The following is a 60663-nucleotide window of genomic DNA, read 5'->3' on the forward strand; positions in this document are numbered from 1 at the left end:
TGCAAAGCGAAAGCCATTTATCAACAACACCCAGAAACGCAGTCGGCTTCGCTGGGCCTAAGCTCATCTAAGATAGACTGATGCAAAGTGGAAAAGTATTCTGTGGTCTGACGAGTCCACATTTCAATTTTTTGGGGTAAACTGTAGACGTTGTGTTCTCCAGATCAAAAAGGTAAATAACCATCCGATTAAAAGCCAGCATGTGTGATGGTATAGGGGTGTATTAGTGGTCAAGGCATGGGTAACTTACACATCTGTGAAGGCACCATTAATGCTGAAAGGTACATACAGATTTTGGAACAACATACTGTATGTTGCCGTCCAAACAACGTTATCATGGACGCCCCTGCTTATTTCAGCAAGAAAATCCCAAGGTACGTGTTACAACAGTGTGGCTTCGTAGTAAAAGAGTGCGGGTACTAGACTGGCCTGCCTGCAGTCCAGACCTGTCTCCTATCAAAAATGTGTGGCGCATTATGAAGCGTAAAATACGACAGTGGAGACCCCGGACTGTTGAACAACTGAAGCTCTACATAAGACAAGAATGGGAACGAATATCACTTTCAGAGTTTCAACAATTAGTTCCCTTTGTTCCCAAACGTTTATTGAGTGTTGTTAAAAGAAAAGGTGATGTAACACAGTGGTGAACATGCCCTTTCCCAACTACTTTGGCACGTGTTGCAGCCATGAAATTCTAAGTTAATTATTATTTGCACAAAAAAAAAAGTTTATTAGTTTGAACATCAAATATATTGTCTTTGTAGTGCAATCAATTGAATATGGGTTGAGAAGGATTTGCAAATCATTGTATTCCGTTTATATTTAAATCCAACACAATTTCCCAACTCATATGGAAACATGATTTATAGTAGATTGCACAGTACAGTACATATTCCGTACAATTGACCACTAAATGGTAACACCCGAATAAGTTTTTCAACTTGTTTCAGTCGGGGTCCACGTAAATCAATTCATGGTACAAATATATACTATCATCATAATACAGTCATCACACAAGTTAATCATCAGAGTATATACATTGAATTATTTACATTTATTTGCACACCAGGGGGTGAGATGAGGATGTTTTGGTTGATGTCAGCACTTCAGTCATCAACAATTGCATCATCAGAGAAATGGACATTGAAACAGTGTAGGTCTGACTTAGTAGGATATGTACAGCGAGCAGAGAACATAGTGAGTTCAGATAGCATAGGAACAAGTATGTACATTACAAATACATTTGATTATTAACATTAGGTTATTTACAATCCGGGGAAATGGGATGTGAATGAAGGAGGGTGTTAGTAAAGGGCTGAAGTTGCTTGGAGGTGTTGTTTTAGTGCGCTTTTGAAGGAGGATAGAGATGCACTTACTTTTACACCTGTTGGGAGTGCATTCCATATTGATGTGGCATAGAAGGAGAATGAGTTAAGTAAGACCTTTGTTAGATCGGAATCCGGGTTTAATGTGGTTTGTCGAGCTCCCCCTGGTGTTGTGGTTATGGGGGTCATTTACGTTAAGGAAGTAGTTTGACATGTACATCGGTATCAGGGAGGTGTAGCGGATTTTATAGACTAGGCTCAGTGCAAGTTGTTTTACTCTGTCCTCCACCCTGACCCAGCCCACTTTTGAGAAGTGGGTTGGAGTTAGGTGTGATCTGGGGTGGAGGTCTAAAAGTAACCTGACTAGCTTGTTCTGTGATGTTTGGAGTCTGGATTTGAGGGTTTTGGAGGTGCTGGGGTACCAGGAGTTGCAAGTGTAATCGAAAAAGGGTTGAACGAGAGTTGCCGCTAGAATCTTGAAGGTGCTTTTGTTGACCAGTTTACAGAAGCCTATGGTGTGCTGTTAACCAGTTCTGTAATGTTCCTGCCTTTAAGTTGATAGGTCAATCTGTGACGTCATTTCCCCTTCAAAGCACATCTTTGTCAGAATAGCCAGTTTCGATCAATGGTTGCAGCCAGCCTTGTGTGAGTTGACGACTAAAAACCGCACACACACACATTCGCATCTACCTTTCAGCAATAAAGATGATTAAAGGATTCTCTGGCCGGAATATGTCCATCGTGTCCCAACTCTAAAAGAACTACTATCCCTTCCTAACAACCAGAGAGGAGATTCTGTAGAGAAATTTCATTCTTTGGATGACCTTTTTGATCACCTTGGTTGCCATTTTATCACAGGAAAGATTAGCCTCTAGAATAGAACCTAGGTATGTGACCTAATCTTTCCTGGTGATAACAATGTCAGCCACTTTTAAAGTGAAGTCACTGACTTTCTTGAGATTGATTTGGGACCCAAACAGGATGGATTCCGTTATACCTAAGTGTATGGATAGGTGTATGGATAGCTTGTTGTCAGCGAGCCAGGTGCAAATACTAAGGAGTTCAGCACTGATGATTTTTTCCACCTGTGACTTGTCCTTGCCGGATACCAGCAGGGCCGAGTCATCCGCAAACAGGAACAATTCACAGTCGCATGCTAATGACATGTCTATCCATCCATCCATTTTCTACCGCTTATTCCCTTTGGGGTCGCAAGGGGTGCTGGTGCCTATCTCAGCTACAATTTGGCGGAAAGCGGAGTACACCCTGGACAAGTCGCCACCTCATCGCAGGCCCAAGACAGATAGACAGACATCATTCACCCACTAGGGCCAATTTACTGTTGCCAATCAACCTATTCCCAAGTGCATGTCTTTGGAAGTGGGAAGAAGCTGGAGTACCCGGAGGGAAGCCTCGCAGTCACGGGGACGACATGCAAACTCCACACAGAAAGATCCCGAGCCCGGGATTGAACCCAGGACTTCTAAGGACCTTCGTATTGTGAGGCAGACGCACTAACCCCTCTCCTACCGTGCTGCCCTGATGACATGTCATTTACGTATATTAGGAACAGTAAAGGTCCTAGTATACTGCCTTGGGGGACTCCACAGCTTACTGAGTGGGGGAGGGGACACGGTGTCGTTCACCCCTACCACTTGTTTCCTGCCCTCCAAGTAAGATTGCATCCAGCTCGATGAGGTTTTATCAAATCCGATTGCTCTGAGCTTATCCAACAGTATGGCGTGGTTAACTAATCACGTATAATTTAGACAAAAAGTCTCCATGACGTAGTTACTGCTAATGATATACAGTATTATAAATAACAAAAATAATCAAAACTATCGACATTTTGTTTTTATTAAAGCATATATATATGCTGATTTATGCTATTATACCTATATGCTACCCTTAATTGATTAACATACGTGGACCCCGACTTAAACAAGTTGAAAAACGTATTCTGGTGTTACCATTTTGTGATCAATTGTGCGGAATATGTACTGTACTGTGCAATCTACTAGTACATGTTTCAATCAATCAATCAATTAATCAAAACATCCAGTATCGACATTCGGATTCACGGTGGCAGAGGAGTTAGCGCGTCTGCCTCACAATACGAAGGTCCTGCAGTCCTAGGTTCAATCCCAGACATGGGATCTTTCTGTGTGGAGTTTGCATGTTCTCCCCGTGAATGCGTGGGTTCCCTCCGGGTACTCCGGCTTCCTCCCACTTCCAAAGACATGCACCTGGGGATAGGTTGATTGGCAACACTAAATTGGCTCTAGTGCAGTGGTTCTTAACCTTGTTGGAGGTACCGAACCCCACCAGTTTCATATGTGCATTCACTGAACCCTTCTTTAGTGAAAAATAAAATGTTTTTTTTTTTTTTCAAATTCAAGACAAAGTTCTATGTTTTTGGTAAACTTTAGTATGGGGAACATATTCTAAGTCAGTGGTTCTCAAACTTTTTTCAGTGAAAAAAGTGAATATTTTTTTTATTCAAGTACTCCCTAATCAGAGCAAAGCATTTTTGGTTGGAAAAAAAAAACAGATAAATAAGTCAAATCCAGCACTATGTCATCAGTTTCTGATTCATTAATTTGTATAACAGTGCAAAATATTGCTCATTTGTAGTGGTCTTTCTTGAACTATTTGGAAAAAAAGATATAAAAATAACTAAAAAAATGTTTAAAAATAAACAAGTGATTCAATTATAAATAAAGATTTTTACACATATAAGTAATCATCTACTTAAAGTGCCCTCTTTGGAGATTGCAACAGAGATCCATCTGGATTCATGAACATAATTCTAAACATTTCTTCACAAAAAAGAAATATTTAACATCAATATTTATGGAACATGTCCAAAAAAAATTTAGCTGTCAACACTGAATATTGCATTGTTGCATTTATTTTCAGTTTATGAACTTACATTCATATTTTGTTGAAGTATTATTCAATAAATACATTTATATGGGATTTTTTAACTGTTTTTATTTTTAGAATATTATTTTTAAAATCTTACGTACCCCTTGGCATACCTTCAAATACCCCCAGGGGTACGCGTACCCCCATTTGAGAACCACTGTTCTAAGTAACAAAAACTTAATTTAGAGTTATTTGGAAACTAGGGGAACATATTCTAAGAGATAAAGACTTAATTTAAAGTTATTTGTTTATAATTAGGGTCAGGGTTAGAGGGTTAGGTTTATAACAATACGAAGGTCCTGAGCCAATATGTTACTGATTTGCATGTTAATAAGCACCTATATTAATGGTGAATATGTTCCCCATACTTAAGTGTTACCATGGTTTTTTTTACTGGTGCACAAAATGAACCGTGCATGAACATCACCTTGTTCAAACAACAAAACCAACACAATGCATAAACTCACAACAAATTACACACCTGCAAAACAGTCAGCTGTTGCCGTATCCGTAATACGCCGATAGGGAGAAGTTTGAGTCGGGTGTGTTTTGACCTCCGCCGAACCCCTGAGGCCGACTCACAGAACCCTTAGGGTTTGATCGAACCCTGGTTAAGAACCACTGCTCAAGTGTGTGAATGTGAGTGTGAATGTTGTCTGTCTATCTGTGTTGGCCCTGCGATGAGGTGGCATCTGGTCCAGAGTGTACACCGCCTTCCGCCCGATTGTAGCGACCCCAAAAGGAAATAAGCGGTAGGAAATGGATGGATGGTATCGACATTCCAGTATCGATCCGCACATTACGACTTGAAACGTCACGCCATGCGTTTAAGTCACAAACCCATTCCAAGATATTTTCTTAAAGAAAACGGCTTGTGTGTAAATATACGGAGAATAAGACAAGACACGAATAAACAGCTTTCACATTTCATTTTGACATTGGCTGCACGCGAAAGGTTCAGAATTTATTTTTCTCTGCGTTTTTTTGCAAGAACTCGTGTATATGCGGCATTATTTTCAATGTTTTTACCTAACTTATCTTACCGCTACGTCGCAGCTACGAATAAATTGCAGCTACGAATACGCATTATTATTTTTGTATTCTTTTAGTTCAATGGCGGGTTGCACGGACGACTTTAAAACGTTTGTTTGCGCGAGTCACAGGCGACAGAACCCGGACGTGACGTCACATACAACCCGAGCAATAGCAGTCTTTCTTTCTCGTAGGATATATCTGACCAATAGGGTTGCGTCTTCTTGGGAGGCGGAATATGGCGGCGCTAATGTTATGGGGTTTCCGCTACTCGTTCGCTCGCATGCAATCAGGCCATGGGGCTAGCGAGGGAGCTAAGCTAGCATCAGGCTAGGCCTCCAGCAGAGCAGCCGCGGAGGGAGCAACAACGAAAGCAGTCACATCGCTGTCAGGAAGAAGACGAACAGCCCAGCGCAAGTCTGCATGAGAGCACTTCAAAGCACACAAATATGGTGGTTCTCAAAATTCGAGACCAGGTAAGGACGCTGTGTTATAAGCCGGATCCAAAGATAGCATAGGGACTCCAATTAGCATCCATTTCAGTTTTTCTTAGCGAATCTAATTCCAATATGTGACTATTCTTTTTATCGCCAGCGATGTATGCAGCACTCGAAACTGGAATTAAAAAAGATAAATGTATGTGTTTCCCTAGCTACTTTACAGCTGGTCAACGCAAGCTTGATCCCAGCTTTTGTTGTGATCGTGATAACCTATCACTTATGCATGGGGACTTACATGAAACAGGACTGCTTATCTCCAGCAATTAGCCAGCCCCCCTATGTACGGATAAAGAGCTAATAGATGCGGATTTTGCTCACAAAACAACAATAAAAATATCGTTTTTTGTCGTTTTGCCTCACGAAGGTTCTGGAGACTACACAATGACAACCACACCAATGTGCTTGTTTTAACTAAGGAGTGCTTGTGACATGCATCATTTGCTGTTTACCTTTTGTAACAAATACAAGTGCTGCATTAGCAGACAAATATATTGCAACATTTTAAAATCATCATCCCAATGTTGTAAGCACAATACCAATGGCGCGCAATTTGCAAAATGCGCAACCGCATTTTGCAAATCACATCAAATCAAATGTTTATTGGATTCATCACTATACAGTTTACATCCACGACTTAACTACTACCAAGTGTGGATTCAGGCCGGGTGGCCTATTTCAAGTTCCAGGTAACCCTACATTTAGTCGTGGATGTACAGTATAGCGATGAATCCAATAAACATTTGATTTTATTTGATTTGACCGGGCTTCACGGTGGAAGAGGGGTTAGTGCGTCTGCCTCACAATACGAAGGTCCTGCAGTCCTGGGTTCAATCCCAGGCTCGGGATCTTTCTGTGTGGAGTATGCAAGGCCTCCCCATGAGTGCGTGGGTTCCCTCCGGGTACTCCGGCTTCCTCCCACTTCCAAAAACATGCACCTGGGGATAGGTTGATTGGCAACACTACATTGGCTAGTGTGTGAGTGTTGTCTGTCTATCTGTGTTGGACCTGCGATGAGGTGGCAACTTGTCCAGGGTGTACCCGCCTTCCGCCCGATTGTAGCTGAGATAGGCGCCAGCGACCCCAAAAGGGAATAAGCGGTAGAAAATGGATGGTTGGATGGATTGATTTGACACTAAATTTGCAAAATGCGGTTGCGCATTTTGCAAATTGCGCGCCATTGGTATTGTGCTTACAACACCAATAACCTGACATTATTGTAATGAACGCGTTTACTGTGCACATTATTTTCCTCGCGTATGTTTATGTCTATGTAAGTCATCTGGCATGTCAATATTAGACTTGGATTTAGACTTCCTTTTATTGTCATTCAAAGTTGAACTTTACAGTACAGATAAGAACGAAATTTTGTTGCATTAGCTTGTGGTAGTGCAGGATAAAAGAGGAATAAGGTCTGGATATAATTTAATAGTTACTGCACAGATAAATATATTGCATTTTTTTATATGCATCCACGTTTATGGATGTATGTTATATTTTCTTTATATTCCAGAGAGTTAATCCGTTTTTGAGGGGTAATTGAGGGAATTATTTTGATGCGTTCAAGATTCTTTTGGCAAATTATTTTCCTCAAGTATATTTATGTCTATGTAAGTCATCTGGCATGTCAATATTAGGCTTAGATTTCGACTTCCTTTTATTTTCATTCAAAGTTGAACTTTACAGTACAGATAGGAATGAAATTTTGTTGCATTAGCTTGTGGTAGTGCAGGATAAAAGAGGAATAAGGTCCGGATATAATTTAATAGTTACCGCACAGATAAATATATTGCGGCGGCGGCGATGACCAAGAAGAACGCGGAGTTGGAATATAATTACAACACTTTATGTACATATTTATATACATTTTTATATGATATTTACATATTTATATAATATGTAACAACAAGCTCCATTCACAGACAATGTCCCGTTGCTTTTATGAGCTGTCGAGTGACTCAAAAGCGGAAAAATAAATAAATATATATATATATCTTTTTTTATATTTTTTTATATTTATGGCGACCGTAATTCTTTCGTGGCGGGCCGCCACAAATAAATGAATGTGTGGGAAACCCTGCTTTATATTCCAGCGAGTTAATCCGTTTTTGAGGGTGAATTGAGGGAATTATTTTGATGCGTTCAAGAGTCTTTTGGCCGGAGGGAAGAAGCTGTTACAAAACCTGGAGGTTCTGCTACGGAGGCTGCTGAACCTCTTTCTAGAGTCCAGCTGTGAAAACAGTCCTTGGTGGGGGTTATGAGGAGTCTTCACAGATTTTCGGAGCCCTGGTCAGGCGGCGGCTTTTTGCGTTTTCCCACATAGGTGGAAGAGGAGTCTTGATGATCTTTTCTGCCGTCCTCACCACTTTTTGCAGAGACTTCCAGTCTGAGGCACTGCAGACTCCAATCTAGACAGAGATGCAGTTGGTCAGTAGGTTCTCTATAGTGCCTCTGTAGAATGTTGTGAGAATGGGGGGAGGGAGCTGTGCCCTTTTAATCCGACGCAAAAAGTCATATTGTTAAGATATGAAACGCTTATAAATGCAGACACAAACATAGCTATAGTATAGTAGTCCGCTGAAGTGCTTTTGCATACCAATGTTATTTCCCGCAACATACATCAGATGATCTTGTTCTTGGTCTTGTGCAAGCCAGGTGTATGTTGCTTGAAGAGCCGTCTCCATGGTGACAGTGTTCAAGGCTTTGCATGAGACAAGGAGCATAGCTAATCTAGTGCAGCATTTGAGCTGTGCAAAATGAGACGCAGTGGTTAGAAGCACAGCCGCTGACTTGTTGGTGTGAATTGATTCTTTTAGCTGCAGAAATTCATGGACATCACTGACAGAGATAATTATTGTGCTATTAACAGTGACTGTAAGAGATGAGCCACTGGTGTTGTGGTGTTGCCTTGCCTACATGCTTTGCATCAATTGAGCCATTCAAAATGTTACAGTATTTAGTTTGATTAGAATGGTACTTGTTGTGGTATTTCCACACAAGATATAAAGTACAAAACCCAAAACCAGTAAAGTTGTCACGTTGTGTACATCGTAAATAAAAACAGAATACAATAATTTGCCAATCCTTTTCAACCTATAATCAATTGAACACACTGCAAAGACAAGATACTTAACGTTCGAACTGGTAAACTTTGTTTAGCAAATATTAGCTCATTTGGAATTTGATGTCTGCAACAAGTTTGAAAAAAGTTGGCACAAGTGGCAAAAAAGACTGAGAACGTTGAAGAATGCTCATCAAACACTTTTTTGGAACATTCCACAGGTGAACAAGCTAATTGGGAACAGGTGGGTGCCATGATTGGGTATAAAAGCAGCTTCCTTGAAATGCTCAGTCATTCACAAGCAAGGATGGGGCAAGGGTCACCACTTTGTGAACAATTGCGTGAGCAAATTGTCAAACAGTTTAAGAACCACATTTGTCATTGAGGTATTGCAAGGAATTTAGGGATTTCACCATCTATGGTCTGTAATATCATCTAAAGCAGTGGTCCCCAACCTTTTTTTTTTTTATCCGCGGACCGGTCAACGCTTAATAATTTATAATAAAAAAAAAAAATGTATTTTTTTTTTCTTCTTCTTTGTCATGAAAAAGGGACGTTTTTGTCATGAAAAAAGGCATTTTTTGTGGTTGGTGCACTAATTGTAAGTGTATATTGTGGTTTTTATGTTGATTTAATAAAAAAAAAATATATTTTTTTTTATTTTTTATCTTATTTAATTTTTTATAAAAAATTATTCTGCGGCCCGGTACCAATCGGGCCGCGGCCCGGTGGTTGGGGACCACTGATATAAAGGTTAAGAGAATCTGGACAAATTACTGCACGTAAGCAGCGTAGCTGAAAACCAACATTGAATGCCCTTGACCTTCGATTCCCTAGGTGGTACTGCATCAAAAAACGACATCAGTGTGTAAAGGATATCACCACATGGGTTCAGGAACACTTCAGAAATACCACTGTCAGTAACAACAGTGTGTCGCTACATCTGTAAGTGCAAGTTAATACTCTACTATGAAAAGCGAACACCATTTATCAACAACACCCAAAAATGGTGCCGGCTTCGTTCGCTGGGCCCGAGCTCATCTAAGATGGACTGATGCAAAGTGAGAGTGTTCTGTGGTCTGACAAGTCCACATTTTAAATGTTTTTTTTGAAACTGTGGACGTTTTGTCCTCCGGACCAAAGAGTAAAAGAAAAATCCAGACTGTTGTAGGCGCAAAGTTCAAAAGCCAACATCTGTGATGGTATGGAGGTGTATTATTGCCCAAGGCTTGGGTAACTTACACATCTGTGAAGGCACCATTAATGCTGACCGGTACATGCAGGTTTTGGAGCAACATATGTTGCCATCCAAGCAACGTCTTTTTCATGGACGCTCCTGCTTGTATCGGCAAGAAAATTCCATGTCACATTCTGCACGTTACAACAGGGTGGCTTGGTTGTAAAAGACTGCGGGTACTAGACCGTCCTGCCTGTAGTCCAGTACTGTCTCCCATTGAAAATGTGTGGCGCTAAAATCAGGATGATTTGAAATCAGGACATTTCAGCTTTTTAGTGGGTGGAAAAAGGTTCTTAAGTTTGTGTAAATTACAGTGCAGAAAACTGAATCCTGATGGAAATAACATTTTTTTTTTTTTTTTTTAAACATTTTTAAGTCTAATTTCCTATCTGCGGCTTCATCATAACAATAATAGCGGATATCTACCGTTGTCAAGGAAGGTCATAACAAACGCAACAAGACAAAAGTATAACCTCTGTGATATGTGTGTCTATGTGCCCTTTAAGAGATGTTGCTGTTGTGTGTGTGTGTGATGTGCGAGAGTGGCAGACAAGTGAGCAGAGTCCCACGAGAGTTTAGATGTCTGTCTGTGTGTCTTAACATGAGTTGTGGCGAACAGCATCTCTTGTTGTATAAGTGTGTTTTGACACCCTGAGTTTGTTACCACTTGTAAATAACGTGTCTGAGAGTGTATCTTCGCCTGTCTCTCCTTCTACACTGCAAGTCACTGCAATATTGTAGCTTTCTCAGGGTATCCGCGGCGTCCTAAAAAATCCCAAAAAGTCTTAAATCCAAAAATTAGAATTTATGGTGTTTAAATGTTTAATTTTCCTAAAATCTAATAAAAGGTCATAAATAAGATTTTAAAAGGTCTTAACAATCTATTATTGTTACTTTTATTTAAAACATGCATAAACGTCAGTCTTGGTTTTAAATGTTTAGATTTATGAGGACACTATAACGGAACTAAAGTAGGCTACCTGTGCTGCCCTGTGCAAATTTATCGAGCACCACCAGTTAGTGTGCTGTGCACTCGCAGTGGTGTGTTGTGACAGCTTAGCATAGCAGCGGAGAAAACTTAACAAAAGCCCACAGCAAAGCCGAATTACTTGCATAAGATGGGTAATTGCAAGCTCAAGGATTTGTGGCTCCAGAAAAAACAATTTAATGCATGGTTGAAGCTGGTGGATGGAACTGTATAAAGCAGGTGTCTCAAACTCAATGTACCTGGGGGCTACTGGATGCAGAGGCTGAGTGAGGCTGGGCCGCAAGAAAATATTTCTTCAAAAATATGTTGCATACTCCTCAGCATGTCTAGTTGTGTAATGACGTTTCAAATTGTATTCCTTGTGAACCGCAACTTTCTCTGTGCAAATAAGAACGTCGGCGTGCCCCTGTGCTCAACAAAGAAATATTGCATCTCCCACTTTTCCTGGAATTGTCTTTGCACATCACTAACTCTTCTCTTCACTGCAGGCTTTGAAAAATACATATTTGGGGTTGTGGAATACGGTATATTTATATTTAACCGACGCATGGAGAATAATGTTATTTCCGCAATGTGTGTCGTTCCGCTTTTCCTCCCTACAGCAACATGGCGGTCGGATAATAGCCGGCCGGGAAAGTACCGAGATAGCGAGTACAAAAAAGTGACAGCTCACTGAGTGTTATCCGGCGTCATATAAAAAAAACATGTTGTGTTCATCGTGTGAGGCAATGCAAATCAAACAATAAAAAAAACACCGGTTTGAATTGGTCCAGGTTATCGGGGACTGTTATTACTGACGGACAAGTGTCGCAGTGTGGCTGCAGCCCGGAACATAAGAAAACCCTCGTCTCCATGGCAACGTCTCTGTTGCTTTCCCTCATTTGCCGCTTTTCCACTAACGCAGGGGTAGCCAACCCAGAACGTTGAAAGAGCCATTGTGAACCAATATAGCGCAACGCTGTCAAATGCCATCCATATAAAACTTGCGGGCCGCACTAACATTAAACTCTCATCTTAAGGTGGGGGCCGCAAAATAACGTCTCGCAGGGCACGTGTCTGAGACCCCTGGTATAAAGTGTTTGTGGAGCCATGGAGGAGGGAAGCGTTTGTAAATATTGTAGTGAAAGTGAATGGAAGAATAAAGTTAAAGTCAAAAATCCAGGATATGTCTGTATAAAAAGATGCTGAAACGCCACAAACACTTGTACAACTTTACAAGGATCAACTTTACTTCAGGAGTGTTATGTGGGTAAAGTGGCACCAATTGCCAAAGGAGACCAATATGAAATGTTGACGAGTGAAATCATACTATTAAATACAGTAAGTATACTATTTTCTCTGTAGTACTCCAGTAGTGTACTCACAGCAGTAAAACAAAAAAAACATAATTCTCTTATATTATTTGTAATCATTATTCCAATAATTATAGGTCAGCTTCTTATGCCTGACCTTTTCTCCAATTTTATACAGAAACTGACATTAAGTGCTGTTAAGGTTGCCTGTTTAGTGTTTACACTCAGTTTATGGTTGGTTGAGGAAAGCAAGGAGGACTTATTTTGTCATGCTTAAATAAAAAAATAGTCCTTGTTTATTAGCTATGATTTAAAAAAAAAAAAAAAGTCACAAAAACAGGTAAAATGTTTTCATACACACCGGATACAAAGTGATCTTGAATGGTATCCACATTATTCACATTCAAATTATGTTTCAGGCTTGTAAGCCATGATAGCCTTCTTTCTTTTTAGACATTTGCTCTGTCTGGACTCTGTTTTTCACAAGTTTGTGAAGAAATAATATTAGTACTGAATATGTGTTTATCTGTTTGCTCAATTCTGACAGGTGCAAATGCACTGCAACAGTCCCTTTCACAGACAATATATTGTTGTACTTTACCATTGCTGACGTGTTGTCGTCACATGAAAACACTTCATATGAAGCACACTCACACTGCACCTTTTGCAAGAAAACCGTTTTATGGCAAATTTATTTATTTTTTTTGGTCTGGCCGGGTCTCATCCCCCGCTGGACTGTGGAGAAGACTGCGACTTATCGTCTGAAAAATACGGTAGTTGTTTTTTCTAATGTGAAAGAGTAGTGAATTAATTTGCGTACCCTATTTTCCGGATTATAAATCGCTCTGGAGTATTATGTCGCACTGGCCGAAAATGCATAATAAAGAAGGAAAAAAACATATACATGTCGCACTGGAGTATAAGTCACATTTTTGGGGGAAATGTATTTGATAAAATCCTACACCAAGAATAAACATGTGAAAGGCAATTTAAAATAAAAAAAAAATAGTGAACAACGGGCTGAATAAGTGTACGTTATATGACTCATAAATAACCAACGGAGAATGTGCCTGGTATGTTAACGTAACATATTATGGTGAGTCATTCGAATAACTATAACATATAGAACATGCTATACGTTTACCAAACAATCTGTCACTTCTAATCGATAAATCCGATGAAATGTTCTTCCTCGATGTCGCTTCTAAACAACTCTGCCAAATCCAAAGGTATGCACCGCTTCCTTTTTTCGTTTTCTGCTGCATATTTCACTACGTCCAGCTTGTAATCTGCAGTACATGATTTCCCTTTCGGTACCATTTTTGTTCAGCCTCAGTTTTTATAAGTTACCGCCAATGATGAAATGATCTATTTTAATAGTTACGGCAATAGCATATCGCATATAACAGTTAGCATTCCATAACCCACAATGCACTTCTGCCATTTCCCTCCCCCGCCAAATTTTTATTGGCTGACGTGTGTGTGTGACGATTGCTGACGTGTGTGTGACGATTGCTGACTTTTTCTTTGTCTCTTCCGCGAATGAGAAATAATATTATTTGATATTGTGTAATCTTCAGTACATGATTTCCATTTTGGTGCCATTTTTGTTCAGCCCCTCTCAGTTTTTATAAGTTACCGCCAACGATGAAATGATCCATTTTAATAGTTACGACAGTAGCATATAGCATATAGTAGTTAGCATTCCATTACTCACAATGCACTTCTGCTATGACACTCCCCTGCCGAATTCTTATTGGCTGACATTTGTGTGACGATTGCTGACATTTTCTTCATCTCTTCCGCAAATGTGATAAATAATATTATTTTGGTATTTTACGCTAATGTGTTAATAATTTCACACATAAGTCGCTCCGGAGTATATGTCGCACCCCCGGCCAAACTATGAAAAAAAACTGCGACTTATAGTCCGAAAAATACGGTACTTACAATTCCTCCTGGTCTCTGATTTTATTTTATGTCATTGTACTTTTTTGTCCATATAGATGTAAATGGTCTTAAATAAATAAATAAATGGGTTGTACTTGTATAGCGCTTTTCTACCTTCAAGGTACTCAAAGCGCTTTGACACTACTTCCACATTTACCCATTCACACACACATTCACACACTGATGGAGGGAGCTGCCATGCAAGGCGCCAACCAGCACCCATCAGGAGCAAGGGTGAAGTGTCTTGCTCAGGACACAACGGACGTGACGAGGTTGGTACTAGGTGGGATTTGAACCAGGGACCCTCGGGTTACGCACGGCCACTCTCCCACTGCGCCACGCCGTCCCTAAATTATATTAAATTATATTCATTGTGGTCTTAAAAAAGTCTTAAAGTTGATCTGTTGAAACCTGCAGAGACTCTGTTTTCTGCAACAGTGCGATTGCAAAAGCCACGACAAATAAAAACGACACAACACAATGACAAAGCCGCAACACAACTTTAAACTACAAAAGTTGTAGTTTCTAGAACACAAGGAGAAATCATTTGATGAGAAAGAAGGTTGATTGGCAACACTAAATTGGCCCAAGTGTGTGAATGTGAGCGTGAATGTTGTCTGTCTATCTGTGTTGGCCCTGCGATGAGGTGGCGATTGTAACTGAGATAGGCTCCAGCGCCCCCAACGTCCCCGAAGGGAATAAGGGGTAGAAAATGGATGGAAAAACAAAATACAAGAGATGGATGAGGTAGGCAATGGAATTTAGGAAGTGAGGGACCAACACCATCAACAAGGATTAGGGGGCATACATGATTCCGCACACCTGGGACGCTGTCCTTCATTGGCAACGCCAAGGCGGGGAACTTTATTTGGCAGGTAATTCAACTGTTAAAATTTTGGTTACTGTACTTTTATTGAAAATTACTTGAATATTTTAAATGTGAGAAGAAAATGTTTCTTCTTGTTAAATCAACCTAAAGTGTTGGTAGCTCTTGAGTCAAATAAGATGTGAATGCAAAAACATGCACCTGGGGATAGGTTGATTGGCAACACTAAATTGGCCCTAGTGTTTGAATGGGAGTGTGAATGTTGTCTGTCTAGCTGTGTTGGCCCTGTGATGAGGTGGCAACTTGTCCAGGGTGTACCCCGATTGTAGCTGAGATAGGCGCCAGCACCACCCGTGACCCCAAAAGGGAATAAGCGGTAGGAAATGGATGGGATTGATGCATTGGTCATTAATTGTTGTTTACTTGCTTGTTTGTATCCATAATTATTTTCAACACAATTCCCTTACAATAAATAACAGGAATTTAGGAAACTTCACCCGCAGTGTGCATTATCCGTTATTTTATTATTCTACAGTAGCAACGGTAGATTTTTATTTTATTGTTAAAATGACTGAATCGATTTCAAATCACTGAATCGTTTCGGATCGTGTCGTTCTAAAACAATGAGATTGTTCCTGAGTCGTATCGGCAACCTCAAGTATCGAATTGTTATTAAGACCTTACTTTCTAGTAATGTATTTGAATTGTACTTGAGTTTGTACAGTTTGACCCACATTTTGGTGGAAAGTATGCCTCTAAAGTCACACACACATTGAAGAAGTTGTGACCTGGAGTATGTCACAGGACAACAAGAATAACAAAAAGTATTGTCAAGAGTAGAAGTGGCAGCAGTAGTAGTAACATTTGATTGGTTTCATGTTTTAATGGTGGTTAACTTATTACACTTGCATCAGAGTTCTTAATGTTAAAAAAACTTGTAAAAAGTATTAAGTGTAGACATTCGTGTGGTAGAAAATTGCGGTCTTCATATCGACACAGATGTTTAGGGATGTGTACATTTTACATTTGAACTAATAATGTTCCAACTCCTGCCAATATTTGGTACTTGTTTGTGTTTATGTGGTTACAAATGTTAATTATCCATCCATCCATCCATTTTCTACCGCTTATTCCCTTTCGGGGTCGCAGGGGGCGCTGGCGCCTACCGCCCGATTGTAGCTGAGATAGGCGCCAGCGCCCCCTGCAAATGTTAATTAGTTTATTTAAAAAAACTAAAAATAATTTAACACAGAGCTGATAATAATTATCAGTTGATATGTCTTGTGTTCTTAGTCTCTCATTTGCAAGTACCGGATATTCATTCAGTTTGTCCCAGGTTTGTTGCTATAGCCCAGGAAGTAAGTAGTCTGTTATCATTCGGTTGAATATGCCAGTCGTGTCTGTTGCTGAGTCTTACAAAGTGTTTGCCTGTAAGTTTTATACATTTTACACACCAGCTGTTTGATTGCAATGTACATCTTTAGTTGTAGTTTTAGTAACCACAGGTATTGAAATTGCCAATGCCAATCAGCATGTACATGGTATGTCCAATGTCACTTAGTATATGCCTTTTCTATAGAAACAGTTCTTTAAATTACTCCTGTTGTGACTTGGCGTTGTATAGTAAATGACAAGAAATTACCTTGACCTTCTAATGGGTTGGAGCACACCCTAATATACTGCAATGGTAGGGTAACACATGGTACCACCATGACCCCGCACTCCCTTCCCTCTGTTGCTAGATATCACAAGATGTATGTTGTAATATGTATATGTGCTTTGCTATGGATTGTTTTTTCCAACTCCAGACTGGGCCCCTTAGGAGCCCAGTTTAAATTGTATTTTTTTACTCATCCTTCTCCAGCATTTTACATTTTCCCCATCTTTTACGAGGCGTCTTGTGGCGACCCATCAGTGTTCCTGTTCTGTAACCATGTACACTGTTTGTTTGTCTAATCTTGAACGGGTTTGTGCTGAAAACAAAGTTTCGTTGTACTTGTGCAATGACAATAAAGACCTATCCTATCCTATCCTATGCACTCAGGAGTTGCAGTAATTTTCGGTTTACAGCTTTGACTTGAAAGAAATATGCTTCTCTAAGAACAAGTCAGTTGTACATATACCTGTACCGGTAAGTTGATGGCCAACATATTGTGCAGTTACAACTTAGGTTCATTATGTGTTGAACAACGGTTGTAATTAAATATTCACAAAGATAAAGACAGTTATAGGACAACTGTGCTTCACTATTAAAGGGTAGAAAGTCCCAGCACACTATCTACAAACATGAAGTGTTTACATTAAGTAAACATTGCCAATATATTTTGTGTTATTATTCTCGTGATAACATGCAAACAGTATTCATTGGTACTTTCTGTTGTTTGTGTATATACCTGAAAGAGGTGGAGTCATAATCCTGGCTTTTTTTGAATAAGCCCAGAAGTGTGTTTTGTCAATATTAGTCTTCACTAAGTTTGGGTATTGTTTACATTTTAACCAATACTAATACCAAAAAAGCACTTTTGAAAAGCTTTCATTGCCTAAACAAAGCCTAAACTGGTACATAAAAAATGGAAAACATACACATTTTTCTAAAATATATATATTTTTTTTAATTATTTTTATTTGTGACATTAATATTGAACATACTGGTCCTTTCAATAGTTAATGTAAATAAAACGATTAGTAATTCATTAAAAATTAAATTCCCAAATAATTGTAATATATATTGCAACAAAACAAGCAAAGATGCACAACCTAGACAACTCGCAAAAAACGACTTGCTTTTGTTGTAATGTTGATGCTAACAGTTCTGGGGTTTGTGAATGCACCTCGCTTGCTGTGACTGTCATTGGTGCATACACACTGCATAATAAGGACGTGCTGTGTTGTTGTGGCTAGCGGTGCTAAAGGTGTTTTGCAGCAGTTTGCATGTTAATGTTAGTAATAATGTTTAAAAAGGGGGTCAGACTCTGTGTGCCTACTTGCACAATATCGCTGTTAAGCACTTGCTGCAGGTGGCTCGCTGCATTTATTTAGCGCCAAAATGATACTTTTTCTGTGCTGGGTGGGGTGCTCAATGCTTTTCAGTCCAGACACTTTATTAAAAGCAAATCTTGTGATTTTGTGAAATAATGTACATCTAAAAATGGAAACCAGCCTATTTGAGTAGTTCAGCTTCATCCCCAGCCAAATATTTATTTTCTTGTTGGGTCTTCTGCAGATGAGTCGGGCATCAATAGTAATTTCTGAGGATGAGGAAGGATCCTGTAAATCATTCATCTTTCACTGAGGCCCATATGTTCTACTTAAATGTCTGGACATGTCAACCCTAAAATCCGTTGATCTTAACTTGATTATATTTCCTTTTTTAGCCTGCTTTGCTGAAAGCCATTTTCAATGTGGATCCCGATGAAGTGCGGTCACTCATATTCAAAAAGGAGGATGTGAATGCACAGGTAATCCCTGCAGCTTTTATTCACTTAGTTTTGTAAATTTCCCATTTTTATTGTACTTGAATTGCTTCAGTGTTGCAATACATTTTTTTTTTTTTTTTTGCATGTATGTGCTTCTGACTTGTGTTCTGAGTAACAAACTGTATTTATTGCACTTTAGTTGGTAACTAAAAATATCACCATAACCAGCATATTGTTTTTCTTGTCACAACATAGTAGCTCCATAACAATGTATTGATTTGGTTTGGATCACTACAGTTTTCTCTTCTTTTCTCTCATGACAGGACAATGAGAAGCGAACGCCACTGCATGCTGCTGCCTACCTTGGAGATGCAGAAATTATAGAACTTCTGATTCTTTCAGGTGTGTTTTGTGTTACAAGGCAACAGCCATCGTACGGGTAATGTTGCATAAAACACATTTGAAGTCGTGTTATGAGATATACAGTGCATGACTTGTGATCACACCCTTTATTCAAATACAGTGGAGCCTTCAAAGTCACATTTACTGTCTAATTCTAAGTGGAATAAATGTTAAGTAAATTATTTAAACTTGAGTATTAACTAAACATTTTATTACCTTTGCAAACAATGTTTGAAGTAACATTTTGAATCAGAGGTGCAGCTATTTATTATTTTAGTATTTAGTCTATTGGTTTGCTAAATTAATTGGATGTTCCATGCGTTGTTTAAAGAAAATGCTTTCCATAACTTTCTTTTTTGTTGTTTTTATAAATGCACATCAACATTAAAATTGCACTGTAAATGTGTGCATTAATTTAAAAAATGAATGCAAAAGTTTAATGCATTATATTTATAAATAAAAAATATATCAGTGTGTATTTTTATATACACTCTTGTGTGCTCAATTGCAGCGGCTGTAGGTAAACTATTTAAACGTACTTTAAGTTCCCAGCACTTCATGCAGTTTGGATTTTATCAGGTTTTTTTACATTTCATTAAATTATTATTCGAAGCAACAAAATCGAAATCAAAACTTTCTTTTAGTAAAATTAATCATTGCAGTTGTATTTTAAATTAAAATATAAAATAAAGTAAAACTACTCATTCTTTAAAGAGGCCTGGTTGACTTGTAATGGAGAGGCTCCAGGATGTGGCCATTCTGTTACAGTGTTATTAGATCTAATAATTAATTTTGTTAACATCTCCTGACATTCTCAACACACTCAACATTTTTTCTGTTTCTGTGGATATCATCACATCACACGTTGGTACCCTTTTATGGTGGCATCAAAAGAAATGTATACAAAAGAGGGAAAAAAAGCTAAAGACTTGTGGATGGAGATAATATGCTGAGTGAACATGAATATTTACACAAACATGTAGTTTGTAACCACAGTTGTACCTCATCTTATAAGCTTAAATTGGTTCTGTGGTGACATCTTGACTCAAAAGGCTTGTATCTCAAACCAATGTCTCCCATTGAAATTAATTGAAATCAATTTAATTGGTGCTTGGCCTTTGCAAAACAACACACTTTTAACATGAAACAAGTCTTTTAAAAAGAAAAACACACTTTTGAATAATAAATGTTGTATCAAAACATTAGAATACAATATAGTAATCAAAACTACAGTATGTTTTAAAGTACATTTATTATAATGTATAGCATTTACACCTTGGAGATTGGAGTTCTACGGCATCTCCTTCCAGCTGCTTTTCCGTCAAACACGCTAGTAGGAGCTTTTTCATATTTTCATGGAAAAATGTCTGCCATTTAGATATTATTGTAACATTCTTGGCTGGCTTTAGACTCACTCTGCCTCAGTATGGTGCAGACGAGCAGTGTTATCCTCGCCTCGAATCGCTCTGGAAAGTTGGCGACACGTTCTGTCATATTTTTGATGATGTCTTTCTTTCTTGTTTCTTTTTCTCAGCACTGTCATTCACATAAACTTACACAAATTTGCATCAATCTCTAGCCGTAAGCTAAAAGCTAAGACTGGATGTTTTGAGTGGATGTAATCTGTAATCAAAAAGGTCAACCAACGAACAAGATTTCTCTACAGAATCTCCTCTCTGGTCAACAAAAGCACCTTGAAAATTCTAGCAGGAATTTTAGTTCAACCCTTTTTCAATTACACTTGCACATCCTGGTACCCTAGCACCTCCAAAACCTCCCAAACCCTCAAATCTAGACTCCAAACATCCCAGAACAAGCTAGTCAGGTTACTTCTAGACCTCCACCCCAGATCCCATCTCACTCCTACCCACTTCTCCAAAGTGGGCTGGACCACAGTGGAGGACACCGTAAAACAACTTGCACTGAGCCTAGTTTATAAAATCCGCTACACCTCCCTGATACCGAAGTACATGTCAAACTACTTCCATAATGTAAATGACTGCCATAACCACAACACCAGGGGGAGCTCCACAAACTACATTGAACCCAGATTCCGATCTAACAAAGGTCTTAACTCATTCTCTTTCTATGCCACATCAATATGGAATTCACTTCCAACGGGTGTAAAAGAAAGTGCATCTCTATCCTCCTTCAAAAGCACACTAAAAGAACACCTCCAGGCAACTTCAACCCTGAACTCACACACTCCCTTCTCCACATCCCACCTCCCCCGATTGTAAATAATCAAATGTAAATAATCAAATGTACATACTTGTTCTTTTGCTTTCTGAACTCACTGTGTTCACTGCTCGCTGTAAATATCCTACCACGTCAGACCTGCACGGTTTCGATGTCCATTTGTCTGACGATGCAATTGTTGATGACTGAAGTACTGATTTCAACCAAACCTAACCTCCCGAATTGTAAATAATGTAAATAATTCAATGTATATACTCTGATGATTAACTTGTATGATGACTGTATTATGCTGATAGTATATATTTGTACCATGAATTGATTAACGCGGACCCCGACTTAAGAAAGTTGAAAAACTTATTCGGGTGTTACCATTTAGTGGTCAATTGTGCGGAATATGCACTGAACTGTGCAGTCTACTATTAAAAGTTTCAATCAGTCAAACAATCAATATTAAGTTTCCTGTTAGGTTTGCTACACCAACTAATAGCGGAGATGCTTGCAACTTGAAGCATAACAATTAGCAGAAAGAAGCTCATACAGTGGGGCAAAAAAGTATTTAGTCAGCCACCGATTGTGCAAGTTCTCCCACTTAAAATGATGACAGAGGTCTGTAATTTTTATCATAGGTACACTTCGACTGTGAGAGACAGAATGTGAAAAAAAATCCAGGAATTCACATTGTAGGAATTTTAAATAATTTATTTGTAAATTATGATGGAAAATAAGTATTTGGTCAACCATTCAAAGCTCTCACTGATGGAAGGAGGTTTAGGCGCGAAATCTCACGATACATGGCCCCATTCATTCTTTCCTTAACACGGATCAATCGTCCTGTCCCTTTGGCAGAAAAACAGCCCCAAAGCATGATGTTTCCACCCCTATGCTTCACACTAGGTATGGTGTTCTTGGGATGCAACTCAGTATTCTTCTTCCTCCAAAAACAACGAGTTGAGTTTATACCATAAAGTTCTATTTTGGTTTCATCCGACCACATGACATTCTCCCAATCCTCTGCTGTATCATCCATGTATCCATTTTGGTATAAACTCAACTTGTCGTGTTTGGAGGAAGAAGAAAATGCGTTGCATCCCAAGAACACCATACTTACTGTGAAGCATGGGGGTGGAAACATCATGCTTTGGGGCTGTTTTTCTGCTAAGGGGACAGGACGACTGATCCGTGTTAAGGACAGAATGAATGGGGCCATGTATTGTGAGATTTTGAGCCAAAACCTTCCATCAGTGAGAGCTTTGAATGGTTGACCAAATACTTATTTTTCACCATAATTTACAAATAAATTATTTAAAATTCCTACAATGTGAATTCCTGGATTTTTTCACATTCTGTCTCTCACAGTTGAAGTGTACCTATGATGAAAATTACAGACCTCTGTCATCATTTTAAGTGGGAGAACTTGCACAATCGGTGGCTGACTAAAAAATTTTTTGCCCCACTGTATATCAAAACACTTAAGTTAAAGCACTGTTAGTTTGAGATAACACTGTATATGATTTATCCGGTTGTTCAAAGCTTAGTTTCAGTGTGTTACTAATTGTGCTAGTTGCTTCCAAAGGTCCTCAAGTAGTCTTATTGTTCCCTGTCTTGTGCTGTAGGTGCCCGAGTAAATGCCAAAGATAGCAAGTGGCTTACTCCTCTGCACCGAGCTGTTGCCTCCTGTAGCGAGGTATGCAAAGCGAATCTCCTTCATTTTCATTTCGCTTACACACATAGACACACACACAGTGTACACCAAAGAGAATGATAAACAAAGTGACAAATTCTAAACTGTGTGTTTGTAACATTTTTGTGGCAGGAGGCAGTGCAAGTTTTGCTGAAACACTCTGCCGACGTAAATGCACGAGACAAGAACTGGCAGACGCCACTACACATCGCCGCGGCCAATAAGGCGGTCCGCTGTGCAGAAGCACTCGTCCCACAGCTCAGCAATGTGAACGTGTCGGATAGAGGCGGACGGACCGCACTGCACCATGCAGCTTTCAGTGGTCATCTAGAGGTAATATTCGTTTGATTAAACCTAAACTGTGATGTCATTAGTTCGACCCATGAAGCATGATCTTACACCCACTAGACAAAACCTTAAGTAACCCTGCATATCCATCCATCCATTCATTGTCTGCCGCTTGTCCCTCTCGGGGTAATCTAATGAAATTCCGGACGGATCATGGTCAATTTTGATTGACACATATATTGTATCATACTGAGGCTATATTAATGGGCAACATAATACAAATGGTATTCAATTTAATGCTATGCAATTCTACATTACTTTGAACTACAACCACAACTATCATGAATTTGGATTAATTGTGATCAATCTCTGTAAATGACTTGCTTCCATAATTTGTAGGGGAACTGCTCTCTTTTAAAAATTCTGCCGATCGTTCACAACAAATCTTTTTTTTAGGATTCTAAAACTAATAAACGCTTGAATGATGTGGCTAATGGGAGTCACCATTGTAGCCTTGAAAACTCTCTAAAACAACTTCAAAACCTCCAACGTTTTATATCCATCCATCCATTTCCCTGTCCCTCTCTGGGTCGTGGGGGGGCGGTGCTGGAATCTATCTCAGCTGCATTTGGGTGGAAGGCGGGGTATTCACACTGCAAATATATATATATATATATATATATATATATATATATATATATATATATATATATATATATATAGAGAGAGAGAATAGTAACAGTGACGTTCAATAACAGTATGTAATATGTACAATATTTACCTTATTTTGGTCATTTTATTCATTACCGGAACTTATTTCAGTGCATTTATTTCGGTTCCCTTAGCAAGGAATTTCCGGCAACAATTGCGTGTTCCTACTTCCGTAAACAAACGCTTGTGTGTTATATTCATGGCAGACTTAGTAATAGACAACAAAGATGGATATTTTTGAACAAATAAGGATTGACAACCTTATATTTTTGAACCTGAATATACGGAGGATGAACTGCTGGTTATAGAAGCGAACACGAACAAAGGCTCAAACGTTGGAGCAGACAGAAGCCGAGACGGGGTAAATGTGGAGCTTGTAGCCAAGCTTGCCAACATAAATGGAGGGCTTACCCAAAATCAACTGGGAAAAAACGTCCCCGGCCAGCTTAACCAAACAGACAACTGTCCATCGAGGGAGTCATTATAATATTCATCATGATACATGGAGCACACCATGCTTGTTATTACAACTACATACATTGTCGAGCTAGCTGTTAACACACAAAACATGAAATGTGGGCTAATACTTTACAGATACTGTAATATGTTTGTTTTGTGATAGGTATTGTTCACGTTTTTCCAGTCCGTACACATTGGTGTCCTAATGCATTGTGTTGTGCACTACAAACTGGTGTCCTAATGCATTGTGTTGTGCACTACAAACTCAAAAGCCATTTAGGTGCTGACACATAAGGTAACTTATGGCTAATTCTGTAGCATGCTATCGCAAGACTGTGTTACTACGCTAGAAAAATAGTTTCTTAGTGTTCGCTCTTACAATAACAATATTGCTACAGATTGGTTATTATACAGGTTATTGAACGTAAATGAAGTATTTTGGCGTTTTGATGATGAATTAATCAGAATCCTCGATCTTCAGATAAAGAGAGGGTGGGCGCCAACGAGCATCTTTTCATGTCTTTCTTGCAATGTCTTCAGATCTAAATTAAATTTTAAAGTTGACCAATCTCTCTGCCTATGGCCATAACCTTTTACTAGCTAATTACATTGCTGTGAACAAGGCACCACTAAAAGTAGTTCCTTGGCGTTAGCTCTTATTAAAAACATGACGCTAATACTTTGTGAATATGCAGGTCACGACATGTAAATGGAGTATTGTTGCCGTTCTTTTAGAGGGCTTTATGGGTGGAATATATTACTCACATTAGCTACATTGTTAGCCATCTAGTACGATTCGTATATTTTACATTAAAATACAAATAAGTTTGAACACACTTGGTTTGTAAATGATAGGAAAAATAAAATTAAAAAAGAACAGTTCCTCTTTTAAGTAAAAGTGCATGTTTCCCCTAAAACAAATTGCGTGATTAATCTGCTAGTAGTAATGATTAATGCAAAATGTTTTTGTGATTAATCACATCAGTTAACTTGTTATTTTTGACTGCCCTTGTAATCATTTTAAGTGTTTCTTTTTAGGTAAGCGAAACAATGCAGATAAGTGCAACATTAACTACAGGATTTTATCTGTAGTAAATTACAGTATATTATTGAATGAAATACAGCAGTAATAGATTTCAGTTTGTAGCCTCGATCCCAATCTCTACTTAACACTGCTAGCACAATGCTTTAGTCTTACTCACATGCCTTTGCTCATTTACGTATTAAAGTGGGAAGGCAAAGTGCCCAAACGGGAGACTGACAACAGGAGAGGGTTTTTAAGTTCTAGCTTCTCCTTGGCACCATTGCTAGCCATGACTCCCGCTAGCCAGGGCTGCACTGTATTTGGTTACGTAGTAGACTCTATGACAAGGCAATTATTGTGCCTGGCACTCACTTAATGTGCACCTTGTGGGAACTCTGTGTACCTTTTTTACTTCACTGAAAATCAAATTACAAAAGTATCATTACATCCCTAATCCTTGTAAATTATATGAAACTATTATATTTAAATATAAGATACACTGTGCTAATCAAAATATTAATTATTTGTAAGAATAATTGCTGTATTATTGAGGATGAAAACCAAACCTTTTAAGCTGCGAGTCATTAACACCCAAACGTCATGGTGAACTTAGAGTCGATTAAGTCTTTGTACCTGGGCACATGTGCTTCCATGTGGATAAGTTATTTTAGGAGAGGGATTGCCTGCTCTAATCAAGTATTAATAGAGCTACTGTATAGGGGAGTTGTTTCACAACTATCAGCATACATCCATCCATTTTCTACCGCTTACCCCTTTCAAATGTCAAACACTATAATGTTTTCAGATTCAAGGGATTAGGTCCGGTGAATGAGCCATGACACCGATTTGACCACATATATATTTATGTACTAATGTCCACTCTTAAAAGTCAGAAAATTTGGTTTTAAAATGTTGATTGCCTTATGACTCATTAAATGCTTTGGATCACATTAGATGGTGAGGCTTCTGCTCTCCAGAGGGGCCAACATTAATGCCTTTGACAAGAAGGACCGGCGTGCGATCCACTGGGCAGCCTACATGGGTAAAAATATATCCACTTGTTACAGTATGTCATTTTGTTAGTTCTCTGTGTTACCTAGATTTAAAATAGACACTCCTTCACTTGCATCCCATGGATTACACATGCATGCATTAGTAGTGACAGACACTTATTACTGTAAATAATTTACATAACGGGAGACGATTTGTGGGTCATTTGCTTGCTGTAAAGTTCTCAAAACAAACCTAGATTTCTGTCTTTCAACTCTTAATTAAATATTACTCTTAATCAGCTACTCAAAATGTTTATTCTGTGGTAAACATGACTTATTTGAGTAACTGGATTCAAAGTAATGAGTGAGTTTTTCATCACAGAATTAATTATCAAATGCATGAATTATATAACCTCATGTCATTTATGCCAACAGCACATACAATACAGTGATTGAATAAAAAACTAATTTGAAAATAAACAATGTTAAAAAAAATCATAGGTAAAATATCATCAAATAAAATGAAAAATTTGTAAATTAACTTACTTTTGGCATTTTTAGAGGGGATAACACGACTGAGTGAAAGCCCAGGGACATGACTAAACTCAGAATTTTAATGAATGTTTTGTTTTTTTTCAAGTCAAAAGTTGGGGTATGGAGTAGTAATATGAACACACATAAATACAATTTCTGAAGGTTTTAAATTAAAGTCAAATTATAGGAAGTGTTGACAGGCAATGAATGCTATTTCCGATGTTCAGGGTACCCTATTTTCCAGACTATAGAGCACACCCGTATACAAACCGCACCCACTAAATTGTAGAAGGAAAAAATATATAAATCCCCATGTTTTAGCAGTACAGGACTCTAAGCCGCAATGAAATTGTGAAATTAGTTATTTACACAGAAAGATTTTGTAAATGTTTATCTACACACCTTAAGTGTATCCAAACGTTGCCTGTAAAACGGCGGATCAAACAGAAGTCATCGTCATAGAGCTAGCTCTCCAATCAGCTAATTAGACTTAATAACTCTATAGTGATGTTTTGGTGAATTTACTGAATCATTTGTGAAACTAAAACAATACATACAGAATGCCGTAAACGTGTTAGCTTTTTTGCTAATTCTTGCAACGCTAGCTTCATTACATTACAATCGCACTTACAAGTATGCATGAAAACACTCCCACAGACATCACACATGTGCCGGTTTAGTCATTGTGAATAGTTATAGTTATATTGTAAAACTTACAAACGTTGCTTGGAGTGATGAATGAAGAATCCATACGAGTATAAAGGTTATGGAAAACTGGAAGACAGAACAGCACTTGTCCTTACGGTTTAAAGGGAATACTCTAGCCCAGGGGTATCAAACTCAAATACAGAGTGGGCCAAAATTTAAAACCGAACAAAGCCGCAGGCCGAGGTTGAACAAATTAACCTTTAATAGGGACCCAAACAAGTTTTGCAATGAATCTTGAGCAAGCAAAGCTTACAGTATATAACTTAATAGTGACATGCAAAATCGAGTTTCAAATAATAATAATAATAATTAAAAAATATATATGGCATATCAAATACAATTTAAATAAAAATGGAATGCCTCTTTTTGGCGGCGGGGTTGAGATGGACGGGGTTTGGTGATAGCGGGGGGTGTATATTGTAGCGTCCCGGAAGAGTTAGTGCTGCAAGGGATTATGGGTATTTGTTCTGTTGTGTTTATGTTGTGTTAAGGTGCGGATGTTCTTCCGAAATGTGTTTGTCATTCTTGTTTGGTGTGGGTTCACAGTGTGGCGCATATTTGTAACAGTGTTAAAGTTGTTTATACGGCCACCCTCAGTGTGACCTGTACGGCTGTTGACCAAGTATGCGTTGAATTCACTTGTGTGTGTGTGGATAAGCCGCATATATTATGTGACTGCGCCGGCACGCTTTTTGTATGGAGGAAAAGCGGACGTGGCGACAGGTAGTAGAGAACGCCAAAGGCAATGCCTTTAAGCCCTACCCCCAATATTGTTGTCCGGGATGTAATTTGGGAGGGGCACTGTACTTTGGGAATCTTCCGGGAAAATCGGGAGGGTTGGCAAGTAAAAGTATTAGCGGTGAATGCGGTGTTACAGCGGCGGGCCAGCTCTAATGTTAATTTGATATTGCCTCAAGGGCCAAATTAAATTACACGGCGGGCCAAATTTGGCTGAGGGCCAGAGTTTGACACCCATGCTCTAGCCGTTCACCCTGCAGCACCTGCCAAAGATGACGCCATAGCACAAACAACACACCTTTTGTCTCTCTAAGTGTTGAAAACAAAACACTGGCCGTCAGCGAAGATAAATCCATATGATTATCTGCACCGTTTTATAAGCCGTAGGAAAAAAGTAGTGGCTATAGTTCAAATTTTTTGGGACGCAAATGGTAGTGATTTGGTGAATTTGACTTTATTCAGTTTATACATTGGCAACCGCTGTATCTGCTCCGATAAAGAACATAATCATGTTGTGTGCATGGCCATCTTTAAACTGCAGGTCACATTGAGGTGGTAAAACTGCTAGCATCTCATGGAGCCGAAGTAGCCTGCAAAGATAAGAAATCCTACACACCTCTTCACGCCGCCGCCTCCAGTGGGATGATCAGCGTTGTCAAATACCTCCTGGACTTGGGGGTGGATGTGAGTCCCACTCACTGTTAGACTCTTGACAACAGAAGCTTTATTGTCAGTATGCGATAACAATTAGTACTGGTAATGATGGTTTCCAGATCAATGAGCCTAACGCATACGGCAACACGCCCCTTCATGTGGCCTGCTACAACGGGCAAGATGTGGTGGTAAACGAGCTCATAGAGTGCGGGGCGAACGTTAACCAGGTGAACGAGAAGGGCTTCGCTCCTCTCCACTTTACTGCCGCCTCACGTCACGACGCGCTGTGTCCAGAGCTGCTCGTGTGCAACGGGGCCGACGTCAACATCAAGGTAAATTTTTCAAGGAGACATCTGAGAACGGCTTTACATTCTTGTTCATGCTCACGCCCCCACACGGCTGTATTACTCCAGAGTAAGGACGGAAAGACTCCCCTCCACATGACTGCTATCCACGGAAGGTTCTCAAGGTCTCAAGCGATTATTGAAAACGGTGAGCTCCCTTGAAAAGGATTTTTCTTTGGGCAGTGAAACTACACAAGTTGCTTAAAGACGTGCTTGTGTGTCTTCCCCTATGAAGGTGCTGAGATTGACTGTGAGGATAAGAACGGAAATACGCCACTGCATATCGCCGCAAGATACGGACACGAGCTGCTTATCAACACACTTATTACCAACAGAGCTGACACAGCCAAGTGAGCAAACAGTTACCTTAAAGGACTCTTTATATATAAGTGCAGATTTTAATACAGTGCACTCCAAAAACTATACTGTCTAATTAGTTGTATATGGCAAAAAAGCAATGATTATGATGGTGTTCTTTTTTTTCTTTTTTTTCTTACAGACGAGGGGTCCATGGTATGTTCCCATTGCATTTGGCTGCTCTAAGTGGATTCTCAAACTGCTGCCGAAAGCTATTGTCTTCAGGTAACTCCTAAATAAAAGTTTATTCTGTAGAAGAGAAGCACAGTGTGCTTATATCTTTTAAAATTGTTCAATATTTAGGGATGGGAATTAATAAGGTTATTACTATTCCAATTTTGATTCTGTTTCATGATTTAATTCTTTATCGATTCTCATTTGGACAAAAGGATGACAAACAGGTTAATTAAAGATCCACAGCATCGACAGAAATAAATATTGTGTAATATACTAACACACAACCATCTTTAGCGGATTTCAGAAAACTTGTGTTCTGTAAAGCGAAACGCGCCACTTTCGTTTTGGCGACCTAAGAGCCAACCGGTTACGGATCGAGGGATTCGGCCCAAAATATTTTCAACGTGGTAAATGTGACACAACTGAAAAACTACTTTATAAATCTTTAATCCATCTATACTTGTTTCCACTGCTTGCTTCTCTCGATGTTGCGTGGGTTTGGAGCCTATGATGAGGCGGAAAGCAACTTACCTGGGCATGTTGCCTTACTCACTGTCACCCAGTAAAAATATTTCAAGCCAGTGAAGCCAAACATCAGTTTGTGAGGTATTTAAATTATTAAAAGTTAAATTGTTAGTTAACTTTTCTAAGAAACATTTTCCAGACTGATATAAACATGTCTATTGTCTACTGTGGAGGACACTGCTTGTCAGAAAGTAAAAGTTGAAAGACATAAAGTAAACATTGTGTTACACTGGATGTTTTCATTATCACTTTAAAGACATGCAACTTTAAGCTTTTTTTAATATTTGCTTGGAACAGTGGATGTCCCTGCACTATTCTTTGCACCTAAAAGTCATATTTGTAGTAATAAATATGATTAGAACATTTGAGCATTATCTTTGTGTTTTAATTAGAGTAAGTCTTTTTATCCTTAACATTCCTGCCACTCCATTTTACACACTATAACATTTTTAAATACCACAAAAATTATCGTGGCCTTGATACTGTGATATTATCATACTATGAGATTTCATATCGTTACATCCCTAGTTACTTATGTAACTGGAGACAAGAATAGACATAGATGCATGGACTGGGTGTCGCGAGAGACTAGCGAGCAGTAAACAGTTTATCTTTAAAAGAAGGCAAAAAAACATGACTGTCCGCAAAATAATTACCCACAAGATACGTAACTTCAAAACCGCGGACCATCTCCGTGCTGTGCTGACTTGTCAGTATTGTAACATCCCAACTATCCTTCCATCCATCTTCTTCCGCTTACCCAAGGTCGAGTCGCAGGGGCAGCAGCCTAAGCAGGAAAGCCCAGACTTCCCTCTCCCCAGCCACTTTGTCGAGCTCTTCCTGGGGGATCCCGAGGCGTTCCTAGGCCAGTCGGGACACATAGTCTTCCCAACGTGCCCTGGGTTTTCCCCGTGGCCTCTTGAACGTGCCCTAAATGCCTCCCTAGGAAGGCGTTCGGGTGGCATCCTGACCAGATGCCCGAACCACCTCAACTGGCTCCTCTCGATGTGGAGGAGCAGCGGCTTTACTTTGAGTTCCTCCCGGATGGCAGAGCTTCTCACCCTATCACTAAGGGAGAGCCCCGCCACATGGCGGAGGAAACTCATTTTGGCCGCTTGTACCCGTGATCTTATCCTTTCGGTCATGACCCAAAGCTCATGACCATAGGTGAGGATGGGAATGTAGATCGACCGGTAAATTGAGAGCTGAGCCGGAAGGCAAAGCTCTCAAATTACCGGTTCTTCTTCACCACAACGGATCGGTACAACGTCCGAAATACTAAAAACGCCGCACCGATCCGCCTGTCGATCTCACGATCCACTCTTCCCTCACTCGTGAACAAGGCTCCTAGGTACTTGAACTCCTCCACTTGGGGCTGGGTCTCCTCCCCAACCCGGAGATGGCATTCCACCCTTTTCCGGGCGAGAACCATGGACTCGGACTTAGAGGTGCTGATTCTCATTCCGGTCGCTTCACACTCTGCTGCGAACCAATTCAGTGAGAGCTGAAGATCCCGGCCAGATGAATCCATCAGGACCACATCATCTGCAAAAAGCAGAGACCTAATCTCACGACCACCAAACCGGAACCCCTCAACGCCTTGACTGCGCCTAGAAATTCTGTCCATAAAAGTTATGAACAGAATCGGTGACAAAGGACAGCCTTGGTGGAGTCCAACCCTCACTGGAAATGTGTTCGGCAATGCGGATCAAGCTCTGACACTGATCATACAGGGAGCGGACCGCCACATTAAGTCCACAAAGCACAGACTGGTTGGGTAAACTCCCATGCACCCTCAAGAACCCTGCCGAGAGTATAATGCCGGAAGTCATATTCTATGGCTTCCCCGAACTCCTCCCATGTACGAGTTTTTGCCTACGCGACCGCTGAAGCTGCACACCACTTGGCCTGTCGGTACCTGTCCACTGCTTCCGGAGTCCTATGAGCCAAATCGGGTTCTTTTGGCTCATAGGACTCCTTCTTCAGCTTGACAGCATCCCTCACCGCTGGTGTCCACCACGGGCTTTAGGATTACCGCCCCGACAGGCACCAACTACCTTGCGGCCACAGCTCCAATCAGCCGCCTCAACAATAGAGGTGCGGAACATGGTCCACTCGGACTCGATATCCAGCACCTCCATCGTGACATGTTCAAAGTTCTTCCGGAGGAGGGAATTGAAACTTTCTCTGACAGGAGACTCTGCCAGACGTTCCCAGCAGACCCCCAGGTTCCCCATGGGAACAGGCCTGGCCACCAGGCACTCGCCATCGTGCCCCACCACCGGGCCTGGCTCCAGAGGGGTGCCCCGTTGACCGGCGTCCGGGCGAGGGAAATATGGGTCCATGATTTGTCTTCATAAAGGTCTTTGAGCTCCTCTTTGTCTGATCCCTCACCTAGGACCTGTTTGCTTTGGGAGACCCTACCAGGGGGCATAAAGCCCCGGGACAACATAGCTCCTAGGATCATTGGGACACGCAAACTCCTCTACCCCGATAAGGTGGCAGCTCAGAGAGGATGGGGGGCTTAGAAAAATTACCTGTTAGTCTTTTTTTTTTATTTCACAAAACCTTTAGGCGTCTGTGACGACTTGACTTGACTTGACTTGACTCGTGGAAAAGAAATATATTTGAAATGTGCCATGTGTTTGCCTTTTTACTTTAACATCTTTGGGGATGTATGTTGTGTTTGAAAACATAAATACTGTAGGAATGTAACTTTTAAAGAATGTGTTTTTTTAATATTCAATCAATCAATGTTTATTTATATAGCACTAAATCACAAGTGTCTCAAAGGGCTGCACAAACCACAACGACATCCTCGGTAGAGCCCACATATGGGCAAGGAAAAACTCACTCCAGTGGGACGTCGGTGACCGTAACAATAATGACTGAGAAACCTTGGAGAGGACTCTCATGGGACCGAAAGCAATGGATGTCGAGCGGTTCGAACATGATATTGTGAAAATACAATCCATAGTGGATCTAACATAACCGTGAGAGTCCAGTCCAAAGTGGATCCAATATAATAGCGAATATTTGAAGATGAATGGGCCTTTAAATGTTCTCATTCATCAAGTTATTGTTATTTTCATGGCATTCAACTGATCAGCTGTCTAAGAAGATGTTTGGCCACTCATCCGAGTAGCTTTTATCAGTTCATGTTAATAGACTAACCTTGGACAGATCTAGTCTGAGTGCTTTGAACTAAGGTCCAAACTATTTATCCTCTAACATTAGGAATGCACAGGAAATAATTATTTTGTTCTTTTATGGTGTAAAAAAATAATGAGAGAACCCTTGTCAGACAGGAAGGAGGAGGCATGCGGCCTCTGAACCAGACAGGCGCTGTCTTGTCATGTAATGCATGAGAATCATTAATTCTACGTTTATAGTTAATAATAGCTGGTTTTCCAATGATGCGCTCACATGATAGCCATTGTTAGTTATTTAATTAGTAACCTGGAGTACAAACAGACGACATGCTGCTGGGGTAGATTCACTTCCGGCTTGAAGAGAATTAAAATGCGTCATTCATTGATGTTGATATAATGAATGTTATTATTATTACTACTATTATTATTATTAAATATTCCAATTGTATCGCATTTACTTATTAATAATATGTTTACAAGGTTCCTCCTTTGACTATTGACGTATGCAGTATTGTGTCATTTCTGGTTTCTGGAATAGTGTGCACAGCATAGAGATGTGCGTACGTGCGCGAAAATTAGATATGTGAGAACTGTATTAGCCCGCTGAACAGAAAAAATCAAAGTCTACAGAAAGTGTAGAGACCAGTTTTTCTGATATTTGATGGTAACTACAGGACAAAAAAAAATTTAAAAAACCAACCTGATACAGAAGAACGAGATCAGAGGAATCCATTAGTTCATTTAAACATGATTTACTGGAGCAGAATCGGGATGTAATTTATGAAAATGTTGATGTTAATAGTGCTTACAATATATCCTTGAGAATATTTAGGTCATTATATGATAAAAATTGCCCAATAAAAGAATGCATGAGCAAAAGAAAATATAGTAATTGTTCTTGGATCACAAAGGGATTGCGAAATGCTTGCAAAAAGAAAAACACTCTTTGCGGGGGAATTTATACAATTGAAAACAAAAGAAGCAGAAAATAAATATAAAAAATATAAAAACAAAATAACTCATATTATGAGGTCAAAAAAAAGAGATTATGGTAAATGGGTTGTACTTGTATAGCGCTTTTCTACCCCTTTTTAAGGAGCCCAAAGCTCTTTGACAGTATTTCCACATTCGCCCATTCACACACTGACGGCGGGGGCTGCCATGCAAGGCGCTTACCAGGACCCATCAGGAGCAAGCGTGAAGTGTCTTGCCCAAGGACACAACGGACGTGACAGGGATCGTAGAAGCTGGGGATTGAACCAATAACCCTCAGATTGCCGACACAGCCACTCTACCAACTTTGCCACGCCGTTTATTACTATAAGAAATTACTAGATGATAATAAAAACCATATCAAAGGAATATGGAATGTATTAAACAGTATAATATTAAAACAGTACCTTTTCAAATAACTATCCAAAGTATTTAATGAATGATGGTAAAGAAAATTATAGTATTGAAGATGTGTCTAATGCCTTCATTAAATTCTTTGTAAGTATTGGACCCGAACTTGCAGCACAAATCCCAGATCCACGGACAACTGGTAAAAATATGGAGGGATTGTTGGAGAGAAATCTCAATTATATGATTTGACATGCAGTGGGTGAAGAAGAAATGTTAATTATTGTAAACAAATGTAAGAACAAAATGTCCACTGACTCCGATGACATTAGTATGGCATTGGTGAAAAAGGTCATTAGAGGGATATCAAAACCATTAACATATATCTGTAATCTGTCATTTCAAACCGGTACATTTCCAAATGAAATGAAAATAGCTAAAGTTATACCACTGTTTAAAACTGGGAGCAAACACCACTTCACAAACTACAGACCCATCTCTTTGTTTTCACAATTCTCTAAAATATTAGAAAAACTATTCAATAACAGGTTGGATGCATTTATAGAAAAACATAATTTACTCTCTGACTGTCAATATGGGTTTAGATCAAACAGATCTACAAACCCCGTTTTCATATGAGTTGGGAAATTGTGTTAGATGTAAATATAAACGGAATACAATGATTTGCAAATCCTTTTCAACCCATATTCAATTGAATGCACTACAAAGACAAGATATTTGATGTTCAAACTCATGAACTTTATTTTTTTTTGCAAATAATAATTAACTTAGAATTTCATGGCCACAACACGTGCCAAAGTAGTTGGGAAAGGGCATGTTCACCACTGTGTTACATCACATTTCCTTTTAACATCACTCAATAAATGTTTGGGAACTGAGGAAACTAATTGTTGAAGCTTTGAAAGTGGAATTCTTTACCATTCTTACTTGATGTACAGCTTAATTTGTTCAACAGTCCGGGAGTTGTTGTCTTATTTTACGCTTCATAATCCGCCACACATTTTTGATGGGAGACATGTCTGGACTGCAGGCGGGCCAGGAAAGTACCTGCACTCTTTTACTACGAATCTGTTGTAACACGTGACTTGGCATTGTTTGGCTGAAATAAGCAGGGGCATCCATAATAACGTTGCTTGGATGAAAACACATGTTGCTCCAAAACCAGTATGGACCATTCAGCATTAATGGTGCCTTCACAGATATGTAAGTTACCCATGCCTTGGGCACTAATACACCTCCATACCATCACAGATGCTGGCTTTTGAACTTTGCGCCTATAACAATCCGAATGGTTATTTTCCTCTTGTTCCAGAGGACACCACGTCCACAGTTTCCAAATATAATTTGAAATGTACCCCGCCTTCCGCCCGATTGTAGCTGAGATAGGCGCCAGCGCCCCCCGCGACCGCAAAAGGGAATAAGCAGTAGAAAATGGATGGATGGATGGATGGACTCGTCAGACCACAAAACACTTTTCCACTTTGCATCAGTCCATCTTAGATGAGCTCGGGCCCAGCGAAGCTGGCGGCGTTCCTCGGTGTTGTTGATAAATGGCTTTCGCTTTAACGTTTTGACTAGCATTTACAGATGTAGCGACCAACTGTAGTTACTGACAGTGGTTTTATGAAGTGTTCCTGAGCCCATGTGGTAATATCCTTTACACACTGATGTCAGTTTTTGATGCAATACTGCCTGAGGGATCAAAGGTCCGTAATATCATCGCTTATGTGCAGTAATTTCTCCAGATTCTCTGAACATTTTGATGATTTTTACGGACCGTAGATGGTAAAATCCCTAAATTCCTTGCATTAGCTCGTTGAGAAATGTTGTTCTAAAACTGTTCGACAGTTTGCTTGCAAATTGGTGACCCTCACCCCATCCTTGTTTGTGAATTACTTAGCATTTCATGGAAGCTGCTTTTATACCCAATCATGGCACCCACCTGTTCCCAATTAGCCTGCACACCTGTGGGATGTTCCAAATAAGTGTTTGATGAGGATTCCTCAACTTTATCAGTATTTATTGCCACCTTTCCCAACTGCTTTGTCACGTGTTGCTGGCATCAAATTCTATAGTTAATGATTATTTGCAAAAAAAAAAGTTTATCAGTTTGAACATCAAATATGTTGTCTTTGTAGCATATTCAACTGAATATGGGTTGAAAATGATTTGCAAATCATTGTATTCCGTTTATATTTACATGTAACACTATTTCCCTACTCATATGGAAACAGGGTTTGTACATCAATGGCAATAATTGAAACAATAGAGGAAATCACAAATGCCATAGGCAAGAAACAATATGCAAAGGGAATATTCATCTAAAAAAAAATATTTGACACAATTAACCATGATATATTAATTAATACAATGGAAAAGTATTGAATCAGGGGAGTTGTACTAGACTGGCTTAAAAGTTACTTAAATAAGAGACAACAGTTTGTGAAGTTGGGGGATTGCTGTTCATTGTGTTTGGACATCGCTTGTGGTGTCCCCCAGGGGTCAGTGTTGGGGCCAAAATTGTTAATCCTGTATATCAATGATATATGTCAAGTGTCTACATTATTGAAATTAGTGTTATTTGCTGATGACACTAATATATTTAGTTCAGGGGATGACTTAAATCAATTACAGGAAGTCATTATGGAAGAAATTAGTAAACTAAAAGCTTGGTTTGACGATAATAAATTGTCATTAGACCTGACTAAGACTATGTTAATGCTGTTTGGAAAGAAGACACGTGAAACAAGGGTACAGATACAAATAGATGGGGTGGCTATTGAAAGGGTTTTTGAAATAAAATTCATTGGAGTTACAATTGACCATCAAATTAACTGGAAACCACATATAAAACATGTACAGTCTAAGCCAGGAGTGGGCAAACTTTTTGCCAGGAGGGCCACATTGGGTTCTAAGATTTGACAGGGGGGCTGGGCCAGGAACAGATGGATGGAATGTTTGTGTGAAATAATATAAATTACATGTAAAAGCCATTACGTGAGAGGATTTGGCCTACAACATGTAACATATCATGAGTAGGCAGCAAGGCTCATTGTACAGTTAGATTTTCTTTTCAAATGCATTAATTTCATTTGATTAAGAATAAACACAGTAGAGAAATTCACTGTATTTGTTTGACTTACCTGAATTATTTACATTTGATTATCACAGAATAACAGCAGAGAAACTCACAGTTTCAGTGGGAACAGTGTTGTTGATCTCCCTTTTTGGCCAATTCAACAAAGTCTGGAGTGAGTTTGGTTGTGGCAATTCTTAGGATAGCTCCGAGATGCTGGTCAGTTAACCTGGATCTGTGACGGGATTTGTTGATGTTCATGACGCTGAATGTCTGCTCACAGACGTAGGTCGAGCCAAACAAAGTTAGCATCTTCTGTAGCAAAGTGGCAGCTGATATTGTACTCTTTGTTAACCGCGACGGTTTCTTGGCATATCATACACACAGCCTTTGATCGGACTTCAGTAAAAAAATATTTTGTTGTCCACTCTGCATTAAATTCACGGCATTCACTGTCCACATTTCTTTGCTTTGATAAGCTCATTTTTACAGAAGGGCTCACAGCCAAAGTTCCATCTAAGGTGCGCGCCTGCGCAAATGCGCACTGCTCACGGGTCTTCTGCGCACAGCAAATGAATGCCGTGCAGAAAATCAAAAATCCCATCTGAACTTTAAACAAAAAAAACACCAATTGTCAAGTGCTGAAAACGCATGCGGTATAGGCAGAAGCCTTAAAACATTGCTACGTTTGTTTGTAAAAAATATATATATATATATATATACATATATATATATATATATATATATATATATATATATATCATCCATCCATCCATTTTCTACCGCTTATTCCCTTTCGGGGTCGCGGGGGGCGCTGGCGCCTATCCCAGCTACATACATATATATATATATATATATATATATATATATATATATATTTCTATAATTTGGACAAGCTCCGCAGGCCGGATTAAAACGTTCAACGGGCCGTAGTTTGCCCATGTCTGGTCTAAGCTGTCAAGAAGCATCTCAGTAATAAATAAAGCAAAGCAGGTTCTGGATCACAAATCACTCCACATTATTTACTGTTCATTAGTCTTACCATACTTAACCTACTGTTTGGAAGTCTGGGGGAATAATTATAAAAGCTCATTAAACCCAATAACTATACTTCAGAAAAGAGTTGTACGCATCATCAACAAGGTTTGATATCTGAACCATACTCATTCACTACTCTTACAGTCAAAACTATTGATATGTAATGATATTATTTTGCATCAAACTGCACAAATAATGTATCAAGCCAAAATAAATAAACTCCCAGGAATCATTCAAAAATTGTTCAGCACATGAGAGGGGATTATAATTTAAGGGGGAATTTTAATTTCAAAATGCTTAGTTATAGAACAACCATCAACAGTTTTTGGGTTTCAATTTGTGGAGTGAAACTATGGAATGGTTTGAATGTGGAGTTAAAGCAATGTCCAAACATAAAATAGTTTAAAAAGAAGTATAGGTACATGGTATTCCAGAGATGAAGAAGGGGTTTGATATTGGGTTTCTTGTGTAACAGAAAAGTTTGGGGCTGCCCATTGAGGCACTTGTACTGCTGTTTTTGCATGATACCATTTCCTTGTGCACTTGTGGTAATGGTGTGGCTATGTATGTGTATAGTGTGCAAATGTATGTATATATTTATAATTTATGTATATACAAGTTAATTAAGTTTGTACATAGAGTGAACAGGTAGTTCTAGCTCAGAGTAATTTGTGATTTAAAGAAAAGGGGTGGGATTAAATATGTGTATACTTATTCACACTCAAATATGTAAGGGGAAAAAAAGAGAGAGTCCAATAATCATTTTTTATTTTTTTTTATTCTCCATTGTTTTCATTTTGTTATAATGGCTGTTAAGGCTATAGCACTGAATTGGATCATGCTTGCTCTTGTTTTTTTGCATATTTGAAATAAAAATATATCAATAAATCAATCAAAAAGGCATCCTTTATATAATTGTTATGTCTTCTAAAACCATAGAATGTTCAGACACTTTGGGTCCATTTGCCATAAAATTGTGACTCAAAGACTTGTTGTCTAACTACTCATTCTATCTATGGCTGACAGACGTGTTGCTACATTGTATGGATATTATCTTTCCTGACTTACTAATCTACTTGCCAATTTCTTCTTCGTAGCTTGTTGCTCTCTGCTGTGACGTAGTTTCTTTTAGCCTTCTGCGGAAGTGTACAAAGCATAATTATTTTCTTGTTTCACTACTTCACATTCAAGCTAACTTAGGGATACAACTAGTATAGCTTGTCCTCTCCTGCTCCCCCCTCCGTCTTTGTCCGTGCTACAGTAGTACATAACCTTAAAAGAATGCTGGCCAATGTTTCTCCCAAAGTTATATTGAAACAAACCTAAAACTAACTTTTATTGAACATTAGCATCAATGCTGCATTTTAAAAACCCCTGTATTACTTTAACATACGTAAATAATTGATATTTGGACATTTGCCCATCTATTCATGAATTGCCCAGGTTCTAATTGAGATGCATCAGAGAATCAATAATTTGTCACACCTCTAAGTTGCCCTGTTGTCATCCTTCCCATGAATACAGTAACTATCTAGTGTTCATGCTGACAATCGGCGCCGTGCTTGGTGACTTCATGTGCGGCCACTAGAATCGATAAGGGGCTCGTTAACAAAATTGGCACATAATTCCCAGGAATCAAAACACTGGGAACCGGTTCTCAATTCCCAACCCTAATCAATATTTGGACTTTACAACCATGCAAGGTAATTAATTCTGAGTCTTATTAGGTTTTGATATAGACACTCCTGATGACTTTGGAAGGACATGTTTACATGCTGCGGCTGCTGGAGGGTGAGTGTGGTTAGGGCTAATGGTGTTAAATGTTTGGATCAATTGGATGTCATTCTTGGGTAATTCTCTGCAGAAACCTGGAATGTCTCAATCTACTTCTCAACACGGGTGCAGACTTTAATAAAAAAGACAACTTTGGCAGGTTCGTGTTTTTTTATTAATGGTTGTGTCGCTGTTGCATTTCAACAATCAGCTAAGAAACACCTGTCTTTCCAGGACTTCTCTACACTACGCTGCTGCCAACTGTAACTACCAGTGTCTGTTTGCTCTGGTGGGTTCGGGGGCCAGCGTCAATGATCTTGATGAGAGGGGCTGCACTCCTCTCCACTACGCCGCTGCATCTGACACAAATGGAAAGTCAGTAGTGCTCCGAACGACCCTCAACATAAATGAGACAATTATGTATCTAACTGTTGTTCCTATCAAAAAGCTTAAAGTTCACTTGCACTATTACAAACGGTAATAAACATTTGAATACTTTGGTAAAATATATTCTTATTTTGGATATAGGTGCCTGGAATATTTACTGCGAAACGATGCAGATCCAGGGATCCGGGACAATCAAGGCTACAATGCTGTGCACTATGCCTCTGCATATGGACATCGCCTCTGTCTGGAGCTGGTGAGAGCGTCACCATTGAGTGCAGGCCTTTTGAATCTTATCTCTCTTAATACATGTATTTCTGAATCCCCTTGATTGTGTTAGATTGCAAGTGAAACCCCATTAGATGTGGTGAGTAGTATTTGTGACTGTCTTAGTGTGCATACCGTATATTCTCTAATAATGGCTGTCCCCCAATACGTCACCAGGTGCAATATCTGCGTCAACACATAAACTGCTTTTATTTGTTTTTAGAAAAAAAGAGGGCTTCATTTTTTATACAAATCAATTTATTTGAAGGGACTTGAAAGTTAAAATGAAATCATTTAATTAATTAAATGCAGGGACAAGCAAAATACACGCATGGTCTTGCAGGCCTGCAGCAAGTTAAAGCTTGAATAGATTGTGTGGTTCAGGCAAGGTTGTCCATATTAAGTGATAGTGAGCGAACCAGCACAAAACAGTTAGTGCCACTTTACATGGACTGCATCATTGTTTAAAATGGACATTTTTGTGAGGCAGTTACTCTTTCCATTGTAAAATAGAAGTGACGATGTACATGTACCTTATTTTTCGGAGTATAACTCGCTCTGGAGTATAAGTCGCACCTGCCAAAAATGCATAATAAAAAAGGAAAAAAACATAAGTTGCACTGGAGTATAAGTCGCATTTTTGGGGGAAATTTATTTGATAAAACTCAATACCAAGAATCGACATTTGAAAGGCAATTTAAAATAAAGAATAGTGAACAACAGGCTGAATAAGTGTACGTTATATGACACATAAATACCAACTGAGAAGGTGCCTGGTATGTTAACATAACATATTATGGTAAGAGTCATTCAAATAACTATATCATATAGAACATGCTATACGTTTACCAAACAATCTGTCACTCCTAATCGCTGAATCCCATGAAATCTTATACGTCTAGTCTCTTACATGAATGAGCTAAAAAATATTATTTGATATTTTAGGGCAATAGTCGGATAGGATATAGTCGGACTCACCTCGACGCACAGCAAGGGCTCTGGAACCAGTTCTCTCGAGAGGGACTGGACCCTCTTCCACTCTGGCGTTGCCGGCAGTGAGAGGCGACGGGCTGGGGTGGCAATTCTGGTTGCCCCCCGGCTCAAAGCCTGTACGTTTGAGTTCAACCCAGTGGACGAGAGGGTAGCTTCCCTTCGCCTTCGGGTGGGGGGACGGGTCCTGACTGTTGTTTGTGCTTACGCACCAAACGGCAGTTCAGAATACCCACCCTTTTTGGGTACACTCGAGGGAGTACTGGAAAGTGCTCCTCCGGGTGATTCCCTTGTCCTACTGGGAGACTTCAACGCTCATGTTGGCAACGACAGTGAAACCTGGAGAGGCGTGATTGGGAAGAATGGTCGCCCGGATCTAAACCCGAGTGGTGTTTTGTTATTGGACTTTTGTGCTCGTCACAGTTTGTCGATAACAAACACCATGTTCAAACATAAGGGTGTCCATATGTGCACTTGGCACCAGGACACCCTAGGCCGCAGTTCCATGATCGACTTTGTAGTTGTGTCATCGGATTTGCGGCCTTATGTTTTGGACACTCGGGTGAAGAGAGGGGCGGAGCTTTCTACCGATCACCACCTGGTGGTGAGTTGGCTGCGATGGTGGGGGAGGATGCCGGACAGACCTGGCAGGCCCAAGCGCATTGTGAGGGTCTGCTGGGAACGTCTGGCAGAGTCTCCTGTCAGAGAGAGTTTCAATTCACACCTCCGGGAGAACTTTGAACATGTCACGAGGGAGGTGCGGGACATTGAGTCCGAGTGGACCATGTTCCGAACCTCTATTGTCGAGGCGGCTGATTGGAGCTGTGGCCGCAAGGTTGTTGGTGCCTGTCGTGGCGGTAATCCCAGAACCCGTTGGTGGACACCAGCAGTGAGGGATGCCGTCAAGCTGAAGAAGGAGTCCTATCGGGTTCTTTTGGCTCATAGGACTCCGGAGGCAGTGGACGGGTACCGACGGGCCAAGCGGTGTGCAGCTTTAGCGGTCGCGGAGGCAAAAACTCGGACATGGGAAGAGTTCGGGGAAGCCATGGAAAACGACTTCCGGACGGCTTCGAAGCGATTCTGGACCACCATACGGCGCCTCAGGAAGGGGAAGCAGTGCACTATCAACACCGTGTATGGTGCGGATGGTGTTCTGCTGACTTCGACTGCGGATGTTGTGGATCGGTGGAGGGAATACTTCGAAGACCTCCTCAATCCCACCAACACGTCTTTCTTTGAGGAAGCGGTGCCTGGGGAATCTGTAGTGGACTCTCCTATTTCTGGGGCTGAGGTCGCTGAGGTAGTTAAAAAGCTCCTCGGCGGCAAGGCCCCGGGGGTGGATGAGATCCGCCCGGAGTTCCTTAAGGCTCTGGATGCTGTGGGGCTGTCTTGGTTGACAAGACTCTGCAGCATCGCGTGGACATCGGGGGCGGTACCTCTGGATTGGCAGACCGGGGTGGTGGTCCCTCTCTTTAAGAAGGGGGACCGGAGGGTGTGTTCCAACTATCGTGGGATCACACTCCTCAGCCTTCCCGGTAAGGTTTATTCAGGTGTACTGGAGAGGAGGCTTCGCCGGATAGTCGAACCTCGGATTCAGGAGGAACAGTGTGGTTTTCGTCCTGGTTGTGGAACTGTGGACCAGCTCTATACTCTCGGCAGGGTTTTTGAGGGTGCATGGGAGTTTGCCCAACCAGTCTACATGTGCTTTGTGGACTTGGAGAAGGCATTCGACCGTGTCCCTCGGGAAGTCCTGTGGGGAGTGCTCAGAGAGTATGGGGTATCGGACTGTCTTATTGTGGCGGTCCGCTCCCTGTATGATCAGTGTCAGAGCTTGGTCCGCATTGCTGGCAGTAAGTCGGACACGTTTCCAGTGAGGGTTGGACTCCGCCAAGGCTGTCCTTTGTCACCGATTCTGTTCATAACTTTTATGGACAGAATTTCTAGGCGCAGCCAAGGCGTTGAGGGGTTCCGGTTTGGTGGCCACGGGATTAGGTCTCTGCTTTTTGCAGATGATGTAGTCCTGATGGCTTCATCTGGCCGGGATCTTCAGCTCTCACTGGATCGGTTCGCAGCCGAGTGTGAAGCGACCGGAATGAGAATCAGCACCTCCAAGTCCGAGTCCATGGTTCTTGCCCGGAAAAGGGTGGAGTGCCATCTCCGGGTTGGGGAGGAGACCCTGCCCCAAGTGGAGGAGTTCAAGTACCTAGGAGTCTTGTTCACGAGTGGGGGAAGAGTGGATCGTGAGATCGACAGGCGGATCGGTGCGGCGTCTTCGGTAATGCGGACGTTGTATCGATCCGTTGTGGTGAAGAAGGAGCTGAGCCGGAAGGCAAAGCTCTCAATTTACCGGTCGATCTACGTTCCCATCCTCACCTATGGTCATGAGCTTTGGGTCATGACCGAAAGGATAAGATCACGGGTACAAGCGGCCGAAATGAGTTTCCTCCGCCGGGTGGCGGGGCTCTCCCTTAGAGATAGGGTGAGAAGCTCTGCCATCCGGGAGGAGCTCAACGTAAAGCCGCTGCTCCTCCACATCGAGAGGAGCCAGATGAGGTGGTTCGGGCATCTGGTCAGGATGCCACCCGAACGCCTCCCTAGGGATGTGTTTAGGGCACGTCCAGCTGGTAGGAGGCCACGGGGAAGACCCAGGACACGTTGGAAAGACTATGTCTCCCGGCTGGCCTGGGAACGCCTCGGGATCCCCCGGGAAGAGCTAGACGAAGTGGCTGGAGATAGGGAAGTCTGGGCTTCCCTGCTTAGGCTGCTGCCCCCGCGACCCGACCTCGGATAAGCGGAAGATGATGGATGGATGGATGGATGGATGGATGGATTTTAGGGCAATGTGTTAATAATTTCACACATAAGTCGCTCCTGAGTATAAGTCGCAGCCCCGAGCATGAATTGATTTACGTGGAAAAACTTATTCGGGTGTTACCATTTAGTGGTCAATTGTACGGAATATGTACCGAACTGTGCAATCTAATAAGAAAAGTTTCAATCAATCAATCCGAAAAATACGGTAATAGTAACAGGCAGGAACTCTTTAGAGCTGAGTAAATAAACACCTCCAGACACTATTTGAGAAATTACGGTATTACGTGTGTCACTCTGCTCCTCAGCTCTAGAGTTAAGCAAATAAATGTATCTTTGTATTATTTGACTAGTTAATGGAAACCTCAGGGACAGACATCCTGAATGACTCTGACATCAGAGCTCCCATCAGTCCCCTGCACCTTGCTGTGAGTGGCGCTTATGGGCTCTCAAGACTAACGTTGATGTTTTTTCTTCTCGAAGCTAAAATCGACCGTTTATTTTGTGGTGTTCAGGCATACCACGGTCACCATCAAGCCATGGAGGTCCTGGTGCAGTCGCTGTTAGATCTGGATGTGAGAAACAGCCAAGGACGCACGCCTCTCGATTTGGCTGCATTTAAGGGCCATGTGGAGTGTGTAGATGTTCTAATCAACCAGGGTGCCTCCATCCTGGTCAAAGATTTCACCTTAAAGCGCACCCCTATCCATGCTGCAGGTAAGGGCCTGGAATAAATCATCAATATCATTAGCTTTTGTTTTAATTAATTAATTTTTACACCGTTTCCACAATTAAACAAGTCATTTAGAAAGTTATTTTTCTTTGCATCAGTTAACTTTTTTTTTTATTATTGTAGTTAACAAAAGCAGAATATCCTTATTAGGGGTGGGTTTGTCCTTCTTACATAAGACAGTTGAATGATTGCACTTGCAAATGTGTGAATGCTCTGACATTTTTTAAATGTACACAAATATAAATGTAGTCTCTCACTTTGTGAAATGTAGATTTGCTGATTTCTTTTTTTTTTTTACAATAATTAAAAAATAAATACTGTACTAACAACGATAAACACACAAGGTTGGTCGTGTTTTAGTGAAGTCTTTTGCAATAGGTAAACATGGTAGGCTATATATAGAATACTAGGAGCTAGCAGCTACACAACTAAGCCCACACAAGCGAGACCATCCATCCATCCATTTCCTACCGCTTGTCCCTTTACTTTTTTCACCAAGTACCACCTCTGAAGACACTTGGCTTTCCAAGTGTCACCATAATGACCAACATCTTAAATGCAATATTGAAGTAGCCCTAAGAATTCATTCTAATCAAGCCAGAGGTTTTATATAACAAGTATATTTATTATTTTTGGCCACTTTTAGCATTACATACAGTTTGAACAGTAACACTGTGTATGAATATAGGAAAATAAAACACTATCCTTTATTAATGAATCAAATATTTAATTAAGAGATTATTTGGCGTATCACTACATGAAGCCCACATACAACTTATTGGTACACGTGCCATTGTTTGGGAATCACTGAGCTAGACCTATAGGTAATACATGTTTTTAATTTAACAATATTGGAATGTAAAACATGACATTTGTCATTAGGATAGACTTTTCTTAGACTTATTTTCCCACAATGGGAAAAGTATCAAATATTTATTGTTGCATAGTACTTAGGGATACAAAGTTTCAAGGCAGATGCTTATTACAAAGTATCCAGTAACAAAAATGTCTGCATATGTCAACTAACTTAGTCATGAGCTTAACTTAAGGAATTAAAGTTAAAAGTTAAAGTACCAATGATTGTCACACACATACTAGATGTGGCAAAATTATTCTCTGCATTTTACCCATCACCCTTCATCTTGTTGTAGTCATTAGGTGTCGCCAAAAACACTTACTACACCACTTGAACTGGAAGACAGCATAAATCCATTGAGGATTGTTAGTAATAAATGGGTTAGAGTTTTATTGTTTTCTCTCCTAGTACTTAAACCTAATCAAGCCTTTTCTAACTTTTCTCCCCACAAAATATCAAAGGGATGTATGATTTGTCCTGATATTGTATCTGATCAATATTGTTATTGGTCAATACTCAAGGTCTTAACGCCTCTGGTTGTTTTAAAGAAAAACTGCACTTTTTTAAAAGACAAAGAATGTCTGTTTTAATGCATTCAATAGTAAATTAATGTGTTCAATAGTCAGCTTACAATGGAGCCTCTATGGGAGCCGCTGTATTCTGCCTATAAAGCCCTTTAAAAATACCTAAACACCTCCATTGACGTTTTATATACATGATGCAAGTATATATGTAATGTAGTAACAGGCACATTTATAATAACATTTAATCTTTATGTATTTTGCTCATTTTAAGCATACGCGGTGCATTAATTTAAAAACCACATCACAGCGTTCCTTTTTTGTGTTGCCATCTACATCACTGGTTATTACTCACCGTAGACTTGAGAATCAACAAACATAAAAAGAAAGATTACTTACTGTACAATGTCTGCTATCATTAAAATGCCGACTGATAGAATCTTATTATAGTCCCGTCTATATTAAGAATGATTCATAATCTTCGCAAAGAAAAAGGGGTAGAACCAAGCGACTTTTGAAGTCGCCATATCCGGGTCTAAATTGGCTGTCAAAGTGTACCAAGTTGACAGTATACGTCCTGGTCCTTCTACTATCCAAGTGAGAGGCATTAATTATGATCTAGAATAAAGTTTGACGAGCAAGGAAATGAGGAAGCAACTAATTAGTCGATCGTTACAACATTGGCATACAAGTTTGTGATCAAGGCGTCGCTATGAATAGTTTGTCTGCGTTAACGCTTACAATAAAAAAAAACCACTAATACTTCGTTAATATTCAAGACACGAAATGTAAATTGAGTATTGTTGTCGTTTTTTGGGTGTTTTTTTTATTAGATTTATGAGCGCAACAGTCTACCTTGCATTGACTCCACTGTAAAAGGTTTTCTTTTTACGTTAAAAAAAACATCTGTTTTTTATAATGATTGTGAACTTTGGCAAAATACATTTAAAAAAGTGCAGTTCCCCTTCATTGTCATGCACAATTATGTAGATTAACTGTTGGTCCACCCTCTGCAGCTACTAATGGTCACTCAGAATGTTTACGGTTGCTGATTGGAAATGCTGATCTTCAAAGCGCAGTAGACATTGAAGATGGTAACGGACAGTAAGTATTGCAATTGATGCTTTTCCATTTTTCACGAGAAATATGTGGTCAAATAAATCAACATTTTGGGATTTTTTTTTTTTAGAACCCCTCTGATGCTGTCGGTTTTAAGTGGCCACACGGATTGTGTATATTCTCTGCTTAATAAGGGGGCCAGTGTAGAAGCCAAAGACAAGTGGGGCAGGACGGCTCTACATAGAGGAGTGAGTTTAACTTTCCCTTCTTTCTCTGTGAAAGTCATTGCAATGAAAGCTTTAAAGGCTGCCATTTGTAACAACACTCATATCTGTTCTTGTTTTGTTTGTTTTTATGACCAGGCTGTGACTGGTCACGAGGAATGTGTGGAGGCCTTGCTTCAGCACAGTGCCAGCTTTCTGGTGCAGGATTGTAAGGGCCGCACGCCGGTCCACCTGGCAGCAGCGTGCGGACACATCGGGGTATTGGGAGGCCTACTGCATGCGGCCCAATCAGTGGAAGCCCCGCCAGTGTTGACAGACAGCCGAGGCTACACACCTTTGCACTGGGCCTGCTACAATGGTATGTGGATTGAAGATGTGCAAAAGAAAGTACTGTTAAAGTGTTTCTAAGAATTTGACCCTCTCTTGTAGCTAAATAAATCTGAATGTACAAAATGATAAAAGTGACTCATAATGTTAGGCAAAATGTTTGCTCAACTTTGGATAATAGAAACCAATTGTTTTGCAGGCCATGATACTTGTGTTGAGGTTTTGCTGGAACAAGAGGTTTTCCAGAAAGCTGAAGGAAATCTATTCACCCCTCTCCACTGTGCTGTGTAAGACTGTGAATTTACTGCAGTGTGAGGTCTGATGGGTGAGAACAAAAACAAAACATTTTTTCTCCCTTTTTAAGGATCCGTGACAATGAAGGTGCTGCTGAGATGCTGATAGACACGCTGGGCCCTTCCATTGTCAATGCCAAAGACGGAAAAAACAGGTGACCTCTATTTGGATTGCTGGTTAAACTTCCTCAGTGAAATTTGTTCAACTTGTCTCTGTCCTCATGTCATTTGCTCAGGACGCCCTTGCATGCCGCAGCCTTCACTGACCATGTCGAGTGTCTGCAGCTGTTGCTGAGCCACAACGCTCAGGTCAACGGTGTAGATGCCGCGGGGAAGACCCCACTCATGATGGCTGCTGAGAACGGCCAGACCAACGCTGTCGGTATGCAGGCTGCACACCAACTAATGTTACCATCCATCTTCTTCCGCTTATCCGAGGTCGGGTCGCGGGGGCAGCAGCCTAAGCAGGGTAGCCCAGACTTCCTTCTCCCCAACCACTTCGTCTAGCTCTTCCCGTGGGATCCCTAGGCGTTCCCAGGCCAGCCGGGAGACATAGTCTTCCCAACGTGTCCTGAGTCTTCCCCGTGGCCTCCTACCGGTTGGACGTGCCCTAAACACCTCCCTAGGGAGGCGTTCGGGTGGCATCCTGACCAGATGCCCGAACCACCTCATCTGGCTCCTCTCGATGTGGAGGAGCAGCGGCTTTACTTTGAGTTCCTCCCGGATGGCAGAGCTTCTCACCCTATCTCTAAGGGAGAGCCCCGCCACACGGCGGAGGAAACTCATTTCGGCCGCTTGTACCCGTGATCTTATCCTTAACGTAGATCGACCGGTAAATTGAGAGTTTTGCCTTCCGGCTCAGCTCCTTCACCACAACGGATCGGTACAACGTCCGAAATACTGAAGACGCTGCACCGATCCGCCTGTCGATCTCACTATCCACTCTTCCCTCACTCGTGAACAAGACTCCTAGGTACTTGAACTCCTCCACTTGGGGCAGGGTTTCCTCCCCAACCCGGAGATGGCACTCCACCCTTTTCCGGGTGAGAACCATGGACTCGGACTTGGAGGTGCTGATTCTCATTCCGGTCGCTTCACACCCTGCTGCGAACCGATCCAGTGAGAGCTGAAGATCCCGGCCAGATGAAGCCATCAGGACCACATCATCTGCAAAAAGCAGAGACCCTAGTCCCGCGGCCACCAAACCGGAACCCCTCAACGCCTTGACTGCGCCTAGAAATTCTGTCCATAAAAGTTATGAACAGAATCGGTGACAAAGGGCAGCCTTGGCAGATTCCAACCCTCACTGGAAATGTGTCCGACTTACTGCCGGCAATGCGGACAGAATTCTGACACTGATCATACAGGGAGCGGACCGCCACACTAAGACAGTCCGGTACCCCATACTTTCTGAGCACTCCCCACAGGACTTCCCGAGGAACATGATCAAATGCCTTCTCCAAGTCTACAAAGCAAATGTAGACTGGTTGGGAAAACTCCCATGCACCCTCAAGGACCCTGCAGAGAGTATAGAGCTGGTCCACAGTTCCACGACCAGGACGAAAACCACACTGTTCCTCCTGAATCCGAGGTTCGACTATCCGGCGTAGCCTCCTCTCCAGTACACCTGAATAAACCTTACCGGGAAGGCTGAGAAGTGTGATCCCACGATAGTTGTAACACACCCTCCGGTCCCCCTTCTTAAAGAGAGGAACCACCACCCCGGTCTGCCAATCCAGAGGTACCGCCCCCGATGTCCACGCGATGCTGCAGAGTCTTGTCAACCAAGACAACCACACAGCATCCAGAGCCTTAAGGAACTCCGGGCGGATCTCATCTAGCCCCGGGGCCTTGCCACCGAGGAGCTTTTTAACTACCTCGGCAACCTCAGCCCCAGAAATAGGAGAGCCCAAAACTGATCCCCCAGGCACTGCTTCCTTTTAGGAAGACGGGTTGGTGGGATTGAGGAAGTCTTCGAAGTAATCCTTCCACCTATCCACAATATCTGCAGTTGAGGTCAGCAGAACACCATCCGCACCATACACGGTGTTGACAGTGTACTGCTTCCCCTTCCTGAGACGGCGGATGGTGGTCCAGAATCGCTTCGAAGCCGTCCGGAAGTCATTTTCCATGGCTTCCCCGAACTCCTCCCATGTCCGAGTTTTAGCCTCCGCGACCGCTGAAACTGCACACCGCTTGGCCTGTCGGTACCTCTCCACTGCCTCCGGAGTCCTATGAGCCAAAAGAACCCGATAGGATTCCTTCTTCAGCTTGACGGCGTCCCTCACCGCTGGTGTCCACCAACGGGTTTTAGGATTACCGCCCCGACAGGCACCAACTACCTTGCGGCCACAGCTCCAATCAGCCGCCTCGACAATAGAGGTGCGGAACATAGTCCACTTAGACTCAATGTCCAGCACCTCCCTCGTGACATGTTCAAAGTTCTTCCAGAGGAGGGAATTGAAACTCTCTCTGACAGACGTTCCCAGCAAACCCTCACAATGTGTTTGGGCCTGCCAGGTCTGTCCGGCATCCTCCCCCACCATCGCAGCCAACTCACCACCAGGTGGTGATCGGTAGAAAGCTCCGCCCCTCTCTTACCCGAGTGTCCAAAACATGAGGCCGCAAGTTCGATGACACAACTACAAAGTCGATCATGGAACTGCGGCCTAGGGTGTCCTGGTTCCAAGTGCACATATGGACACCCTTATGTTTGAACATGGTGTTTGTTATGGACAAACTGGGACGAGCACAAAAGTCCAATAACCAGACACCACTCGGGTTCAGATCCGGGCGGCCATTCTTCCCGATCACGCCTCTCCAGGTTTCACTGTCGTTGCCAACATGAGCGTTGAAGTCCCCCCAGCAGAACAAGGGAATCACCCGAGGGAGCACTTTCCAGTACTCCCTCGAGTGTACCCAAAAAGGGTGGGTACTCTGAACTGCTGTTTGGTGCGTAAGCACAAACAACAGTCAGGACCCGTCCCCCCACCCGAAGGCGGAGGGAGGCTACCATTTCGTCCACTGGGTTGAACTCCAACGTGCAGGCTTTGAGCCGGGGGGCAACAAGAATTGCCACCCCAGCCTGTCGCCTCTCACTGCAGGCAACGCCAGAGTGGAAGAGAGTCCAGGCCCTCTCGAGAGAAGTGGTTCCAGAGCCCTTGCTGTGCGTCGAAGTGAGTCCGACTACATCCAGCCGGAATTTCTCCACTTCGCGCACTAGCTCAGGCTCCTTTCCCCCCAGTGAGGTGACGTTCCACGTCCCAAGAGCTAGCTTCTGTAGCCGAGGATCGGACCGCCAAGTGCCCTGCCTTCGGCTGCCGCCCAGCTCACATTGCACCCGACCTCTATGGCCCCTGCTATGGGTGGTGAGCCCATTGGAGGACCAATGTCACCGATTTACTCATATATTACAAATAAAAATGAACTAGTTTTGTCTTGCGTGTCATTAAAGAGCTCCTGGTGAGCAGTGCAAACGCAGATCTAACCCTGCAGGATGCTGTGAAGAACACTGTACTTCATCTTGCCTGCAGTAAGGTTGGTATATTTTAACCACTAGGGGGCTCGGTTGCACTCTCATTTTGCAACAAAATACACTGCAGCTGATTGATTTATTATCAGTGTTAATCATGCCTCCGTTGCTTTTACACAGGGACATGAAACCAGTGCCTTGTTAATATTGGAGAAGATCACAGACAGAAACCTCATAAATGCCACAAACGCTGCCTTGCAGACGTACGTATAATTTGTCTTACTTATCTAGTTTCTGGCATCATTGAATTGAGGAGTTTACTTGGAATTGCAACTGTGTTATACACACAGATTGCCAACACTCCCTATTTCCCGGGAGGCCCAACTCCCTGTACTACACATGTCCATTACATTCTGCCGATTACAAAGTAACAGCATGTCCTTCATTATCAGCATGTTTCTGAATGTTGGCTCACTACACATTTTGGCGGCATGCCCTCCTTTTTTGGATTACTTAGAAAAAGGTCAAAAAACACAGTCCACTTTGTCATGCAGGAGCACATAACAAAGATGTGACATAACTAGTGATTGGTAATTGATGTCTTGGTGAGCGTATGGCACACTCAATAGCTGTGTTGATACTGTTGGATTAATAAAATGCTGCTGTAAACAAAATGAATGATTAGAAAATATAAATGTTTTTGGGGGTTTTAAACATATATTGAATGAACAACTCTGGTCAATGAGCTAAATAAGCAACAAAAGAAAAACATTTACAATTGTTTGGCACAATAAAACCATTATAATCCCACACTTGTGACATTTTTCTTTTTCGTAGCTCCATTTATTTTTTTATTTACTTTCTTAGCAACATTTAGATCGATGATTGTGATGGAAACTTAGGTGCAGCACGCCAGTCTTCATATAGTACGAGCGATCAATCGTAAGCGGAAGTAGTGCTTCCAGATCAACAGTTTGGTGCTTTGCAGTCAAATGACACAGCAGCTGTATTGGCCTCATGTTTTTTTCTTAGTGACACATGGATAGGCTTCAGGGGACACAGTATCACTACCTATGTTTCGTAAGGCGTCGATGCTTCAGTATCATTTGACCTATTACTACATGTACCTATTGCATTTGGTCCGGTGTGACTGGCCTTTAATTTATAGAAGCACAGATAATCACACACATTTTAAAATATAAAGCATGCTCTCCTAGTAGGAAAAGAACACAGCTCATTAAATTATTTATCTTATTTGCAAATGAGAATGATTAATAAGTATCAATAGCTTTATTGATTAATGACTTAATATTTAACAAACATCCTTTTTATCATTCCTTGCCAGGCCTTTGCACGTAGCTGCAAGGAATGGCCTGACTGTGGTGGTGCAAGAGCTGCTTGCGAAGGGAGCCAGTGTCCTGGCAGTGGATGAAAATGGTATATCAACTCTTCTCGTATACATCTGCATGGAAACCATAGAATACATCTTTCTTGTCCCCTGTGGTGGAAAATTGTCTTTAGCTCACTAGCATAGGAGACAGACAGCACTAAAATACAAACTTTGTCATACAGAAAAACATTTAATAGACATAATAAAAAAGTATCAGTAAAATACAGAACAGGGACTATTAAACTGGCAGACTGTGAATAATAGAAACACATTTTACCTACGAGGTGCCTTTCTAGGCACTCATGGGGTGCGTAGAAAGGCACTTCGTACAAAAACCCAGGGACCAATACTCATTAGATAAGAAACAACATCAAAGATAACTAAAATTTACAGTGTATAAAATGGGTCCATATTGCAAAGGTCTGTGGGTAGTGCCTTCTAAAATTGAGGGGCTGAAGGCTCGGGCTCCAATGGTGGACACAGTCTACATAAGGGGACTGTGAGATGAACGGATGACGAGGCTCTTGGGGAACGTGAGGCTGTGGCGACATGGAGCAGGTCACAAAGATGTGACAGGGCAAGGTTATGGATGGCTTTAAAAGTGGGGATATATGTTTTAAATTGGATGCAGTGTTTGATGGAGAGCCAGTGGAGTTGAACATGGGTAATGTGCTGGATTGAGGGGGTCCTGGTGATTATCCATGAAATATAAAACCAGTATAGACCCGGGTACGGCAGTATGTGGGGTAAAGAATGACACAATACCGGCCCCCGACTTCAGTTCAAAAATTGGGAGAAAAACTTTTTCACAACAATTTCCTAAAAAGAATAGAGTGCTCTTGTTGTATAGACAGACTTGGACCACTGTTAACACATTGGCAGATCCTTGCATTGACATGTTAACCTTACTAGCAAACATTGAACACTTGTGATTTACAAACTGATGTGTTCCTCAAGTCACCCCTATAAGTCCTCTCCTTTTTTGTAGTTAGAAATGTTTTTCCTAAAGTGATTTATGTAACTACGGTGTTGCTTTGGCTTGTTTACTTCAGATACAGTCAGTAGTCATTCGTTCAACTTCTTTAGTTATACTAGTGATGTTCCTCAAGGTTCTATTTTTGGTCCTCTGCTTTTCATTCTTTGGGCTATTCAACTGGTGGCCCTCAAATTAAGTTAGAAAACTTTTGAGTGACTCACATTTCTGCAGCAGATTCTTGAAATACACTACAGTTCTGTCATAAAGATGATCTTTGACCATTTTTTTGCAGAAGGTCCTTAACAACCTTACAGCAATCCTGTAACTTTGTCAAATTATATTACATTAGACTAATGCAGGTGTGTGCTGTGAGTCTTTGGGCACCACATAATTTGGTTTGGTTCGATTCTTGGGGGTAACGATTCGATTCAGAGGCTATTCTCGATTCAAAACGATTTTCGATTCAAAATCAATACTTGTTAAATAACATTGTGTGCCAGTTCTATGATTAACTACATTCCTCCATAAAAGAGATACATTCCTATGTTACTTAAAAAAAAGAATTGGTTTTGTTTAATAAAATTACACACAAATATATAATAAAGTGGCGGGACAGGACAGATTTTCTGTTTGTTTTTTTTGTTTGTTTCTTTAATAGATTTTTGATTTGTTAATTGATTAAGTATCGTTACACATAAGAGTCATTCGAAAATAGATTTTTTTTTTTTACACCCCTAGTGTCATTCCCTTTTAGGTTACACACCCGCCTTGGCTTGTGCCCCCAACAAAGATGTGGCTGACTGCCTCGCCCTCATCCTGGCCACCATGATGCCTGTGTCCCCCTGCACCACAGCGCCCACCCCTCCTTTCAGTGCCATCAACCATTACACCACTAGCCCCTCCAAGAGCGCCACCTTCGACAGTCTGCCTGTGCTGCGCGGCCAGCACACCACCTACTGCAGCTTCAACAACATTGGCCATCACGATGGCTTCTACAAAGACGAGGAGCTCAACGACTCGGATTCAGAGACGTACTGAAGGACAGCAAACTGCGCTAGAACTTACACAACACACACACTGTGTCTTAAGATTCACCCATGGCCAGCTTGGGAGGGTAGAAGAGACAAGCCCCGTGCAGGAGCCTTAAAAGTTATCCCCTCCCGACCTCACCCAGCACCAGGTGTCCTTCCAGTTGAAAAGAGGCTATACTGACTCACTACTTGAGTGATTGCATCTGATAGGAAAACCTTTTAACTGCAATAACATGCTGACGAAGGACAGTAGCACCTCACGGAAAGCTAAACCAGCATGGACCAATTGATGTGGATGCTTTTTAAATGAGGCGTGAGGCTATTTCTTTTGAGTTGTTGGTTTTCCTGGAGGAGTGTGCCACATGTTTTTGAGATGTTTGTGTCAATTATGAGGTGGATCTCTAACATGACATCATTCAGAATGCACTTGTTCTTCATGTCTCCATCACACAGGAAGAAAATGTTTCATTTTTGTTTGGTTTGAATGTTTAATTAAGATCAACAGTTTTAAATATCCCTGTCCGTTAAAAACAAAAAAATCACACTTAGTGACATGAGTTATTTAAAAATTATTATTTACGTCAGTTTATTTTTATGTTGATCAACCTCACTTTTATGGATCAGCCTGTCCATTGTGGTATAGTCTCAAGAATAAATTATTTGTGTACTTTTGAATCCTGTTTATGTGCTCATTTTGTACCTTTACAAGTAACTAAAATGGTGAATGGTGTGTCGATGCAGCTCTAAAGAGCACAAAGAATTGCACTAGATAGATAATGGAAATTTTTGGGGGAAGAACTGCGTTCATGTTGAGGCTCTTTGGGGAAGTTAGTATTTTAATCATGATAAAGGATCGATGTGGACAAAGTTCACGCTATGTAGAATTATTAAGTGGACACATTGAAATGGAGGACAACACAGTTCCGAAACCATAAGATGTGCTGCCCGCTTTTGAATTAGGGATAAGTACTATATGAGTTTAAAATATGAAAACAAAACAAAAAAATGACAGTAGGCCAAATTCAAATATAAACTTAAGACAACTAGTTTGTTTTAAGAAATATTTGTGATTACCGTATATATTTTGTTCATTTCACCAATTGATTTAAAAAACAACTGGCCATCTATACAATTCGAACAAACATATCCAAAATATCTTCATCTGAAAAATAAACAATACTAGTACTAAAAGAAAATGTATAAACAAACATGGGGTTTCCTAAAAGAAGCAACTTAGTTTATTTTGTCATGCCCCAAGGATAAAATTAGTTCTTATAATGGTGGGAATTTTTTACAAATGTATAATTTTGTGTAGTATTTCCCCTATTTTGGCTGGAGTGTTTAAAAACAAAGATGACAATTATAAAGAAAATTAATCTCTACTCTGGTTTAATTTCTCCTCTCTGAGTTCTCAATTGGCATTGTGGTAGAGGAGTTTGAGTGTCCCAATGATTCTAGGAGCTATGTTGTCTGGGGGCTTCTATGCCCCCTGGCAGGGTCTCCCTAGACAAACAGGTCTTAGTTAAGGGACAAAGAGCAGCCCAAGGACCTCTACAAAAATAATTCTGGGCTCAATGGCAAAGAGACAACATGGGTTCACTAGGCTCAACATTCATAGGAGGGGGCAAAGAGGTCGGGTGCAGTGTGAGCTGGACGGATGCCGAAGGCAGGACCCTTGGCAGTCCAATCCCCATGTTACAAATCCTTGCTTTTGGGATGTGGAACATCACCTCACAGGGGGAGACAGAGCCTGAGTTGGTGCGCAAGTTGGAGAAGTTCCGGCTTGATCTAGTCCGACTCATTTCAACACACAGCAATGGCTCTGGAACCAGTCGTCTCGAGAGGGGCTGGACTCTTCCACTCCTGCGTTGCAGGCTGTGAGACGCAACAGGCTGGGGTGGCTAGACGTGTTGCCTTGCGGCTCAGAAGTTGTACATTGGCATTTAACCCAGTAGACCAGAGGTTTGCTGCCCTCGCCTTCGGGTGGGCGGACTGGTCCTGAATGTTGTGTGAGTCTACGCACTAAACAGTAGTCTAGAGCAGTGGTCCCCAACCTTTTTGTATCCGCGGACCGGTCAACGCTTAATAATTTGTCCCGGGGGTGGGGGGGCTTTTTTTTTTTTTTTTTTGTCATTAAAAAGGGACGTTTTCGTCATGAAAAGGGAGGTTTTTGTGGTTGGTCCACTAATTGTAAGTGTATATTGTGTTTTTAATGTTGATTTAATAAAAAAAAAAATATATATATGTATTTGTATTTATTTTTTTTATAAAAATTAATTAAAAATTCTTCTGCGGCCCGGTACCAATCGGGCCGCGGCTCGGTGGTTGGGGACCACTGGTGTAGAGTACCCACCTTTTTTGATTCACTCGAGCGAGTACTGGAGAGTGCTCCCTCAGGTGACTCTCTTGTTCTAATGGGGGACTTCAACGCTCATGTTGGCCACGACAGTGAAACCTGAAGAAGTGTGATTTGGAGAAACGGCCGCCCTGTTCTGAACCTGTTTTTTTTGTTATTGGACTTTTGTGCTAGTCACAGATTATCCTTAACAAACACAATGTACAAACGTAAGGGTGTCCATATGTGCACTTGGCACAAGGACACCCTAGGTCGCAGTTCGATGATCAACTTTGTGGCTGTGTCATTGGATTTGGGGTCTCGTTTTGGACACTCGGATGAAGGGGCAGAGTTATCTACCGAGTTGGCTCCAATGGTGGGGGACGATGTTGGTCAGACCTGGCAGACCCAAGCACATTGTGAGGGTCTCCTCGGATACATCTACCAGTCTCCCGTCCTACTCATTGATTGATTGATTGATTGATTGATACTTTTATTAGTAGATTGCACAGTTCAGTACATATTCTGTACAATTGACCACTAAATGGTAACACCCAAATAAGTTTTTCAACTTGTTTAAGTCGGGGTCCACGTTAATCAATTCATGGTACCCCTGGAAGAACTGTAAACATGTCAAGAGGGAGGTCCTGGACATTGAGTCCAAGTGGACCAAGTTCCGTGCCTCTACTGTCGAGGCAGCCGATTGGAGCTGTGGTTGCAAGGTGCTTGGTGCTTGCTGTGGTGGTAATCCCAGAACCAAGAATGCCGTCAGGCTGAAGAAGGAGAAGTACCGGGTCCATAGATTGCCCAAAAAAGAGTGGAGTGCCATCTCCGGGATGGAGAGGAGATTTTTCCCCATCTGGAGGAGTTCAAGTACCTTAAAAGTATTGTTCACAAGTGAGGGAAGAGTGTAACGTGAGATCAATAGGTGGGGCATCTGTATGGATTTGATGTAAAGGAGCTGAGCTCTCAATTTACCAGTCGGTCTATGTTCATATCCTCACCTATGGTCATTAGCTTTGAGTTGTGACCCAACGGACAAGATAACTGGTACAAGCGGCCAAAATTATTTCCCTCCGTCAGGTGAAAGGCCCTCCCTTATAGGTAGGGCGTGAAGCTCTGTCATTCAATAGGAGCTCCAAGTAAAGCTGCTGCTCCTCCACATTGAGAGGAGCCAGATGAGGTGGTTAGGCCATCTGGTCAGGATGACACCCAGACGCCTCCCTGGGAAGGTGTTTGGGGCACATTCAACTGGTAGGAGGCCACAGGAAACACCCAGGATAAGTTGGGGAGACCATTTCTCTCAGCTGGCCTGGAACGTCTCGGGATCCCCGGGAGGAGCTAAACCAGGGGTGTATAATTGATTTTATCTCAGGGGCCCGCATGGAGGAAAATCTGTGCACACGTGGGCCGGACTATTAAAATCATGGCACTAAAACTAAAAAATAAAGACAATTTCAGATAGTTTGCTTGTCTTACTTTGGCCAAAAATAGAACAAATACATTCTGAAAATAATACAATAAGAATGTAGAAAATAATACCGGCAGTGGTAAAGCTTAGATCCATGAAGGAAATAAGAAAGTGAATGAATGTTTATAACTGAATACATTTACATATGAATAATAAAAAGTTTTCTTTTGTATTATTATTTTTCTGAGTCAAGTAATGTTTATGAAAACCTTTTTTCGAAATACAATATAGAATGTGAGATATAACAGTATACATGTATCATCCATCAATCAATCAATGTTTACTTATATAGCCCTAAATCACTATTGTCTCAAAGGGCTGCACAAACCACAACACAAACCACTACGACATCCTCGGTAGGCCCACATAAGGGCAAGGAAAACTCAAACCCAGTGGGACGTCGGTGACAATGATGACTATGAGAACCTTGGAGAGGACGAAAGCAATGGATGTCGAGCGGGTCTAACATGATACTGTGAAAGTTCAATCCATAATGGATCCAACACAGCCGCGAGAGTCCAGTCCAAAGCGGATCCAACACAGCAGCGAGAGTCCCGTTCACAGCAAAGCCAGCAGGAAACCATCCCAAGCCTAGGCGGATCAGCAGCGACATTTTCTACTGCTTTGTTTTCAAAACAGTTACAAAAAAGTTGGACCCCAAAAATGTACTGTGGCACCCCATTTTTAAGCTCTAATTAAATTCCTAACGCCAACACTGATGATGTGTTGGTGCCTGCAAAACAGCAGCATGCGGCTGTGGGCTGCGGGCCGGTTCTA

The 60663-nt window shown here is 41.1% G+C and overlaps 1 protein-coding gene across 4 annotated transcripts; it reads left to right on the forward strand.

Moving 5' to 3' along the window:
* The first annotated feature begins 5479 nt into the window (after positions 1-5479).
* LOC133547073 (serine/threonine-protein phosphatase 6 regulatory ankyrin repeat subunit A) lies at positions 5480-56755 on the forward strand. 4 transcript variants are annotated; one of them, XM_061892861.1, is made up of 28 exons: positions 5480-5761; positions 18511-18594; positions 18876-18954; positions 22767-22837; positions 22967-23167; positions 26271-26358; positions 28830-28972; positions 29062-29274; positions 29356-29434; positions 29522-29636; positions 29786-29868; positions 40701-40764; positions 40838-40906; positions 40981-41121; positions 41275-41386; positions 41471-41497; positions 45552-45626; positions 45714-45915; positions 48325-48412; positions 48498-48615; positions 48730-48949; positions 49118-49205; positions 49283-49366; positions 49448-49593; positions 52666-52748; positions 52864-52946; positions 54029-54120; positions 55788-55989. In XM_061892861.1, the coding sequence occupies exons 1-28, from the start codon at positions 5735-5737 to the stop codon at positions 55847-55849; spliced, it is 2937 nt and encodes a 978-aa protein (XP_061748845.1). In that variant the 5' UTR covers positions 5480-5734; the 3' UTR covers positions 55850-55989. The 4 variants fall into 4 exon arrangements, with proteins under 4 accessions (XP_061748845.1, XP_061748842.1, XP_061748843.1 ...); XM_061892858.1 differs by having other exon boundaries at positions 5481-5761; positions 55804-56755; XM_061892859.1 differs by lacking the exon at positions 41471-41497 and having other exon boundaries at positions 5481-5761; positions 55804-56755.
* The last annotated feature ends 3908 nt before the right edge of the window (positions 56756-60663 follow it).

This window comes from Nerophis ophidion, unplaced genomic scaffold (genome assembly GCF_033978795.1).
Source record: "Nerophis ophidion isolate RoL-2023_Sa unplaced genomic scaffold, RoL_Noph_v1.0 HiC_scaffold_58, whole genome shotgun sequence".
Taxonomy (NCBI): domain Eukaryota; kingdom Metazoa; phylum Chordata; class Actinopteri; order Syngnathiformes; family Syngnathidae; genus Nerophis; species Nerophis ophidion.

What these genes read in the sequence shown, in the direction of transcription:
- LOC133547073 (XM_061892858.1), top strand. Translation starts at nt 5,735, where the DNA reads ATGGTGGTTCTCAAAATTCGAGACCAG. An exon ending in CTGTTGCCTCCTGTAGCGAG is followed by an intron (nt 22,838 to 22,966) that starts GTATGCAAAGCG and finishes TTTTTGTGGCAG; the next exon opens with GAGGCAGTGCAAGTTTTGCT. An exon ending in GGGCCGACGTCAACATCAAG is followed by an intron (nt 29,275 to 29,355) that starts GTAAATTTTTCA and finishes GTATTACTCCAG; the next exon opens with AGTAAGGACGGAAAGACTCC.